Source organism: Molossus molossus, unplaced genomic scaffold (assembly GCF_014108415.1).
Source record: "Molossus molossus isolate mMolMol1 unplaced genomic scaffold, mMolMol1.p scaffold_m16_p_33, whole genome shotgun sequence".
NCBI classification, from domain to species: domain Eukaryota; kingdom Metazoa; phylum Chordata; class Mammalia; order Chiroptera; family Molossidae; genus Molossus; species Molossus molossus.
This window is the reverse complement of record NW_023425370.1, coordinates 20,803-81,750: the sequence shown is the minus strand read 5'-3', so window position 1 is coordinate 81,750 and position 60,948 is coordinate 20,803. Positions and strand designations below refer to the sequence as shown.

Sequence of the window (60,948 nt, the reverse complement as noted above, 5' to 3'; positions counted from 1 at the left end):
GTCCCCAATATATAATGTCACCTGTATTGCCTTTCAGGACACACAGTTGAGTAGGCACAGTCTTGTCTCCACACAGCCTCCCTGCACTGGACACTGTAATTGTGACCTCACTCTGTGGCAGGTATTGAATTGGACTGATTACTCAGGAAATCTTCATTTTTTCATGTTGGTTTTGGTGGGAATCATACCCGACACTGCTTTTGGCCCAACTGCTCTTCCATTAGGTTGTTAAGAACCCCTGTTCTGTGCCCTTAATCCCATCAGCTTGGATGTCCCCTGGTGCCACAGTGGCAACCAAGTGCTTATGGCGTCTCAAAGGGAGTGCCAAAGCACTGGGTGGGAGGGCTGGAGAGGCGGGTAGGGATGGTGGGGCAGCACAGTCTGAAGAAGTATATTTAATGGTATAGTGTACCTGGAAGAGGAAAATGCTGGTGGTTTTCCTTGTGTTAAACTAAACATGGTTTGACAAGATTTCTGAGTTGCTTGTTTTTGGCTCAAGAGGACTTATAACATGAGTTGGTGACACTTTCACAAAGGCCAAGAGCAACCCCATCTAGGGAGGTGGGCAGCATGGACAAAGGGCCTTATGGGTTCTAGATGTTTCAGCTGGGCCATCTCAAGCATCTGGTGGGCTGATTCCTCGCAGTTGTGCTGTTGTCTCCCAGTTCACAAGAGGGCCTTCCGGAATGATGTCGTCTCACACCATGGCTGCCTATTTGATAACTGTGGATAGCTCTGAGCAGCTGGCAGTGCTGGGTCTGAGGGTCAGACAACTGAAGCCCTTGGCCCATCTCAAGTCAGCATCACCAGGTGAGAGGTGATGGCACCCATCTTGATGGGCTTGGTGAGGCCAGTTGGAGTCATGCTCACAGTGGCATATTTGGTGCCAGGAGCTGGATATGGGCCCTCCCACCCATCTTGGGGCTGGGCCAGTCTGAATGTGCCTAGGCTCTTCCTGAGTCCCCCTAGGAAGTGGGTGTGTAGCTTCTGTGCCCCACACTAGCCTGTCCCAGTTTCCTTCATGCTTCCTGTAGCTGAGGACAGAGCCTCTCCGAGATCTGTTGGGGTTGTGGGATATTTGGACACCCCCCCTCATAGGGGCGAGCAGCTCCCTGGTGACTGTGTCCATGCAGTCCTGTGAGCTCAAACCACAGTCACACAGAAACCGAGTCCTGTACTGGTCTTCCTGCTGTGATGTTATTTCATTTTGAAGTGATCCTATGACATGAATAAGAACCTGAGTCTCAGGAAAGGAAGTGACTGGACTGAGATCACAGAGCAGTTGTAGGTAGGCCTGGGCTTCAACCTACTCTTTTTTTTTTACGTTTATCTTCAGACAGAGCGGGAGGATGGAGGGAGAGAGAGAGGAGAGGGAGAGGGGGAGAGGGGGAGAAGGGAAGGGGGAGGGGGAGAGGGAGAGGGAGGGGGAGAGGGAGAGAAACATCGATGTGAGAGAGACACATTGACTGGTTGCCATCCACACAACCCCAACTGGGGCCGGGAACGAACCACAACCGAGGTACCTGCCCTTGGCCATAATCAAACCCGGGACTCTGGTCCTCAGGCCGACGCTCCAACTGCTGAGCCAAACCGGCCAGGGCTCAACCCACTCTTAACCCCTGTGCAGAAAGGACTAAACTGACCCCAGGGGACTGGTTTTTGCCTGATGAGAGTGTCTAGGTCCATGGCCTGATAGTCTGCTATCAGTGTGATTTATGGTGTGCTCTCTGGCGGGGCTGGAGTCTGAGGTCAGTCATATAGGCAGTTAGCTATGTTGATGTCACCAAGGCAATAAAACCTCTGGATGCCAAGGATTAGGTGCACTCCCCTGGCTGGCAATACCCTGTGCACATTGTCACACATTGGTGCCAGGAAAGAAGAGCTGACCGTGGCTTCTCAGGGAGAAGACAACAGAACTTTTGCATTTGGTACTTTTCCTAGATTGGGCACCATGCAATCCCTCAGTGGACTGATTTTAGTATCTGTTCCCTGTAAGTACATTGTAATCATGTGTATCAGCTTTCAGGGTGAGTTCTGAGTCAATATAGCAAATTACTGAAGATGGGGGTGATGTTGGTGACCTTTGAACTTGTGATTGGTGTTGGAAGTGAGAGCAAGTCTTGGAGACCCCTGAACTCCACACATCACCTTCATTTCTCAGCTGGTTAACTTTTACACATGAAACCAAGCATTTCCCAAACTCACCCAGGTGGGCTGTAGCAGAGACCCCCCCCGCCCCCGCTCCCAGTGCCACCACTGTGATCTTCCTCTGCCTTGGGCCAAGTCCACGCGTGGGAAAGATCATCCTTGGACTCTGCCACCAGGTCCTCTGAATGCAGTGGCCTTTGGAAGCCTACTCTCCCCAGCCTGTTCTCCAGGAGTGCCCCTGCCTCTCAGGGCCGCCTCAGGCTGCCTGGCACCTGCCCAGCTGAGTGCTGGTGCAGTCATCTTCCTACAAAGATGGGTGGTGTTCCCACACCCAGTTAAGTCGGATTGTATTAGCAAGAGCAGCAGCCAGCACCAAAGCAACCCATCCCCATGCCTTCACAGCTGTGTGTGTTGAACACCCGTTCTCCATTGGTGTTTGGAATTGGCACATGAGCCTCTTTCAGGCTTTCCTGGTTGTCATCTCCCTTATTTGTAGGAGCTCCTTATGCCAAAGTTATTGCTTTTCCTTCACCCACAAATGTTAAACTCATTGCTTTTTATTGGCAGGTATGTCAAGTTATACAGTTACACAGAAACAAATTTCAGGTAAATTAAAATGTCCCCCCAATAATAGAAAATTTGAAAAGAACTGTCAAATTCTTGCTAGCTGTAATAAGAAATACCAAAAAGATTTAAATACATAAAATGGGAAGACTCAGAAATAAAGTGTTAAGTGTTGAATGCTGTTATCAGGGTGAGGGGAACCCAAAAGTCATTTTTCTGTCTGATGCCACAACTGCCATATGGTCCAGTAGGTGGTGTGCTACCTCCTGCTCCTGGATCAGAAATGCACAGCCTGGGAGCCTCTGCAAGGAGAGGGCTCTGTGCTCACCTCCCAGCTCCATGGATAGGGAGCCTGATGCTCACCAAGGGGTCCATGGTAGCTGATGCAAGGAAAGGCAGAATGGTATTCTGTACACCGAACAGCACAATTTAATTGAACTTATTCTCGTCCTGCTGGGAACATGTCTAGTTCTTACTCTAACTCTCCTACAGGATTAGGACTTGTGCCCTGAATAGCAGGGGACTGTGGGCAGCAACCACCGAATTAGAGGTTGGCTGTGGCAACATGAACGAGGGATGGAGTTGCCCTTTGTAAGACTGATGGTAACTCCTCTGAGTAGCTCCTCAGCAGGGCTCTGCACAGGGTGAACAAGCTTTTACCTACATCAGCATATTGCTGTGGACCTAAGGAACAACATCCTAGTGCTTAGCATTTTTCCTGAGAAATGGATAACATTTTAGAGAAAAAACTGTAAACCAGATTCATTACAGTAAATGACAATAGACCCTGGGAATTTAAAAAAATGGAACTAAACAAAATCCCTTAAAGTTAGGAATAAAAATAGTCTAGCTGGTGTTTCTCAGTGGTTGAGTGTCGACTCATGCACCAAGAAGTCGCCAGTTCGATTCCCAGTCAGGACACATGCCCCAGTTGTGGGCCTGATCCCCAGTGGGGGTCATGCAGGAGGTGGCCAATGTTCTCTCTCATCTGTGTTTCTCTCTCTCCCTCAAATCAATAAAAAAAAAAAAAAAAGTTTGCTAAGGAAAAGAGCTATTTGAATTTGAGAATTTTGTTTTAAAAATAGGTACCAAGTCCTGGCCAGTTTCGCTCAGTGGCTAGAGCGTTGGCCCAGGTTCGGTTCCCACTAAGGGCACATACCTCGGTTGCAGTTTGTCCCCACTCGGGTTGGGATCGTGTGGGTGGCAACCACTCCATGGTCTCTCTCACATCAAGATGTTTCTCTCTCTCTCCCTTTCACCCTTTCCCTATCCCGCTCTATCTGAAGATAAGCGCAAAAATGTCCTCAGGTGAGTATTAAAAAAAAAAAAAAGTACCAAATGCCCTGGTTGTTTTGGCTCAGCAGTTAGAATGACAGTGCACGCACTGAAGGGTCGCAGGTTCAATTTTTGGTCAAGGGCATATACTTGGGTTGCAGGTTCAATCCCTGGCCCTGGTCAGGGTCCTGTGGGAGGCAACCAATCAATATGTCTCTTTCACATCAATATCCCTCCCTTCCAATCTATCAAAAAAAAAAGGCACCAAAGAAGTCTTTCTAGTAACATATTTTGGAAACAACAGTGTGTGGCACCTTTCACCCGGTGTAGCACCTATGTTGGGCCTGAGCGGAGTTCCCCATTTCCTCTCAAATGGGGCCCAGATACCCAAGACATCCCAGTATTTCTGGACACAGGTCAGAAGGGTGTGTTTTGAGATACAGATCCACTTTTGAGATGAAATTTTTACTAAAAAGTTAGGATATCCCTTCTGATCTTGAATAAAGTTAAAGCCCCACTTAAAAGGGTTTTCTAAATTTATATAATTTCTCACTAATTCCCCCCCCATACAAAAAAGGAGGTTCCACGCTCTTATGATTTCCATGATACTACTTGGTGACACTTTTTAATTTCATGTCATTCACATAGCACTTTAGTGGTTTAATAGGATACTGAAAATAGTAAAACATTCTAAGTGCAACAATTAATCATTGAATTCAGGAGAGGCATGAAATGTCCTAAGAAGAAACCTTTATTTGAAATGTAAGAACTTTTTACTGTGACAGTAATCTTTATGCTTTAATTTCCATTAGTTTCTCTTTTTAAACAAACTGTCTAATGTTAAAGAATTATGACTGTCCTCACCAAAATTCACTACAATTGTGATTACTCTCCAATATGAGCTCAAGATATTGAAAAAAATATAACAGGCATCCTTTGAAGCCTTTGCCCAGGAGTAACAAGCTCAGTGCTTCTCCCTGGAGGTACTTTGTGACCCTCAACTACAAAGGGCTGCCCGTGGAGCTGACGCAAGTTTCTCTGAGCCGGAGGCTTCCTGAGTCTGTGCCCAAGTGTGAGCGACTCTCATAGCCACAGAGGTCACAGCTTCCGGTGCACCTTCTGGTGCTGGATCAGGTGCCCGTGCTGGTTGAAGGCCCGGCCACACTCACCACACTCGTAGGGCCGCTCGCCCGTGTGGATCCTCTGGTGCTGGATGAGCACGGAGTACTGGCTGAAGGCCTTTCCACAGCGGCTGCACTCATAGGGTCTCTCGCCCGTGTGTGTCCTCAGGTGCACGATCAACGTGGCTTTCAGGCTGAAGGCCTTGTCACACTGCGTGCAGCGGAAGGGCCGCTCGCCCGTGTGTATCCTCTCGTGCTGGACCAGAGACCTGCGGGCACTGAAGGCATGCCCGCACTCGCTGCACACGTAGGGCTTCTCCCCAGTGTGCACCCGCTGGTGCTGGATCAGGTGGGAGTGCTGCACGAAGGCCTTGCCACAGGCATAGCAGCCGTAGGGTTTCTCCTCGGTGTGGATCCGCTCGTGGTTCATCAGAGTGGAGCGGTGGCTGAAGGCCTTGCCACATTCCCCGCACTCGTAGGGTTTCTCCCCGGTGTGCACGTTGTGGTGCTGGATGAGGACTGAGCGGTCACTGAAGGCACGCCCACACTCGCTGCAGGAGTAGGGCTTCTCCCCAGTGTGCACCCGCTGGTGCTGCAGCAGCGTCCTCTTCACGCTGAAGGCCCGGCCACACTCTGCACACTCGTGGGGCTTCTCCCCCGTGTGCACCCTCTGGTGGCTGCGCAGCACAGTGCTGTGGTTGAAGGCCTTCCCACACAGAGGGCACACATAGGGCCGTTCCCCTGTGTGGATCCGCTGGTGCTGAATGAGGTGCGAGAGCTGAGTGAAGGCCTTGCGGCACTCGAGACACTCGTGGGGCTTCTCTCCTGTGTGGATCTTGTGATGCTGAGCAAGGTCTGAGCTCACGCGGAACGCCTTTCCACACTCATTACACTCGTAGGGCTTCTCGCCCGTGTGGATTCTCCTGTGTTTGCTGAGGACCGAGCTCTGGCTGAAGGCCTTACCACACACCCCACACACGTAGGGCTTCTCTCCAGTGTGGGTCCTCTGATGCTGGAGGAGGTGAGAGCTCCGGCCGAAGCATTTCCCACACTCGATGCACTTGTAGGGCCTCTCCCCACCAGTAGTGGCTGGCTGCCGAGCGAGCGGCTCACTTGGGCTGGAGACCTGAACTTCAGGGGGGCTCACTGGGCTTGGACTCAGACAGAAGCTCTGCTCAGATTTGTAACTTCCTTGATCAATCCACCTGGGGGGTGTTTTCCCAAGAATCATGGATATTTCCTCTGAAATGAACGGCTTTAGGCTATTTTGGTTTTCTCCCTTCTTCTCACATTCTGAAAGGACACATCCAAAGGAAAAAAGTTAACTCAAATGTTCACCCACTCAAACCACAGCTCAAGTGTACCCCTGAAGGTGGCTTTGCTGCTGAGGGATGGCCAAAGAGATGCTGTGCACTCGGCTGTGTGAGCTGAGAGAATGGACAGCAAGAGACATGGTGTCAAACAAGAGACATGTCCAGGCTGAAAGGTGCATGAGGTCAGTCCTGTGTGAAGGGCACACATGGCCATGGCAGCAGGTGACAGCCTAGCAAGGCCTGAGCCCTACACTCCCAGGAGTCCTCTGTGCACTGGGCTCCCAGAGGATGTTAGGAGCAGAGATAAATGCAGGAATGCCAACTGCAGGGAGCCCTGCCAGGCAGATGGCAACACACACACGGCACAGCCTAATCCCAGACACAGGACCGCAGACTTGTGTGTGGGGGCTGTGAGCTCTTCCTTGTGTAGAGTGTGCTGGGAGGCGAGACAGCAGAGACAAGTCTAGGCCAGAAATGGCCTATAAGGCAGCCACGAGGATGGCAGACAAGTTTTTTTTTTTTTTTAATGTTTTTAGCCCTGGCTGGTCTTGCTCAGTGGTTAGAGCCTCAGCCCGCAGACCAAGAGTCCTGGGTTTGGTTCCCACTAAGGGCACATACCTCGGCTGCAGTTTGTCCCTGGCCCTGGTTGGAGTTGTGTGGGAGGCAACCACTCAATGTGTCTCCCTCACATCGATGTCTCCCTCTCTCTTCCCCCTTCTCCTCCTCCTGCTCTAGCTGAAGAAAATTGCAAAAATGTCCTTGGGTGAGGTCTAGAAAATTTTTTTATTTAAAAAAATTTTCCCCCTTTAATGATTTCAGAGAGAGAGGAAGAGGAGAGAGAGACAGAAACATCGATGAGAGAGAACATTGACTGGCTGCTTCCTGCATGCCCCCCACAGGGGATTGGGCCCACAACCTAGACATGTGTCCCAACCAGGAATCAAATCAGCGACCTATTGGTGCATAGGTCGACGCTCAACCATTGAGCCACATCGGTCTGATGTTTTTATTTCTTTTTTAGAGAGAGAGGAAGGGAGAGAGAGAAAAATATTGACGTGAGAGAGAAACATCAATCAGCTGCCTCTTACACACCTCCTACTGGGGATCAAGCCTGCAACCCGAACATGTGCCCTGACCGGAAGGGACCTCAGTCGATGGGACGGCACTCAATCCACTGAGCAACACTGGCTGAGCAGACAGACAAGTTTTATCTCAATAAAACTGGGAAAAATATCACACCTTCGTAGCTGATGAAGAGAAGTAAATTTGCATTTGTCTCCAGCCACATGGATAAACTCTCTTGTGAATTCTAATTAATCTTTTTCCAAGTAAATAATCGTATTAGCTGCAAACAACACTTTTCCTCTTTTTCCCAATTCTTTTACTTTCAATTTTGTTTTTTAGTGTGTGTATCATGCCTTACGTAGTGTGTGGGATCCCCAGACGTTACACACACGTGGGGATGGGAGGCTCCCTTGTTCATCGTCTCAAACAGTGTGCTTTAGCTCCACCCCAGGGTCAGGTTAACCTCCCTTCCACACTAGAGTGCTTCACTCTTTTCTAAATGAACCGGGTAACCTTCACACTATACACATCCCATAAGGACAGGGACGTGGCAGGGCAGAGTCACAAGTGTGGACTCACCTCCATGCGGCCTCTCCTGGCTCAGCCCTACCCGCTCACAGGTTCCTTTGCTGAGAGGCCCCAGGTGGAAGCCACTCAGCCCACAGTGCAGGAAGGCCAGCTCCTCTCACTCACCTGAACTGCCGCCACCCAGGCCACTGCTCTCCTTGGCCCCATTCTCGTCCAGGACCCAGGGCTCTTCTCCTCGTTCGAGCTGAGAGATCACATTGGGCTTGGTTCCTGGAAGGCCTGCTCATGGGAAGGGAAGGTCTTTTGTCTAGGGTGTCCCCACCCAACCTGAGCAGCTTAGGGGTGTGAAACAGATAGGACCGACCTCCCTCTGGAGCTGAGCACTGTGAAGAGACGCCAAGGACCCCACTGTATGCCCCACCTCTGGGAAGCCCACAGACAGACTCGCCTGCTAAGGGGCCTTACCCAATGAAACCACGTTTCCGTAGGTCTCCATCATCACATGTCGGTAGAGGCCCCTCTGAGCAGGGCCTAGCTGGTCCCACTCCTCCTGGGAGAGGAACACGGCTACATCCTCGAAGGTCACCTTAACCTGGAATGACAGGAGCTGCTGTAGGTCAGGCTAAGTCTCCACGTCTGAGACAGAGTGGGTACAAGCCACATAGGTTGAGGTATATCCCCAAATGAAGGAAAGCCCTATAATGCATGGGGACACCCTGGGAGCTGATGGGGTGACAGGAAGGGGCCATGGACTCCAGGGGATGTGCTGACACTCAGGCTGCCCCTGGGAGCCCTGGGCATGGGAGAAATGCAGCTACACAGGCCTCAAGGGCAGCTTACCTGGGGCCCTGCTGATGCTGTCAGGAGACTGGTGGATGTCATCGTCGGTCCCCTGGAGTCTCTGAGGAAGATGGAACTTAGAGAAGCCTGTGTGGTGGAGGAAGGGGAGGGAGCACATGAAAAGCCCAGGCTTGCCGCAGGACCCTGGCTTCTGGGGGAGCCCTGCCCTCTGTGTGCTCCAACTCTACCATTCAGGAGCCACAGAAACATGCCATTCCTGGGCATGGACCCAGGAAGGTCAAGACCCTGGGATGCCTGAGGATGCTTGAGCACCTGAGAGCTCTGGGCCATCTGTCCAACTCACTTGGCCTGGCCCATGGTCTGCCCACAGGGGCCTGTGCAAGAGCATTTACACAGGTGCTAAGTCATCACCTGGTCTGGTGCGGGTACCAGGCTAGGCTACCCCCAGAGACAACCCCCTGGAGAGGAGAGGCTAGGAAGGAAGGGATGGCTCTGCTCAAGGCCCACACTCCTGTGGGGATCCCACCCCATGCCCTACACGCTTGGCTTGACCATGACCTTCCATGGCTACAGTGACACTTCAGCTACGCCTGGTTGTGTCCAGCTGCCCTGGTGTCCCGCAGCAGGGTTCAGTTCTGTTAGAGCAAGTCTGGAGTGACCCAGGGGTAGGCGAGTTCTGGACAAGTTAAGGTGAGGTGCCTGTCATACCAAACTGCTGGAAAAAAGGGGGGACCAGGAGCTGTTCTGATAGGGGAGCGGGGTTCCCATCTTCTGGAGTGTAGAGGGGGATCTGCACCCATGCACAGTAGCCCAGCAGGCAGATCACTCCAGGAAAAAACAGTGAAGAACACAGTCACCCTTCTGGAGAACACACTGTGGGCCACCTGGAAGGAGCACCCCAACCCTGCTTTCTCTTTAAACATCAGGTGTGTGTGCATGTCTGTCCATATACCTTTCTAGGAGATACACACTGAACTCACTGCAGCTGCGCCTGTTCATCCAAAACGCTAATTTCCCCCAAATTTGGGTAAGGGCAATGTAACTCTAGTTAGAATTCCAATGTGAGTCTTTTCAAGGATAAATAAAAACATGGACAGGATCTAAAAAAGGGACTGCAGAGTGCCCAGCTAGCTCAATCGGTAGAGCATGAGACTCTTAAAAGAGGGACTGCAGAAAGGCAAAGAGCTTAGAATTCAACTTTTATTATTTATTATTATTTTTTAAGAGTTTAAGCAAAAGTGAGTTTGTTAGTGAAGCACCGAGACTGAGTAGGCTACTCCACAGGCAGAGCAGCCATTTCTGATGGTCTTGATACAAGCATGCCTGTCCTTCCAAAGATACCACTCACAGCGACAAGCTGTGACAGACACCCTCGGAATCCCTGGTCTGGGCTGGTGGCTCGCAGATCTCCTCCCTCTACCTGCACCCCTTCACCCCCTGGTTTCCCTGCTGGAATGCCCTGCCCCCTCATGTCCACCAAGACTGCCGTCCAGAGTGTAAGCATCTTGAGAAGAGGCAGCTCTGAGCCAGGTGTGAGCACCAAGTACAACCCATGACCTTCTGGAGCAAATGACCACAAAAATGCATCCAAACTGCTAGTGTCCTTACCCAGCAGCCCCGAACCAGAAAACATGGGGAAAAGATTCTAGTCAGAAATGGCAAAGAAACATGTTTAGCATAAACTTAGAAATATGATGTCCATCCTGCCCACTGTATCCACAAAGCCCAGGCCGGACCAGAGGGGCCTGGATGAGAAGGGGCTCAGAACAGCAGGGGAGCACAGGGTCTGTGATTCAAATCCCTGTGGGGAAGATGACTCACTAAATGGTACCAGGACAGAGTTCAGTGCTTTGGGAAAAATAAAACTACTTTCACATAAGGCTCAACAAATCTCTCAGAAAGTAGAGCCAAGGCAAAGAAACAAAAAAAATTAGATAATCTCATAACATACATGAAAAGTCTAACAAATCCATTATGCTAATTAATGAATAGGAGTTTAAAAAACTTTTTTTTTTGGTTGTTTGTTAACCCTCACCAGAGTATATTCTTTCATTGATTTTTCAATAGAGTGGAAGGGAGGGAGAGAAAAAGAGGAAGAGAAACATTAATGTAAGGGTGAGACACTGATTGGATGCCTCTTGCATGACCTGACCAGACTGGGCAGCGCTGGGATGGAATCTGCAACGGAGGTTCGTGCACTTGACCGGAAATCGAACCCAGGACCCCTCAGTCCACAGGCAGATACTCTAACCGCTGAGCCAAAGTAGCCGAACCTAAAATTTTATTGTTATTAATTAAAATTTTTTTGACCAATATAAAAGCTTATTTAACAAAAGTTCAACGTGAAAATGGTCACTACTTGACTTCTATATTGTGGTAAAACAGGTGCTGTGGAGTGGACATGTGGAAGCAGCTGATTTCTCTGGCAAACACAGACATTCTTTATCCTCATTCCAAGGTTTCTAACATGACGATGCTGTTTCCTCGTATTCCAGTATTGTGTATTGTTCTGTTGCCCATTAGCTGCCATCTCTACAATCATCTGTCACAAGATTCATAAAGGGATCAAATCCCAGCAATATTCCTTGGACATGTCCGCCACCATTTAATTTCAACAATAAGTTCTTGTCCATAAATTTTTTTAAATCGGGAGGGTGAGCTTTGCTCATGGTGTCTAAGCGAGCTCAAAGATAGCTGGGATTTGTGGCCTCTCTAATGCTCCTGCCGTAGACCCTGAGTTTTGCATCTAGGGCTAAAATTTTTAATTACATCCTAAAATAAGTTGAATAGAAAAGCAGGTAAACTTTCATTAATTTCAGTAGGAAGGGCCTTTCTAAGCAAAATAACCAAAGCAGAAAGCCTGGGGGGCAAACCTGCTGCATGAAATAAAAATTTTATGCACACCAATGCCCCCACAAAATCTAGAAATGGGCCCAAAGACATGTTAAGAACTTAATACACAACAGCGGTGGTTTTCCAAATTAAAGAAAAGATGTATTATTCAATAAGGAGACTTAGAAATAGCATGACTGGGGGGGAGGGATGAAGCTAGATTACCAGGTCATTCCACATTAAGACAAAATCTGGATCCAACATTTTACAAGTATCAGAGAAAAACAAGGGTTTGCTTTAAAAATAATTTTGGAGTAGGTAAAGCCCTTAAAACAACACAAAGCCGAAAAGCCTTAAAGGTAAATATTTGACCATTAAAAACTAAAAGTTTTTCATCTTTAAAAAACCGAAACCAGAACAAAACGACCTTTTATGAATGTTTTCCATGTAAATGGAAAATATGAACTGGCAAATCATAAAGGAAATATAGAGGCTAAAACACACGAAAAGTGTCGACCTCATCGATCATCGGAACGGAAATTAAAACACTGGTCTGGCGAGAACGCGGGACATCGGGGATGAGGCCCCAGCCTCGACCTTGTCCACCTCTGAGTCGCCCTACAGTGGACCGGGTGCCACGGCCGATCGAACGCGCGGCCGAGAAGATAGTTTGCAGCAGAGAAAACCCAACAAACACCGCGCGCCCCAAACCTCATTTCAGGTTAAAAACAAAAAAGCGCACGCAGATCCGGAAAGGACACAAAGCAAACCAGCCAGGGCCTCACCGCGCGCACGGCAGCCTGTCGCGGAGGGCCTTCCACTTTATTTTTCTGAAATGCATGTATTTCTAGAAAATTATTGCACATTGTTGTCTACTACTATATTAAAAAGCAGGGGATAAACAAGGAAAATACTTGCAAACTGTGTTACAAGGGTCGTCTCATTCATTGGAAAAGCTTACGAAGTAACAGGGAAAAGAGCGCCGGTAGAAAAACGTAGGAAGGTGTGAGGTCCGACGAGAAACTGCCGCCAACCGAGCCCCGAGGCGGTTTCCGGCGAACCAGGCGCCCTCGAGGCGGACCACCCTCGTCGGGCATCCGCGCCCACCCTCCCCGCGCAGACCCCGCCGCGGCCCTCCTACCCCACCAGGGCTCGCCGTCCGCGGGGGAGGGGGCCGCGAAGGGGCTCAGGAGCACCGGAGAGGGAGAGTGGGGGGCGGGGCAAAGGTTGAGGGTGGGGCTCGGTGCGGTCTGGGAAAGGGAAGGGGGCTACTGCGCGCCCTGCGGGAGGAAACCGGTGAGAAGGGTGGGGGCAGTGCGTGCTCGCGGGGAAGCACTGGATCCTGGCGGAGGATGCATCGGCTCCCGCGTCCATGAGGAGTGAGCGCCCCGACCCGCCGGCGCCAACCCGCCCACACTCACCGTCCACACCACAGCTTCACAGTGGAAGGGGCGGACGTCCGTAGCGCACTCGGACAAAGAGGACGCCCCGCCTGGTCTGTGCATCCACCAATCTCTGGGGGCCCCGCCTCCTCAGTCCCCGCCCACTCACCTGGACCTCCAGTCCTAGAGCGCGACATCTCCCCCCCGCCGGCCGTCGGCCCCGCCCCCCCCCCCCCCCCCCCCGCCGGCGCCTTCATAACTGACGGCCGGGGCGCGCGCTCTGGAGCCACTGAGAGCCGAGGCCTCCGCGCCGCCTAGAGAGGCCACCTCGCGCCCCGGCCTCGAACTGTGCGCACTGCCGGCGGCCTCATAGGAGATTCCGGTGCCCCACCCACCCTGCACAGCACCATCCCTGGGGGCTGTGACTCCTCCCCCGTCGCGCCGCGCTGTTGGCCTCTGCGCCGGAGGGTCCCTACTCAGTGCAGGCTGCCACTGCCTCCGTGGCGTAGCTTCTGCCTGTTGCCCCGGCTCCCGGTGAGGGCCTGATGGTGGTCATCATGGGTGACAGCGACCGCCTCCTGGCCATTCTCATTGGTGTTTATCGATTTGGGGGGGCAGACGCGCCCTCCCAGGAGGTGGCCCGAGGGGGGCGGTCCGGACTCCCTGGGAAGAGCCGTGGGCCTGTGACGCTCCATCTGGCAGGTGTGGCGTGCGGCTCAGAGGTCTCAGCAAGACAAGTCATTGCTGGAGGGTTCGGTCTGTCCCGCCCAGGCAGGTCGGAGGCCAGTGGGAGGACCTGCGGGATTTTGTAGTTAGGCAGCTGGGAATCCCGAGCCAGTCCTGCACCAGTGTTCTCTTAACAGCTGGGAGTGGCAGCTTTCTCCAGGGAACACCGTTTATCACCCCCCTGCCCCCCAGTGGAGCAGGGTCACGGCGACCAAGGACTGTGAAGCTTGGGGTCAAGGTCTTGGAGTGTTTTGCCAGTTGACAGTATTAAATAAAGAGGCCAGCAGTCTGAGTGGCTCTCCTGCTTTGGCACCTACTTAACCAAACTCCAACTGGGCTTCCCCGGGCTTCCCTAGTAAGGCCACTGCTAAGTTGTAGCCAACTAATTTCCGTGCTTTGCTTCTGCATCTTCTCTATGAAAACCTTTCTGGCTCTCCTCCGCAGGGCGCTGGGTTTGGCGCTGTCTGATTCCAATTCATGTTTGTTCAAGTAAACCCTTCGAAATTTTAATATGGCTGTTTATCTTTAACAAGGGGGAGTGAGCTCTGTACCAGCAACCTTGGTCCCAATAGAGAGCTGATTCTTCTAAGACCCAGCACACCCTTTCTTTGTCTCCACCAATTTTTATTTTGCAAATGTTAGTATATTCATAAAGGTTGAAAGAAAAATACTATGAACACCCTTGGACACCTCCCTTAGATTAAACAGCTATTTCACTAGTTTTTCTGGCAACTCAACAACTAGCATTTCGCCAGCACATCTTTTTGTGCCCAGCTCTGTCACCTTGTCTCTGTCCTTGTTTCAACAGCACAGTGTTTACTGAGTGCCTGTTGTGTGCTAGGTTGTTCTCAGTGCAGGGCTACATCAGGGAACAAGACAGGCAACATCCCCAATAAATCCCTCTGCTTCTGGACCTCACAGTTGAATGGGAAAGCAGGCAGCCCACAGGATATGTGAATCACAGTGTGTGTCCAGAGGGGCTGAGTGGCTCACACATGTCCCTTGGCTCAGTGGGTGGCATGAAACAGCAACAGACCACACCTTCTTCTGGATCAGTTAGTTTCACTGTTTCCTGTGTTTAGCTCAATGATAGAAGGCTCCCACTTCTGGAGGACACCCACATCAAGGAAAACGGTTTTTAGTACATTTCCGACCTCAGTTCATGACCACAGGCTCCAGCTTGTCCCCTCCCTATTTTCCATCCATCTTCCCTTCCCAACTTCCTGTCCTGCCTGCTATCAGGAACTGCTAAACTCTGTCCCATGATTCTGTGAGATGTAATCCCTATAACATTACATATGTTACGTATATAATTTCTGTCTCCTACTGATTCTGCTTCTCAACCCTAAAACAGTTTAGTTACAACACAAACATATGTGTATACAAATGAAATAAACAGTCCCCCTTTCTATTACAACTACTTTTTTGTTTCCATATTTTTAACTCTTTTGAGTGCATAATGACTTCAAGGCCTTTCACCAACTCTACTTGATCCAATTAACTATCATTATGATTATTAGTTACTTTAAAAATGCCCAAATTGTCCCAGCCAGTCAGAGGGAGTCCCTGAGCTTGGCTGACATTCTTGACCCTACCATCGTTTTTTACCACAGGATCCCTGACTGTGCTCAGTGGAAAAGAACCAAGCCAGACCTGGCCAGTTTTCTCAATGGTTAGAGCATTGGCCCTCAGACTGAAGGGTGGAGGATCCAATTCCCAGTCAAGGGCACATATGTGGGTTGCAGGTTTGATCCCAGCTCTGGTTAGGGTCGTGCGAGAGGCAGCCAATTGATGTGTATCTCTCATGACACATCGTTCTCTCTCCCTCCCTCCTTTCCACTCTATCTAAAAATCAATGGAAAAATATCCTGTTGAGGAATAACAACCATCACAAAAAAAAACCAGGCCAAAGTTTGGGCTTCTAGGGGTGCACTTGAAATTTTTGGTCCTTTGCATATTGTTAAGAGTGCCAGGCTGGATAAGGAGAAATGTGAAGCCAAGGAGGGAAGATGTGGATCAGCAGATTGGAGGTCTCCAGGAGGCAGAAAGACCAAGTAAATTAGAGGGTAACAGGCAGATTGTCATGAAAACTGCTGGTGCAACATTCTTTTCTAGAGTGCTACCTCAGGAACACTGGGGGGCCGGTGGGGTGAAGAAACCTGACTATACCTCTGTGGGTGAGCAGTGATGGGTTACTTTAAAAAAAAAAAAAAGTTTTTATTGCTATTTTAGAGAGAAAGGGAGAGAAAGAAATATTGTGATCATTAAAATGTCCATACTACCCAAAGCAATCTAGAGATTCAATGCAATCCCCATCAAAATACCAACAACATATTTCACAAAATTTGAACAAATACTTCAAAAGTTCATATGGAACCAAAAGATACCCCGAATAGCCACAGCAATCTTGAAAAAGAAAAACAAAGTAGGAGGAATACCGGATATCAGGTTATACTACAAAGCCACAGTAATCAGAACAGCCTGGTACTGGCACAAGAATAGGCATATAGATCAATGGAACAGAACAGAGAACCCAGAAATTGACCCAAGACATTATACTCAATTAATTTTTTTTTTTTTATCCTCACCCGAAGACATTTTTCCATTTTTTGTTCAGGTAGAGTGGGAGGGAGAGAGAGGAACAGAGAGAGAGAGAGAAACATCGACGTGAAAGGAACACATCGAGTGGCTGCCACCCACACAACCGACCAGGGCCGGGGACAAACTGCAACCGAGGTACGCGCCCTTAGCGGGAACCGAACCCCGGTCTCTCAGGACCACAGGCCGATGCTCTAACCGCTGAGCCAAACCGGCCAGGGCTGCTCAATTAATTTTTGATAAAGGTGGCAAGGGCATACAGTGGAGTCAAGACAGCCTCTTCAATAAATGGTGTTGGGAAAATTGGAGAGCTACTTGCAAAATAATCAAGCTAGACCACCAACTTACACCATACACAAGAATAAACTCAAAATGGATAAAAGACTTAAATGTGACTTGTGAACCCATAAAAATCCTAGCAGAGAAGGTAGGCAACAAAATTTCTGACATCACATACAACAGAATTTTCACTGATACAATGCCTAAGGCAAGAGAAACAAAGGAAAAAATGAACACATGGGACTATATCAAACTAAAAAGCTTCTGCACAGCAAAAGAAACCACCATCAAAATGGAAAGGAAACCCACTATATGGGAGACCATAATTGCCAACAATACATCAGATAAGGGGTTAATTTCTAAAATATATAGAATACACATACAACTCAACAAAGGGAAGATAAAGAACCCAATTAAAAAACAGGCAGAAGACCTAAAGAGAGACCTCTCGAAACAGGACATACAAATGGCGAAGAGACATATGAAAAAATGCTCAACGTCACTAATCATCAGAGAGATGCAAATTGAAACAACGATGAGGTTTCACCTCACACCTATCAGATTGGTTCCATCAACAAATCATCAAACAAGTGCTGGCGAGGGTGTGGAGAAAAGGAGACTCTAGTGCACTGCTGGTGGGAATGCAGACTAGTGCAGCCACTATGGAAAACAATATGGTGTTACCTCAAAAAATAAAAAATTGATCTGCCATTTGACCCAGTGATCCCACTTCTAGGAATATATCCTAAGGAGCCTGTAACTCCAATCAGAAAGAGTGTATGTACCCCTATGTTCATAGCAGCACTATTTACCATCGCTAAGATCTGGAAACAGCCCAGGTGTCCATCAATAGATGAGTGGATAAAGAAGCTGTGATACATATACACAATAGAATACTATGCAGCTATAAGAAAGATCTCTTATCTATTTATTTATTTATTTATTTATTTAATTTGTTTTTGTTACAGATGTTTCTCATTTTTCCCCAGATCTCTTATCCTTTGAGATGACATGGAGGTACCTGGAGAGTATTATCCTAAGTGAAACAAGCCAATCAGAGAAAGATAAATATCACATGATCTCACTTATTTGTGGAATATAATGAACAAAACAACTTGATGAACAAAATACACCCAGAGACATAGAAGTAGGGTACAGACTGACAAACCTCAGAAGAGGAGGTCAGGGGGTGGGGGGCAAGGGAGGGAAGAGATAAACTGCAGAACTTATATGCATGTATACATAACCATGGACATAGACGACAATGCTGGAGATGGGGCAGGGATTGGGAGGTGGGTGTCAATGGGGGGAAAAGGAGAAACATGTGTAACAAAAATAAATTAAAAAAAATATTGATGTGTGATAGGGACATCAACTGGCTGCCTCCTGCATGCCCCCCCACTAGGGATCAAGCCCACAACCTGGAAATGTGACCTGACTGGGAATTGAATTGAGAACTCCCAGTTCATGGGACAACGCTCAATCCACTGAGCCACACCGGCTGGGCAAGTGATAGGCTACTTTTGATGGTCTCTGAAATGAGGGCAGGTAGTCCATTCTGCTCCAAGCCCATGGGACTGACCTTTGCAAGCCAACTCTCCCACACTTTATTCTCTTCAGACCTACAACCTTTCTCCTCACTGGAAACACAGAAGCCAAACCCTTACCTTCCCACCGTATTTACAAATCTGACCACACCTGTCCATTTCCTCCTGGAACAGTGCAGGAGGGGCCTATCCACCCATCCACCCTACCACACCCACAGGTTGAGACCTGCTGGTTGGTGATCAGGGACCTCCCGTTGGCAAATGTGTTGCTTCTGGGCCAAGATCCCCCTGCTCAGGGAATGTGGGCAAAGCTCTGGGAAACTGAAGAGGGTCAGTCCTCCCCTTCCAGAAACACTTAACATGTACCTCACAAATATCTGGTGATGAATGGACCTGGGAATAAAACCTAAGGCTGGGAGATCGTAGAGAGAACAGGAGGGACAAGAAGAGAGTTGTCTGTGGGCCAACAACTAAGACTATAAGGCACAGAACTGGAAGCTGGGAAACAGCCACATGTGTCATTGTGCAGCAGCCTTAAGCAGGGACCTGAATCATAGTGGAGCTGTGAGGAGAAAGCACCGTGGCCGACGACAGATTGGTGTAAAGGATAGGGAGCAGCATGTGAGTCTTGTGTCTAGATATGGAATGGACAAGTAATGAGTACACACCACCCTGTAGAAGGGTGACAGCAATCAGACCTGAAAAACTCTTGACCTTATTTTATGTAAACAGAATATGGATTACAGCCACTAACAAAGTACTCCTTTCTAGTGACTAGCCCCCACCCCCGCCAAAATAATAATTACTGTGGTTACTTTGAAGCAAATGTCATTTACTTTTTTGGTTATGTTTGATTATAGTAATAAACTTCATAAATATGCAGCCTCTATCATTTTTTCCCTCCGAACAAACATGGCAGTCTCATAACAAAATGTAAAAAAAACCAGTAAGATTATGTGAGCTGGGTGCAGTGGCAAGAGAGAGCCTTCGAAAAATGCCCCAAAGGAGGGTCCCAGGCTTTGTGAACAGAAGTTGCAGGTGGAGGGCAGGGAGTAGGCCCGGCTGAGTCGGGGGTTGGCTTCACTCCCTGGTGTGGGTCAGCTGGTGCTTGAGCAGCTTTGAGCGCTGGCTGAAGGCCTTCCCACATGCAGTGCAGTCGTAGGGCTTCACGCCAGTGTGGATCCTCTGGTGCTGGATAAGGACCGAGCGCTGACTGAAGGACTTCCCACACTCAGTACACTTATAGGGCCTCTCGCCTGTGTGGATGATCTGATGTTGAATGAGGTGTGAGCTCTGGCTGAAGCCCTTACCACATTCAATGCACGTGTATGGCTTCTCTCCAGTGTGAACTTTCTGGTGGTGGATGAGGTTTGAGCTTCGGTTGAAGGCTTTACCACACTGGTTACATTCATGGGGTTTCAATCCATTATGGATTCTCTGATGCTGAATGAGAGTTGAGCTCTGGCTGAAGGTTTTTCCACATTCTGTACATTCATAGGGCTTCTCTCCAGTGTGAACTCGCTGGTGAAGGATGAGGTTGGAGCTGCGGCCAAACGTCTTCCCACATTCCCGACACTCGTAGGGCTTGTCGCCTGTGTGTACACCTTGGTGCTGAATGAGTGCTGAGCTGTGACTGAAGGCCTTCCCGCAGATGCCACACTCATAGGGCTTCTCTCCAGTGTGGATTATCTGGTGCTTTCTGAGTACTGAGCTGTAACTAAAGGCTTTTCCACACACATTACACACATGTGGCTTCTCTCCAGTGTGGATCCTCCGATGTTGAATGAGACTTGAACTCTGACTGAAGGCCTTCCCACAGTCACTGCATTTATAGGGCTTCTCTCCTGTGTGAACCCGGTGATGCTTAATGAGGTTGGAGACCCGGCTGAATGGTTTGCCACACTCATTACACTCATAAGGTCTCTCCCCAGTGTGAACTCTCTGGTGCTTTCTCAGGTGTGAACTCTGGCTGAACGCTTTCCCACACTCATTACATTCGAAAGGCTTCTCGCCTGTATGAATCCTGTGGTGTTTGATGAGGTTGGAACTTCGCCTAAAGGCCTTCCCACAATTGCTGCACACATACGGCCTCTCCCCAGAATGAATTCTCTGATGTTGGATAAGGTTTGAGCTCCGCCTAAAAGCCTTCCCACAGTCACTACATTCATAGGGCTTCTCACTCATGTGAGACTTCTGGTGCTTCTTAAGGCTGGAATTCTGGCTGAAGGCTTTCCCACAGTCATTGCAAACATAAGGCTTTTCTCCACCATGGGTGACCTGATGCCTAATGAGGTTTGAGTGCACACGGAACGCTTTCCCACATTCGCTACATTGGTAGGACTCACTCACATGAGATCTCCGATGGTTTTTAAGAACTGAATTCTGGCTGAATGCTTTTCCATATTCATTACCTATGAAGGACTTCTGACCAGTGTGGATGATCTGATGCTGAATAAGATCAGGGTTTCCTCTGAAGGTTTTTCCACACTCATTACATATGAGAGTGCTTTCAGCTGTGTGGAGCCCCTCATGGCTAGTTAGGTCCACACTGTGTTGGAAGCTTTGGCCACACATGTACGGATGTGGCATCTCTTCCACAGAAATTCCTTGATATGCCCCTGGGTTTGGGCTCAGACTAAAGCTTCTCTCAAAATCATCACAGTCTGTCTCTCTCTCCACTAAGGGGCTGTTAAGGAGCACTGCAACTTGTGTGAAATCCTCGTCTTGACAGAGAGATGGCACCTGTCTCATGTTGTTAGGGACTCCCCAGTCTCTTTCTAATACATCCTCACAGAGTTCTCCAAACTCAGGTGCCAAGGATATGTCACTGGTACAGTTTTCTGATATTTTTGCCTGTGATTCTAAATCCTCAGAAATGTCTTCCTTCTGAAGAAACTCCTTGCTCTCAATCCCGGTGTCCCAATCTGAAATGACAATGTCACGTGGAAGGAAACAGGAAAATACACAGATGACGAGTCTGAGAGTGTGGAATCCACTGGGGGTGGTAGTCCCAGATTTCTCCAGGGGATCAGGGAAGGGCAGGGAAGCTCTGGAAAGGCAGCATGGCAACTGAAGACCAACCCTCAGCCCGCTGCCCCAGCACCCACATCTCAGGAAATCACCTGCAGTCTACCTACTGGTTCAGGCCAAAGTCCCAGGCGCCCCTCTTCTCACCCACAGCAGGTCATCAGCAAGTCTTGTTGACTGTATCTTGGCGTGTGTCCCACACCCAGGCACTGACCCCTCCCACCTGTACAAGGAAAACATTACATGCCCTGCATGACACTGGTAAACATTCTACCCATTTCCCTTTTTCATGATGCATGTTGTCAGCTTCCTGGGCCCATCTGCTGTTTGTTCAGTGCTAACTAGTGAATTTCGGGCTTTGCTGTGACAATTGCTATGGGGGAAGGTGGGCCCAGAGAAGTTAAGCTGATTCTGACTGGTGGGGACTCTGGTGCAATGTCAGATTCTGTTCTGTTCAATACAGAAGCCTTCAAAGGCCATGCCCTATCCTCCCAAAGACACTTTTACCTTCTAGAATCTGCAAATCTGACTGGTGTCAGTTGAACAATTTCTTGCCCTGGCACAACATTTAAGCAACTGCATCCATCTTTCTGAAGGTTCCATGTCACACCTGAAGGAACAAGGAAACCCTCGTTCCCCTGAATCTTTCACTTTAATGACTATCTTGAGTCTCTGTCTCATTCAAATTGTGACACCCAGGCCATACTGGTGCCATCTTCTCCTGCCTGGACATTGAATCATGTCCCTGGCCTCCCACCTTCCCTCTCCTGCCCACAGGCAGCCTGGTAACATCAAAGTACTTCATCCTCCCAGAGCTCACCCCCAACTCTGCTCTTGATGTTTACTGAGCAGGGTAGATACACCCCCGTTAGGGTCTGCCTTTTATGGAACACACTCCCCAGATGGTTCTCACACACCTTACTGGAAAGGCCTTCTCTGATCACCTTTCCTCCTTGCTGTCTCCTACACTGCCCAGACCATGCTGCAACAGGGCTCATATCCTAGGACTGGGGCAACCCCTTGTCTTGGCTAGTCATGGTGCTGAGTGGATAGGTAAAGGACACCCCTCTTCTACTTCCCAGCCTCCTTGGGCCCATCACCCTCCAACCTGCCCTTCAGCCCAGATCAATACCCCTGGAACTACAAGAATTTGCCACCACAATAGCACTGTCTCCCTGCCTCATCTGGATGCTTCTGTTCTCCTCAGTGTAGACCTGGCATGGTCACGTGCTCGGTTTGTCTGCCCACCACACCCACGTGTCACCCAACCTGTGGTCCAGACACACTGTGCTCTGGCACCCCCAGGGTGTCTAGGGAATATCCACATGCTGCTGGGTTCTCAGGATTAATGGAGGAAGGCAGCAAGGACTGCAGGGACAGGCTACCATATGAAACAATGGCCTGCAAGGGATGGCCCAGGGCTCATGGTGGCCCCACTGCTCCCAGTAATTGACCCAGGGAAGACCCCTCCCTCTTCTGGCTACACCTGGGGAAGGGACTGGAAGGGACTGACACAAGAGTAGGCAGAGCTTTCCCGTAAAGGATCAGAGAGGATGGACCCACTTTAGGCTTCATGGCTGTGTGGTCTGCTTTGTTACAACTGTTAAAAACCTCGAAACTGTTCCTTGCTCACGGGCCATAAGAAACAACTTGACACTCTGCCTTTGCTTCCTGCTTTCACTGAGCTTAGATATCTGCCAGGGAGTCGAAGCTATGACATTCATAGGTCTTTTCTGAGCATAGATTCTGTCCTCTCAAGATCCGATATACAAGGGTGGTTCTGAATACCCTAATTTTCCCGACTTTTCCTCCTGGGTGGTTGACTGTACTGTTAACTGCTGTCCCAGATGGCCGTGGGGTGTCAGTTCACTTTATAATGTTTTTTCCCTCACCATTTTTCTGCCCCGAGTAACTTCTCAGTTAGGCAAAACAGTTGAGAACTCTGCATAAACCCTTTATCCAATCCCACACAGGTTAGAACAAATAATTTCTGAGTAAGTTCTACTCCACTCCCTCTGCAACCAGGGACTAGGGTCTCACACTGGGAACATAGGCAGCTCTCTTGTTGATATTTACTGAACCATGGAGTGTTTTGGGCACAAGCAAGTAGATCACATGGCTTTCCTACCATTTTACAGTTGCCTTTTCCTTGATTCAGCATTGGCTTGGTTGCTGTAAATATACTGTCTAGATTTCTGACAAAAGTTGGTCCAGGAAGTTTCTGCTTGGTTTTAAAAAATATTTATGTGGAAAAACAGGTGTTTGGAGCTACCTACTCCACTGCTTTGCTCCACATGGCTTTGTAAACAAGCCACTTGTTTGTTTTCTGGAGTAAGCGTCCTAGCTTCCCTCACCATTCTCTACCTAGCACACCTCTGGCCACCTGGTTAAGATTTTGCCTCTGCCTGGGGCAATAAGCAGGCCTATATTTCAGGGCTACCTGATGTCTCTCTTCTACATCTACCTTTCCCCTCTGACACACATATTACGGCCCTACACCACCTCTGTCCCTAGCCCAGCCTTCCCTGGCCACACAGGTTCTAATAAGGTACTCTGACCAGATGTCCCGAGTACAATAATAGGTCTTATGTAGGAGACAAGAGTGTCCCCTTGTACAACACACCTCATCAGATCCCAGTAAAGAAAGCTAACAATAAGTAACCATCCTGATCACTGTTGAGAGGTCCACAGAAGAGCCAAACTAGTGAGGGGTTAGTGGTAGGGTTCTAAAGGGGATGGAAGCAGCTGGGCAGCGTGAAGGAAGGCAGAAGGGGCAGGGCCAATGCCTGGAATAGGGCAGAGCTCTGAGGGAAGCAGACTACCACCACCTGGTGGTTGGGCCGGGCAGAGCTCAGCTGGCAACCATCACACTGCACCCCTCTGTCAGGCAAGGAAACCAAAGTGTCACACTCAGGGAAATAGGGCAGCTAGGGGCCTGGTCAACTTCCTCTCTGACCTTCAGCTTTGGGCCCTAAAGTCCATGAGGCACCCTATCCCTAATGATAACACGCACAACTAATGGGGATTGCAGGGTGACACAGACAAAGTCCCCCAGAATGAGAGCACCAGTGGGGAACTCGGTCCCAGTACCTGGCCGCCGATGGTAAGAGGGGATGGTTCCCAGCTCAGTGTCATTGCAGCAGAGTGGACCACGAACTGCAGATGCAGGGTGGGTCATGGTGGGAGCATCGCTCACATAGGTCTGGACTGAAGGGGTCCAAGGGGACGGTCCAGGAACTAAGGGCTCCATTTCTTCCTCTTCGGGGCGAGCTCTGAGGCTGGGCATGACTGGGGCCTGGAGACCAGAAATGACACTGGTGAGTGTACAGAAAGGCTAGCCCCAGGGACCCATCCTCCACCCCTGCAGCCCCATGACCCAAGGAGAACCTGGTGCTGAGTCTCAGGGACCACCACCACATTCCCTGATCCTGGACCCAAGGAGGGGGGCAGCCAGCCACAGGACACAAACTCATGAGCCAGAGCCACAGCTATGAAGGAGTGAGATGCTGACCCTAGGGCAAGATGAGTAGACGGTGCCCTGTGGGCACACCACAGAAGAGCCCAGGCCTGCCATGACAGGAAGACAGCAACCCTCAAAGAGCCTCCACCCACTGTGGACCCACTCCTCAGTCCTGACAATCTCTGAAGGTAGACCACCTGACCCACTTACAGGGGGGACCAGCAACCCCAGAGTTTGGGTAGGCAGGGGCAGCCTGTGCTGCAGACAGGTACAGGGTCACCACAGTGGCATCCTAGTTGTTAGTTCTGAGCTGCACCCTCCTGGCAGCATCCACAGTAGATATCCTCATCTCCACCCTCCTGGGCTACCCTACCACTGCACCAGCAGCTCCCTCCAAGGTTCATCTCCCTCTTCATGCAGGTGCTTCAGGGTTCACCTCTGTAGCCATACCAACTTCCTCAGTTAATCTGTCCAGTCCTGAGGCATCAACAACCCATTTATCCAGTGAAGACTCCCAAACTGGGTTCATCTCCAGCCCCAACTGCTCTCTCTTAGCAGGAAGATAAAACACTCCCACCTGGTCACATGATGGGTCCCCGACATCACGAAGTTACTGATTCCCCCACCCCTTGTACTGCCTCATCCTTGTGCAAATCCAGTATGCCCAGTGGCCCACCCAGGAGTAGGGTGACACTCCTTAGCCCCCTTTTCACACTGCACCATTGACAGATACAGTGACCCCCTCTGCTTTTCAGGGGTGAAGAAGACAAGGTAGGAAACATTGGCAGAAGCCCATTTTGGACATTGCCTGCCAACCTATAATCCTTTTTGTTGTTGTTGTTGATATTTAGAGAGAGAGAGAGAGAGAGAGATCGGTTTATTGTTCCACTTATTTATATATTCATTGGTTGATTCTTGCATGTGCCCTGACTGGGGATTGAACCTGCAACCTTGGCTTATAGGGATGATGCTCAGCTACCCAGCCAGGGCCTGGACTGGATTTAATAAAATTTTAGCCCTGGCTGGTTTGGCTCAGCAGTTAGAGCATTGGCCTGAGGAACCAAGGGTTTGGGGTCCAATTTCCTGTCAAAGGCACATACCTGGGTTGTAAGTTTGATCCTAGGCCCGGATTGGGGTTCTGCAGGAAGCAATTAATCAATGTGTCTCTTTCATATTGATGTTTCTCTCTCTCTCACCCCCTCCCTCCCTCCCTTTCATTTTCTCTAAAAAAAATCAATAAAGGATTAATCAGTTAATCAGTGAGGATTAACAACAACATTTTATAGACTGATTTTAGAGGGAGAGGAGGAGAGGGAGGAGGGAGAGAGCGAGCGAGTGAGGGCAAGCAACAGTGATTTGTTGTTCCACTTACTTATGCATTCATTGATAGATTCCTTTTTTTTTTTTTAATCCTCTCCTGAGGACATTTTTCCATTTTTTGTTCAGATAGAGTGGAAGGGAGAGAGAGGAAGAGAGAGAGAGAGAAACATCGATGTGAAAGGGACACATCGAGTGGCTGCCACCCGCACGACCAACCAGGGCCGGGGACAAACTGCAACCGAGGTACGTGCCCTTAGCGGGAATCAAACCCGGGTCTCTCGGGACCGCAGGCCGACACTCTAACCGCTGAGCCAAACCGGCCAGGGCGATTGATAGATTCTTGTATGTTCCTTGACTGAAGATTGAACCTGCAACCTTGGCTTATAGGGATGATGCTCTAATCAAATGAGCTACCTGGCCAGGGTAGATTTTTCCTCTTGGACACAGGTTTTCAGTGTTTCCCAAACATCCACCATATGTCAGGATGTGTTCTGGGGATGCTGTGGTCCACAGCAATGACCATGACACTCATGGACTCCATGGGGAGGACAGATTGTAGCAAATGCACCAGTAAGATGGGCAAGTACTCTGTGCAGAGACAGCAAGGAAGGAATGGAGTCTTGGGGCTGAGGGTCATTTAAACCAGGCTCAGACAGGGGTTTTAGGCCACACCTGGCTATAAAGGTGGAAGAAGGCAGGGGTGAGATGGGGGCAGAGGTGTGGACAGAGCTCAGAGGCATGGTCACAGGCAGATACACTACAGGAAGTCTTGGTTGTCTGATGAAGGTGAGACACCAGCCACATTTCTATGTGACGAAAGAAACACAACTAAAGAACCTTGTCAGAAAGATCAGCCTGGCACGGGTGGTAAGCAGGTTGGCATAGATAAAACTGAAAGCAGGGAGAGCACTGACTTAAGGCACCTATCATGTGACTACAGAACAGAGCAGATGCTGCTTCTAAGGGGGACTGGCTCATACTCCCTCTCCCAAAGGGAGACTCAGTCATTTGCAATATTTAGTCAGTTCATTTCATTTTAAAATTCTCAAAATCATTATCACTGTCACCAAACAGGGCACAGTCATATGACTCAAAATTCAAAACGTAAAAAACGACTATGGTGAAGTACCTCCCAGCCAGCCACTCTGTTCCCCTTCACAGTTTCTAATGTATCCTTCCAGATAAATCTAAGCTACACAAGCAAATATATGTATTTTTCCTTTGCCTTTTCATTATAAAGTGCAACAAATTATGGTCGTTTTAGATCTTGTTTTAGTCATCCCAGTACACGTGGGATCTTGTCCAGGAGGTCATAGACCCAGTTGGTGGTAGACAAAATGCCCCTCTCCACCCACATCCACACTCGAATGCCTGGAATCTGTGGATATGCTGCATTACACAATAAAACAGACTTTGCAGAGGGAATTAAGGGTATAGGCCTGGTTTATCCTAGTAGACTGCAAGTAATTACATGCGTTGTTGCTGACTCTGAGACCCATGTGCATGAGTCATGTGCAAGTATTGGAGCCTCCAGAAGATAAGGGCAGTCAGCAAGAAAACATGCACTTCAGTGCAACAATCTCAAGAAATAGGGTTCTACCAATGAACGTGGAAGCAAATTCTCATGGTTCAGGGCTCAACCTGGTGCTGAGCAGACAAGTGGAAGGACAAGTAGTCACGAGTCCAGCGCAGGCATCCACAGGATGGGCACGACCCACCCCTCAGCCCAACTCCCACGGGAGAGCAAACTCTTCCCCTCCCCAGAGCCCCTACTCCACCGGCAGAGCGAACCCACCGCTGACGGGGCCTCCAGGCAGCACAGCTGGGCTGCGCGACGGCCTCACTTCTCACCCAGCCCGACGTTCCCAGCGAATTCCCGAGGCGCTTCCTCCGCGCCAACCCCACCTCCAGGACAGCACTCACCGCACACGGCCCCGCCGCCCTGCGGCAGCTGCGCCAGGCGGCCCGCGGCCAGGCTCCGGGGCAGGGGCAGGACAGCCACCGCGCCGGCCCCGAAGGCTCGGCTCGCCCAGGCCGCGCAGCCCCTGCCCCTCCGCCCGCGTTCCCACGCCCCCGCCCGTCTGCGCTAGACAGCCCGGGGCGGTACCCACCGCGGGGCCATGGGCACCACGCGGGAGCACAGCCGGCGAGCAGAGGCTTCACCCTCGCGAACGCCCCTGCCCCGGGGGTCTCTCCGGAAAAGTGCGACGCCGCGCACCGAAGCGGTTCGGCCCGAGGCCGACTCCGGAAGTCTCCTCCCAACTTCCCGTCCCAGGGCCCGCCCGCCCGGCCCGCGTAGGCGCTCTAGGTGGTTGGAGGCCGCAGCAACTCGGTGGTCCGCCCCCGACCTCAGCCCGAACCGAGCTCCCAGCCGCATCGCCCTGTCACCTGTCAGAGCAGGTGGGTGCAGCTAAGGAGGTGTCCACTAAACAGAAAAAAGACAGCTGAGCCCTGGCTGAGTTGTTCAGTGGTTAGAGCGTCACTCTCCCACCGAAGCGTCGGCCCCGGGGTGGGACATGCTGGAGGCAGCCAATGGAAGTTTCTCTCACATCACTGTTTCTCTCCCTCTCCCTCCCTGCCTCCCTCCTTCCCTTCCACTCTGTAAATATCAATAGAAAAAAAATCTGCGGGCGAAGATCAACAAACAAACCAAAGAAAGACAACCAATTACAAATGCATGTAGTGGCCCAGCAGGTGTGGCTCAGTGGTGAGTGTCTACCCTGCACCAAGAGGTCCCCGGTTGGATTCCCCGTCAGGGCACATGCCCAGGTTGTAAACCCGATCCCCAGTAGGGAGCGTGCAGGAGGTGGCCCATCATGTTCTCTCTCATCTTTTTATATTGATGTTTCCGTCTCTCCCTCTCCCTTCCCCTGTCTCTAAAAATTAGTAAAGAAAAAACATATAAAAAGAAAAAAAGAAAAAGAAATGCATGTAGTGGGATTTGATACACAGCTTCCAGAATAGGAACTGATTCTAGACAAAAACAAAAACAAAAAGCAACTAGACTGCAGTGGAAGAACTGAACCCCTCAGTCAAAGGAGTCGAAGGATAGACGGAAAAACTCGGATTCCTTGGATATGCATTTCGTGGGACTCTTCATGGAACATTTACAAAAATTGATGATACGCTTAGACATAAAGAATACAAATAACAGCCCTGGCCGGTTTGGCTCAGCGGTTGGAACGTTCACGCGGACCACAGAGTCCTGGGTTCGGTTCCCACTAAGGGCATGTACCTCGGTTGCGGTTGTCCCGCCCTGGTTGGGGTTGTGTGGGTGGCAGCCAGTTGATGTGTCTCTCTCACATCAATGTTTCTCTCTCTCTCTATTCCTCCCTCTCCCTCCCACTCCATCTGAAGACAACTGCAAAAATGTCCTTGGGTGAGGATAAAAAAAAAAAAGGAATACACAAAAAGTTGATCAAAAACCTTAAGCACTGTAATTTATGAAACAGTATCTACATAACCTTTGAATCAAAAACTGATACTAGCTGGAAAATTACAGACTATAAAGCAATGAAAAGCAAAACAGTTCATGTCACGCCTATGGAACCCGGTGTAAAGTGTAAAATATAGTCTCAGTGTGACTTGGCCCTGAACTGAAACTTCTCTGGGCACTGGACTCCATGAGCTCCTACTCTAACTGGTGAGCAGCAGCATTTTGAGTTAACAGCAATTCAGAGCCAGATCAACCTAACCCTGCCCTGTCACCAGGAACAAGCCTGTACTCCAAAAGTCAGGGGTATGAACCCATTGTCACCAGGGTGACAACATGAGAGCTGGAGGTATCTCATCGAACAAAGGAAGCAGAGTTGTTGTAGGACCGGGGACAGGAAAGGATCAGTCAGGTGAGACCTACACAAAGCCAGGGGTCTACAGGTCTTCACTGTGAAGTAGGCCCAGGCTCACTTCCTCAGATGTGGAATGTGTTGCCCAGAACTCCTTATCTGACTCCATTTTTTTCCTTTATTGATTTTAGAGAGAGAGGAAGTGAGAGGGAGAGAGAGATAGAAATATTGATGAGAGAGAAAATCGATTGGTTGCCCCTTGCATGCCCCCCACCAGGGATCAGGCCTACAACCTGGGCATGTGTCCTGACGGGAAATCAAACCGGTGACCTCTTGATGCATGGGTCGACGCTCAACCACTGAGCCACACTGGCCTTACTGATTCCAGTTTTAATCAAGGTTGCTTCTGTGTCAAAGTGACTTAGACCTGCCACTAAAAAGTGGGGTGTTTCGCCCTGGCCGGTTTGGCTTAGCGGTTAGAGCGTCGCCTGCGGTCCTGAGAGACCCGGGTTCGGTTCCCGCTAAGGGCACGTACCTCGGTTGCAGTTTGTCCCCGGCCCTGGTCGGTTGTGCGGGTGGCAGCCACTTGATGTGTCCCTTTCACATCGATGTTTCTCTCTCTCTCTCTGTTCCTCTCTCTCCCTCCCACTCTACCTGAACAAAAAATGGAAAAATGTCCTCCAGTGAGGATAAAAAAGTGGGGTGTTTCTGTTCCGCTGGTGTGGCTCAGTGGTTGAGCATCAATCCATGCACCAAGAAGTCGCGGGTTCGATTCCTGATCAGGACATATGCCCAGGTTGTGGGCCCGATCCCCGGTGGGGGGCATGCAGGAGGCAGCTAATCGATGTTCTATCATCATTGATGTTTCTATCTCTCTCTCCCTCTCACTTTCTCTCTCTCTAAAATAAATAAAAGTGGGGTGTTTCATTCATGATGAAATGTCTAACACTTTTGTTGGTGACAGTGATTTTCAAACAGCGTGCCACAAGAACTGTAAAAGCATGCAATACCTATTTTTTAAATGTATTATTATTATGTTTTAATCCTCACCTGAGGATTTTTTAAATTGTTTTTTAAATAGAGTAGGAGGGAAGGAGGGAGAGAGAGAGAGAGAAACATTGATGTGAGAGAAACATGTCAATTGGGTGACTCTTGCATGACCCTGACCAGGGTTGGGGATTGAACCTGCAACTGAGGTACATGCCCTAGACCAGGAATTGAACCCACGACTCTTCAGTACTCAGGTTGACACTCCAACCACTAAGCCAAACCAGCCGGGGCTAAAATGTATTTTTAATCCTTATCCAAGGATATGTATTTTATTTACTTTAGAGAGAGGAAAGGAAAGGGAGAGGAAGAGAGAAACATGAATGTGAGAAAAATATCAGTCAGTTGCCTCCTGTACAGACCCTGACCGGGGATTGAAGCCACAACCTAGGTATGTGCCCTGACTGGGAATTGAACCCACAAACTTTTAGTGTTTGGGATGATGCTCCAACTGAGCTACCCCACCAGGGTGCTGCCATAGTCTTTCACAGACATTGGTACCTCCTCATCAGTGCATTTCTCAAAGCCTGGATGAAAGGAGTGTCTGTAGACCCACTTGGGGGACATAGGTGGGGGTGGGTGAGCAGGTCCCCACAGCCACTCCAGCATTCCCATCTCCCCAAGCCTCTAGCCTCCTCTGTAAACTCATGTACTTCTGGCATGCCTTGGAAGGAGTTACTAGAAGGCTATGTTGTCTATAGAGCAGAGCTCAAATTCCTGGATTTGAAACTGTCCTGGCCAATGTCAGTCTCCCTGTTCCTGGGACGTTTCAGGTCATGAAGGCCTGTGCCACCAGTGTGGGCCATGGTGGGGTCCTTGGGATGTGGCGCATCTGCTGGTGCTGGCATACCACTCCTCCAGAAAGTTACTTTACATCCACTGGGGAAACTGTAATGCCATCTGTTGTCAACTGTAACTGATGTACTCAGTTTGGAAACCAGGAGGCACTAGGTAGGTGCCTTCTCTGTGCTAATTACCACCTAATTATCACATGTAGTACAGACAGGCTGGACAGGCGAGGACAGCCTGACTCCCAACCTATATTAAAGCACCTTTAAAACACGCAGACAAGAGTTCATAGTGTGACAAACAACTTGCATGGTTATCTACCTACTAAAATATGCTTAATGCCACGACTCTGCCTCACCTGGAGTCCTATCCTCTGGCAGCAGAAGGCTCTGCCAGTCTCACTAGTCCTCTTGGTGCTGGAGGCCTCATAGATAGAACCTGCTGCTGCTGCTCACCTTCTCTTCCTAAGAAACTGACATGGAAAATAACCACTTTTGTTTTTAAAACAGAGCCTGTAAGTTGTGTCCTATGTCCCCATGTGTCTACTTTATGCCCATTTTTCTCCCAATTCACAGGTTGTTTTATTTCCAAATGACAGAATAACCCATTTTACATGTATCATTTGACTTATTGGTAGGATTTCAACATTTTGATTCTACTTATAAGCCTCAACTCATTCCTTAAAAAAACTCTGCATACACTCATGAAGTTTCTCTCCTGTGTGGGATATCTGATGCTGAAAAGGGATAACGCTTTTGGAGTTAAAGGCGCTATACCCCTTTTTGCTCAACAGAACAAAAACATTTTGAAGATGTTCAAATAAGCAACACAAACAAACAAAGAAACAAGAACCAACCTGGTTCCCTCACACTTGAAGCTGGAAGGGTCCCAGTTAGTTTCCTTGATGATGAAATAGATGAAGGTAAAGAAAGCAAGTGACCAAATGAAGAAACTGACTGGGCCATGGGACTAGGGCTATGAAAACACCACCTAAAAAGAATGTGTAGATTGTGTCTGGCCAGTGTGGCTCAGTGGTTGAGTGTCGACCCATGCAACAAGAGGTTGCCAGTTTGATTCCCAGTCTGGGCACATGCCCAGGTTGTGGGCCCGATCCCCAGTGTGTGTGTGGGGCATGCAGGAGGCTGCCAGTCGATGTTCTCTCTCATCTTTGTTTCCACATTCCTCTCCCTCTCACTTCCTCTCTCTCTAAAATCAATTTAAAAAATAAAAAAAAGAATATGTAAATTGCTCATGTATAATATACTCAAGCAGAGGGCCAGCCTCTGAGTCTGAGGGAAGGTTGGTACCTTGAAATTTTTACCACATACTGGGCACCCTGTCTTTAGTTAGCAGCTCAGTGGGAAACACTTAAATCTCTTAAGAGGTGATTCTCCAAAAGCAAAGTAATGAAATGATGGCTTCCTAACCAGTAACACTCTCCTGATGTGAAACACTGAATTTGTCGCATGCATTAGGCATGCTGCACTGTGAACCCCCAGTGCTGAGTGCCCCACTGTGAACCCCCAGTACTGAGTGCCGCCTGTGAATCCCTGTGAACCCCTGGCGCTGAGTGCCAGGGTTGCTTGCCAGTGTTTTATTAATTTTCTCATGACTAGTGAGAGTTGCTCTCTGACTGAAAGTTTTCCCACATTCAATACATGTCTAAGGCTCTTCTACACTGTGACCTCTCTGATGTCGAGTAAGGTGAGAGCTTTGTGGGAAAGCTCTCCCACACACTGCAGTGGTGTGGCTTCTCTCCAGTGTGAACCCTCCAGTGCAGGATAAGGGACAAGCGAGCGGTGAAGGCCTTGCCACACTCACTGCATTCGTAAGGCTTCTGGCTGGTGTGAATTCTGTGATGTTGAACAAGAGAGGAGCAAATGTGCAAGGCCTCCTCACTGTCACTGTAGTCATAAAGGTTCTCGCCAGTGTGAATTCTCTACTGGCGGGTGAGGTGTGCACTCTGGCCTAAGTCTTTCCCACAGTTGCCACATTCATGATGTGTCCTCTCATGCTTAATCAGGTAGGAGATCTGTCCGAAGGCTTTCCCGCACTCATTCCATGCATAAGGGTTTTCTCCAGTTTGGAGTCTCTGATGCTGAACAAGGGACTGGTGAGCACTGAGTGATCTTCCACGCTCACTGCAGACATAAGGTTTCCTTCCAGCGTGAATCTTCGTGCTGAATGAGTTGCAAGCACTGACAGAAGAAGGATTTCCCATGTTCGTTACATCAATACGGTTTCTCTCCACGGTGAATTCTCTGATGGATGGTAAAGGGTGCAGTTCAGGCTAAAGGATTTTCCACACTCATGTCCATAGGGCTCTTCTCCTGTACGAATTCTTAGATGTTGAACGAGGGAGGAATCACACACCAAGGGCTTTGCGCACTCAGCACAGTCGGAAGGCTTCTCTCCAGAACGAGCTCTCTGTTGCTGGATGAGGTGTGACCGACAACTGAAGACTTTCCCACACTCCTCACACCCGTGAGGTTTCTTTCTGCTGTGAATTCTCTGATGATGAATCGGGTCAGAGCCATGACGAAAGGCTTTCCCACACCAATAACACTCATGAGGTTTGTCCCCAGTGTGAACAGCGTTCCCCTCTCCAGTGTGAGTGTGACGTGCAGGGGGCTTTCCCACACTCACCACTCAGAGCTCCTGTCCTGGGTGAGCCCTACTGCTGAGTGTGAGCTCTGCTCTGACTGAAAGTGTGTCCACACTCACGATGCTCAGGAGGCTTTTCCGGATTGTTAGCCCTCTGACACGAAGAACTGAACTCCGACTGGGCATTTTCATAAACTCATCTGACGGCTTCCTCCTAGACAAAACCCCTGGAGGTTAACAAGGACCCTACTCTGTTGAGTGTTTTCTGCACATGATACACTGGTGTGGGGACTGTCCACTGCAGACACTTGTCCGGCCATTAGGCTGTGATGCTGTTCACTGCAACAGCCCAGAAATTCTTGCCATTCTCCTCAGCAGGGGTTTTCTGTGGTGTCTGTCACTGGCCTGAAACTGCTTTTTGGGGAGGATTTCTGAGGTCCTTCTATTGCATATTTTCTATAGCAATTCTTTAATTTTCCCTACGCTTTACTCATCTCTTCAAAATCAGTTTTCTTGGAAATATCCCTCCCATGTTCAGATTTTCCTCTCTGGCATTCAACGTCCTTGGAAATTTCCTGCCTTGGCCACAGAGCTGTGTCTCCATGAGGACACTCACCTGGGGCTCACCAGGAAGAAGCTGCTGGGCAGCCATCACTGGGTCTCTGCAGTGGTCCTGAGGAGGCAAGCAGAGCTGCAGGGAGAGGGAAGAGTGTCATGGTGCTCACAAGCCTTCCGTTCCCCACAGCACCTGTAAGACCTCCAAGGCATGGAAGTCAGCAGGTCTGTGGCAGCAGAAGCTGTTTCTGTTTGCCTGAAAATCCTGGGAAAGGCAGCTGGACTATGTATCCAGTGACCTCTGAAACGAAATCTCTTGGCCCCACGTGAGTCCTCCCCAGCAACCCCAGTGTATGACAGTGCCCCAAGGACACTACGTGGAAGCCCGGTTTCCAGCAGTGCACCTGGCAAAGTGAGACGATGACTGCACCTCAGGCCCACTGAGGACCCCAGGGCAGTGGGAAAAGCTGAGGATAAGCAGATCAGGCTCCCACTCTAAGGCAGTGGGTAAACAAGTAGGGAGTTTGACAGATGTGGGGCTTGTGTCAGGTGATAAGGAAAATAAGTAGCATGAGGGCAGCAGTTGCTGGTCAGCTGGGAAGGTACCTCTGATGGAGTAACATCAGAGCAGAATCTGTGTGGGGTGAGAGCCAGCACTATGTGGTTATCAGGAAGGAGGCCCGGGTGGAAAGCTCTTGAGGGGCAAGACCACTTGATGGGTTGACAGGAGGGTGAGGAGGTCAGAGGGGCTGAAACAGAGCATGAGGGGCAAGAAAGAGGAAGGTTAGGAATTAGGCTCTTACTCTTGAGATGGGAAGTGTCTGAAAGGTCTGGGCTCAGTGATAGGACCTGACATACGGCCTCTCCACTTGCTGCTCTGGGTGGGAACAGGAAAACCAGTGGGAAGGCTCAAGAAATAATACAGCTGGACCAGGGTGGTGGTATCAGGTGCTAAGTGGTAAGATTCTAGATACGTTTCAAAGGATTTGCTGAATTAGATGTGCGACGAGACACCAAGACTTTTGAGACACAGAGCAATTGAGATGATGAAATTTGCATTTACTCAGAAAGATTCTAGGAGTATATCTGAAGGGTAAACATTTACACTTGTTTTGTATGAGTTATGTTTAAGATGCCTATTAGATATTAGACTACTAAGTGGAGAATTAGGCATTTGAACATACAGTCGGCCCTTGAAAACCCAGGTTTAAACTGTGCAGTTCCACTTACATGTGGACTATTTTCTTTCTTTCTTTTTTTTGTTCAGGTAGAGTGGGAGGGAGAGAGAGGAAGAGAGAGAGAGAGAGAGAAACATCAACGTGAAAGGGACACATCAAGTGGCTGCCACCCGCACGACCAACCAGGGCCGGGGACAAACTGCAACCGAGGTACATGCCCTTAGCGGGAACCGAACCCGGGTCTCTTGGGACCGCAGGCCGATGCTCTAACCACTGAGCCAAACTGGCCAGGGCACATGTGGACTATTTTCAATAAGTACCAGTACTATTCTGATCTGTGGTTGGGAGTCTGTGGATGCATTGATCTACACCAATTTATATAGGAAACCTGAGCATTGATGATTTTGGTATCTGTTGGGTGGGGAGGGGTATCTGAAACCAATCCCCGGTGGATACTGAGGTACAAGTTAATTCGTGGGGAGTCAGAGTGATATGCAGATTTCCAACTGAGCAGGGAGGGTGTGTGTGTGTCAGCACCCGTAACCCATGTGTTGTTCAAGGATCAACTGTAAAGCCCCAAACTTCAGGAGACAAGTGAAGCTGGCTGGTTATACACTGGGAACTGTCCATGTACATATGACGTTTATTATTATTTATTTATTTTTAATCCTCACCCGAGGACACTTTTGCATTTATCTTCAGATAGAGTGGGAGGGAGAGAGGAAGAGAGAGAAACATCGATGTGAGAGAGACACATCGAGTGGTTGCCACCCACACGACCCCAACCAGGGCTGGAGACAAACTGCAACCAAAGTACATGCCCTTGGCGGGAACTGAACCCGGGTCTTCCTGGACTGCAGGCTGATGCTCTAACCACTGAGAAAACTGGCCAGGGCTTTATTATTTACTTAAAAAAATTTTTTCTTTATCGATTTTAGAGAGAGAGGAATGGACAGGGAGAGAGAGATAGAAACATCGATGAGAGAGAACATCGATTGGCCGCCTCATGTGCCCTGACCCGGAATTGAACTGGTGACTCTTGGTGCATGGGTTGACTCTCAACCACTGAGCCACACTGGCCAGGCAACATATGACCTTGAGAATCACAGACCTGGTTTTATTTTAGGCTGAAAAGTGATTTGAGGTGTCACTCTCAGGAAAACCTTCTCAACCATCCTGATACACAGCCAGCCACCACCCCCATAACCCCCTCCATGCAGGTTAGATCCATGGTCCCCATCACCGGGCAGGCAACCAGTTGATGTTTCTCTCTCTCTCCCTTCCTCCCACTCTCTCTAAGAATCAATGGAGAAATATCAGTGGGTGAGGATGAAATAAAAAAACAAACAAAAAAGAGTGACCCTGAGGGAAAACCAGGAGACCCTCAAAGACACATCCCGGGACAAACCATCTTCATCACTTAAGCCTGTGTTGGAAAGGCTCTCTGAATGGCAGCTGACTCCAGGACCCAGGCTTATGGATGCCTGATTCATTCTTCCTGGGACTTTCCTGAGACTCCACCAGAGCCCGGCTGGCCTTTGACCACCCGCCTGGTGCTCAAGCCCTCTGCGTGTCACACGTGGTCCTCCTCATGCGGTCGCCTTCATTTCCAGACTCATCCCAGGACGCAGGGGCTCCGGACTCCAACAGGACTAAGTTCCCATCTTGGACACACCACCTAGTAACGCAAGGGTCTCAGCTAAGTGCTTTTAGTTCATCCACTCACTTCCCTGAAGTGACTATTTTTGAGAGTTCAAAAACGAAGTATAGTGCTTCGTACATTGTCTCCCAAGCGGAAACAATGAAATACTAACGACACCTAATTACATTGTCAGGCGGTGTCACTGCGGGCGCACCGGGGGAATTTTTGGTACCGGTGTTTCTGAAAAGCGCGACCTTTAAAGACAGCTGAGTAAGGCTGCCCGTGGGGGTCCTGCCCCCCACTTCCAGCCGCGGGCCAGTGCTGCCCCTGGATGGTTTTTATTGTGAATTAGTTAAGTTTATACGTTTAGCTGGAAAAAAATTAATACCCGTACAAGAGCAAATTTTCCAATACAGTAATACAGAGTATCTCTCCCTTTACTCGAATCGCCTTTTCCACTCCCTGTCGTTTGTCATTGAGTTTATCACCAGGCGCCCGCCCCGGACATCGTTGCTGACTCGCGGCCGCTATTCACAGCGCTTCCCTGGGACGGCTCTCCACGTTTGTCCACCTGCTGTCCTCGCTGCAGTGGGAGCCGGGTCCCTCGTCTTGGGCCGTCCTTTCATCCAGGGTGGTGTCTGCAACGAGGTAGGTGCGCGTGCTCCAGAGGGCGTCCTCCCCGCCGCCGCCGGCCCGGCCCACTGCGGGTGCCGCCCACTCACTGCGGATCTCGCCCACTCACTGCTGGTCCCGGCCCACTGCGGTCCGGCCCCAGTGCGGTCCGGCCCACTGTGGGTGCCGCCCACTCACTGCGGGTCCCGGCCCACTGCGGTCCGGCCCACTGCGGGTGCCGCCCACTCACTGCGGGTCCCGGCCCACTGCGGTCCGGCCCACTGCGGGTGCCGCCCACTCACTGCGGGTCCCGGCCCACTGCGGTCCGGCCCACTGCGGGTGCCGCCCACTCACTGCGGGTCCCGGCCCACTGCGGTCCGGCCCACTGTGGGTGCCGCCCACTCACTGCGGGTCCCGGCCCACTGCGGGTGCCGCCCACTCACTGCGGGTCCCGGCCCACTGCGGTCCGGCCCACTGTGGGTGCCGCCCACTCACTGCGGGTCCCGGCCCACTGCGGGTGCCGCCCACTCACTGCGGGTCCAGGCCCACTGCGGTCCGGCCCACTGCGGGTGCCGCCCACTCACTGCGGGTCCCGGCGCACTGCGGGTCCCGGCGCACTGCGGGTCCCGGCGCACTGCGGGTCCCCGCGCACTGCGGGTCCCCGCGCACTGCGGCCCGCGCACTGCGGGTCCCCGCGCACTGCGGGTCCCGCCCACCTTGCCGGATGCGCCGAAGACGCGTTTCCGGAGAAGCGAACTACGCCACACTCTCCACACTCTACGTAGTTCCGGCTGCTACTGCGGCGCATGGCGGTGAGCAGTACCTAGAGGGTGCACGGGAGGCGGGTGGCGGGAGGCGGGTGGCGGGAGGCGGGTGGCGGGGCCTCGGCCGTCGGCTCTCCCCCGTGACCCTCTTGCTGCCCCGCTTTCTCCAGGCCCTAGGACATCCCGCTCGGGAGACTCCGGCGGCCCCAGGCCCAGGTCCCGCCCGCGCGCCAAGCAGCCCCTGGCTCCCTGGACCGCCTCCCGGCGCCCCGAGCCCTTCCACTGTCCCGTCTCATCCCGTCAGTCCCCGTTCAGAGCACCCCACGCGCGGTGACGCCGCTTGCAGGGCGTGTCCCGGAGGCGGTGCAGCCTCTAGGAAGCAAAAGAAGAAGAAAAGCCGTAACGGGGCCTCTGTGTCTACTGGAGGCGGGAAGGCCTCCGAAAAGCCGGCCCCAGAGGAAGCCCCTCTAAGTGCGGAGGCCCAGGCAAGGACCGTCCTCAGTGGGGACGGGGAAGTCCGCTAGCGTCTGTGGTCTCGGATTTGCGGAGTTAGGGCAGGGAGGGGGTGGAGGCCGCAGGGCCCTCGTAGTCTCTCTCACAGCCACTGTCTCCCATCTATCTCAGGCGGAGCAGCTGGCTCGGGAACTGGCCTGGTGCGTGGAGCAGCTGGAACTGGGCCTCAGGATGCAGAGACCCAGTCCAAAACAGAGTGAGAGATCTCTCTGTAGAGTTGGGTGGAGGTGAACCTTGACAGTCCTGCCAAGGGATGGGCTTGCTTTTGTGCAGGAGGTAAGAACAGAGGAGGTCTTTAGCACTTAATTTTTATCTGCAGAAGAGCAGGCTATTGGGGCAATCCGAGCCCTGCGCAACCAAAGAACCCCTCTGCCCCGGAAGAGGCAGCTGATGCGCTCATTGTTTGGGGATTACAGGGCTCAGATGGAAGCCGAGTGGCGAGAAGTCCTGCGGGCTCTCAAGACTGGTGAGGAGCTGGGAACTGGTTGATTCAGGACTAAAAGCCTAGGGAGGAAAAGGAAGAACCCCAGAGCAGCAGAGCCGGCGAGGGAAAGCAGAAGGGAATGGGGATAGAGAAAGCCTGGGCCTCCAGAGCACAGAACTCAGGCCTGTGAGGGGGAGAAAAGAATGGGAGAATCAGTGAATTTCTCTGTGATTCTAAAATGGGGTGGTGATAATACTTTCCTTATCATTTTGAGAAGTATATCCCTTAATTTATGTAACGTAGGTAGGGTTGTATGGGCACAGTTAAGGGTAGCTATTATTACTCAGTTCTGACACTCTCTCTCCTCCCCCACAGCAGCCCACTCTGCCCAGGTGCAGCCTGTAGGTGAGGCCATCAGAAAGAAGAGCGGAAGGGTCTGCAGGCCCCGCCTGGCAAGGGGAACCAAGGCAACTCTGGACGCTACTGATGAAGAGTTTAGGTTCAATTTCTTTTAGCCTGTCCCCTCATCCCGCAATTCTCCCCCTTCCCAGGGTGTGTGGGGTTTGTCTTGAGTGCAGAGCCTCTCCAGGAATGCTCTGTTGGATGGATGTGGGGTTGGTCTGTCCCTGGCTGGTCAGTTAACCTGCTGCAGTGGCTCTTGGGCAGATGTGAGACTAGCATATTGAGTACTGTCCCAACATTGGTAGGTTTTCAGATGAATGGTTCCTGTTGCTAGAAGAGGGAGGTCTGTTTAGAAAGGTTTCTGCAGTAATCTGAAGTGATAGCATGTGTCAGGGACAGCATCTTGCTCAGTTTTCAGGGTTACCACAAGTGCCTGAGAATGAGTGGGGAAGCTGCTTAGTCTCATATTGGTGCTCATTTATGGAAGGGCACAGGACGGGGCTTTCTGTCGTTCTGTCACATTGCCCTACTGAAACTCTTATACAAATGGATGAGTAAAAACAAACATAATAATAAAAAACAACAAAAAGGAAACTAATAATAAAATAAAAATGGATGAGTGAGCCCTGGCTAGTTTGGCTCAGTGATTATAGTGCTGGCTCTTGGACTGAAGGGTTGCAGGTTTGATTCCCAGTCATGTACTTGGGTTGCAGGTCCAATCCCTCACCCTGACTGGGGCCTTGCGGGAGGCAGCCAATCAATGTGTCTCTCTTACATTGATGTCTCTCTCTTCCTCGCTCCCTCCCTCCCTTCCTTCTACTCTATCTAAAAATCAATGGAAAAATATCCTTGGGTAAGGATTAACAACAACAAAAAAGGGATGAGTGAGAATGTCTGTCAATTGCCTGTGTTTGACGAAGTACAGATGAGCAGACGCCTGGCACTGTGGAGTCCAGGCCTTCATCCCAGTGTTCAGTCCTTTGTGTTGCCTTCATTCTGAGCATCCTCAGGGACCAGCCTGGCCCTCAGCAGGCCAGCCTTTGTTCTTAGATGACCTCTCTAAATGTTGACTACTGCAGGCAGTCCCAGGGCTTGTGCTGTGCGGAATTGGGTTTTGCAGGTATCTCAGTCTTCAGTGAGTTTGATTCTGTCTTTGCTGTCATCTCCCAAACTTGCATTCCAGACTAGATAGGTATCTGGAGCCCACCTGCCTACTCAACATCTCTGCTTTGATGTTTCATAGGCATTTCAAACTTGTCCAAAATATTCAGTTAGCCCCATAGTGTCCGTTTGTTTTCTGCTTTTCAGTGAACGGCACTACTGCCCACCCGGTCGATGAGGTCAGAACCTGGGTCATCCTTGACTGCTCTTTCTCTAACACATGTTCAGTACTTCACTGGCATGTGAGCTCCGTCTGCAGAATAAATCTCTGGTATCCTATGCTTTGTCTTACTTCACTGCTTGACCCTCTGATCCTGGCCCTACCTCTCTTTGTTTACTAAAAATTTTATTGAGTTTATATGGGAGACACTGGTTAGCATAGCGATGCATACAGACTTTAGATGCACAATTCTACAACACATCTGTACACTGTATTGTGTGTTCACCACCCAAAGTAAAGTCTCCGTTCATCACCATTTATCCCCGCATCCTATCCACATCCCTCCCTCCCCACTCCCCCCTCCCCCTGGCAGTCACCACACTAGTCTGTGTGCAAGACTATTTTCTCTTTTGTGCTCAATTCCTCCACCCACCCCCCAGTCCCTACCCCTCAACTCTTACCCCGACTGGTGTTTGAGCCTCCAGGGTTAGTGCCCTGACACTCCTGTCTACAGCCAGAGTAATGCACATTGGGTACTATCTCTCTCACCAGTCACTTTATTGTGCCCAGGATACGATGTGAAGCTGGGGGATGAGGCCCCCACATTTTTAGGTTCCTGACTGCCTCTCTGATGGGGTCCACTCCCCTGTTCCCATCTTGCTTGTTCTTGCTGCTCCTGAAGTAACCAACTTAATCCTGCTTCAAGGTCTAGGCATCTGGGAGAATAAACAGCTTTAAGAAAGTAACTGCCCTGTCTGGGGGAGAGACACACAAAGGTGAGTGCTGTGTAGTGCTGCTGAGTGAGCTTCCCAGAAAGGCCCTGTGGCGGGTCGGACTTTGGGAAGCACAACACGTGGGGAAAGCACTTTAAGACCAGAGATGAGATTGTCCTGCCTGCCCTCTTGGCTACCATTTTGCTGCCCTGTCCATTATATGGTTTTTCTAATGAGGACACAGTGGTTTTGTGGTTTCCTCCGGGGCTTCTGTGTTGGGTCACCGCAGCCTGGTCACACCTCCTTCCCCGGCCTCAGTTCACCCATCTGTAAATGGGGTGGGTGGAGGTGGGTGGAGGGCGGCTGAGCCAAGGTCTCTTATTCCTGTGGTGTTTGCACAGCTCACCCAGGAGCTTTTGGTCCCTGGCATTCTGTTGACCCTGCATGCTGGAAAGGCTCACACAGAAGCATCCTGCCCAAGGGTTCTCGTAAGTCCGTGTGCTGGCAAAGCCACGCAGGAGCCTAATGAGCCAGGCAAGAATGTGTCAACAGTTCTCACCTGACTTCAGAGGCCAATGAGAAACATCTTGGGTTTGAAGACAAAACTTTTAGCACCCCTCCCCCCCAATTGGCTATATAATAAACTTGCTGAGCTAGCTGGGGTCACTGTTTCTCTATCAGGGCGCAGTGTCCCACCTGGCCCCAGCTTTTCTCTCTATGATGTCTGTCTTTTTTAGTCTTCTGGCGCCCCTCCTCAGGTCTGGCTCGACTAGCCGCGCAGCTCGTGATACTTGGACCAGAAGTGGTGCACCCCTAAATGTGTTATCCAGTCTTGAGGATGTGCTGAGGAAAGGTGGTCTAGAGTAATTGCTCAGTTAAACAGGCACTTGAGACTTGTACCCCACACACAGTCTGGAAGCCCTCTTCTGGTCCTCACATCACAGACTGGCTGTACCTGCTCCTCAGACTCGCTCACCTCAAGGACACCTGCTCATCTGATGTGCTCTGGGCCCCATCTCTTACCTGACTATGCAAACATAAACCTTTCTTATGCAAACATAAACCTAATTAAAATTATAGAATAACATGCAATAGACTTGAAAACAAAAAGCAGTATTAGTAATGAATACATCCTATGTATAATTTTACTGTACTGGGAAGCTCCAAATGTCTATGCATTTTGTAACAGCAACTGAAATATACAACAGCTGCAAGAAGAATAAATTGATCATATTGACACACCTCATTCAGGGACAGATCGCATCTCTTGTATACAATAGACTAAAAAAAATTAGTAATGGTATAAAAACTGAACATGAGCAGCGGATTGCAGTCAGTGTTCCTAAATACGGCATCCCTGTGCACTAAGGCACACACTGAGTTGTCATTCCCAGGATGCACACAAGGTAATGGCAGAGCACACACTTGGGACACTCTTGAGTGACCACGTTGTATTCAAAAGCAAGTTTCAACAAAATACAAAGGCTTGAAATTATATCAAGTATGTTTCTTGTCATTGCAGTTAGCCTGAAAACCATGAATGAAAGGTAACTAGAAACGTCTTATATTTAAAAGTTATGAAATACACTTCTAAATAACAAAAACAAACCTCCATTGGAGCTAGAAAACAATTCCAACTTGATGGTAATGAAAAGTACTACCTACCACCCAGCTGTGGGGCTCAGTGGGTGAGCACTCCCCTGTGCACCACGAGATCAACAGTCAGTGCACATGCCCAGATTTCAGGATCGATCCTCTATGGGGGTGTGTAGGAGGCAGCCCGTGGATGTTTCTGTTTCTCCTCCCTTCTCTCACTAAAAATCAATATAAATTATATTACATTCCAAAACTTATGAAAACATGTACACCCTTAAATGCACATATTAGAAAAGGAAAATCCAAAGGTTTTGCATCAGTATTAAGAACCTAAAATAGTACATGGTATCTAATAAGTAGAACAGAAATGTGCATGTAGAGATGCAAAGCTTTGTTCTTTAAATTGTGGTAGTCCCCACCCCCACCCCCACCCCCGTGGGATAGAATTTTGAATAAATTTATCTGTATTAAATAAGCTGCATAAAACAAGGCCATTTTCATTTTAGGGCAAAAGTACTAGAGAAAAAACATGACATAATTTAAAAATAAGCTCCACTGTGGTGACAGCACCAGAAGCTTCTCTTTCCTCTCCCAGCCTGGTCTCCTGTCAGTCTGAAGAGAATAAAAACTCCTCTAATTGTTTACCTCAAAGTGGCTGCTTTTCTACTTTGCACCTTTTTTGTAATGTTTTTATTGACTTCAAAGAGAGAAAGGGACGGGGGGGGGGGGGGGGGAGAGACACACAGGCCTCACTGCAGGCATCTGAATATGATTCCTTTTCATGGATCATAAATCACTCTTTTAAAACTGTTCTATAATGAAACTAAGAATCATCTTGGTCTTTCAGTTGCCAGAATTCATCCTCTAAAATGTCCCTCTTTGAAATTGTAACATTTGCCATATTGTGAGTTTCTATAGGAGACACAGTTTCATTGACATAACACTTCTGATTCCTAGAACACCAATCCTCCAGACCCTGAACTCATTTTAAATACTACGAATGCTGTTACTGCCCCACTGGGGTGGCTCACTGGATTGGGCATTGTCCCAACTGAGAGGTCCTGGTTCGATTCCCGGTCAGAGCACAAGCCCAGGTGGCAGGCTCGGTTCCTGGTGGTGGTGGTGGTGGGGGGGGGCGCGTGTGGGAGACAGACGATCAGTGTTTCTCTCTCTCTACCTTCCTCTCCAGAAAATCAATAAAGACCTTTTTTTTTTTTTTTTAAAGAATGTTGTTACTATTTCATCTAATCATTAATGTAATTAAAACTAAGGAAAATAATTTTTCTAGCAGCTCACATTACATTTCTTCATGCTCTTTCCCAGCTTTGCCTATCTATATGTTTTTCTGCTTTAATCTTCAACAATTTCAGAGACACAGAAGGGGCATGACAGAAACATCTGTATGACCAGGAAACGCCCATTGGTTGTCTCCCCAAAAGCGCCTGACCTGGGATCAAAGTCACACCCTTCCTGTGTACCAGTCAATGCTCCAACCAACCAAGCCACGTGGCCAAGCTTTTTACTTTTTTTTTTTTTTTATCCTCACCCGAGGATATTTTTCCATTTTTTGTACAGATGGAGTTGGAGGGAGAGAGAGGAAGGGAGAGAGAGAGAGAAACATCGATGTGAAGGGACACATCGAGTGGCTGCCACCCGCACGACCAACCAGGGCCGGGAACAAACTGCAACCGAAGTACGTGCCCTTAGCGGGAACCGAACCCGGGTCTCTCCGGACCGCAGGCCGACGCTCTAACCGCTGAGCCAAACTGGCCAGGGCTTTACTTGTTTTTACAGAGTTCAAACAAATGTTCTTATTTTGACAGTACATTCATTAACGCTGTGGCCGGATGCTACTTCACCCCTACATGCGCCTCCCTACTGAGCCGCCCACCGCTGACCTTCCCTCCCCACACATCCCTACCCAGCAGGAAGTAGCCAGACAGAAATGGTGCCCACACCTAACACAAAAGGTCGGAATGTGAAGTCGGTGGGCTCGGAGGAATCACCTGACTTTGGGGAAAGAGACTGCGGGAGGAATTGGAACCACCAATCAAATACCTCCTCTCTTTGTTGTGCAGACTCACCCCTTACCCCTCGACCAATCAAGTCCCTCCTCTCTTTGTTCTTCAACCTCCCCTATAAAACTTTCCTGGGTGGACAGAACAGTGCGACTTCCCTGACCCGAAACCCGGACCAGCGAACCTTGCCTGGACTGCTCCAATAAAACTTTCTTGCCCACTTTTGTGGTTCTGTTTCTCTTTCTTACTCGGTGAGAAATCTTACAGTAAGACCTTGTGAATAGGTTGTTGGGTTCAAGTCCCTCTGCTGTCTGCTGGCTCCCAGTGCCCCCGCCAGAGCTGATGCCACCCTCCAGTCCTCCACCTCACCCCACGGAGCCTTATGGAGACAAGCTTCTTAGTAGAGTCATTCTATACCTTTATCGTGGGGAAAAGAAGTTTGCAAGTCCCTCAGGGGCTAATTCTTGGCCAAGTAAGACCAAGTGGGTATATACATTAGGATTATGTATTGTTATGCCAGGTGCTGAGGTCTCAGAAGACCTCTGTGCACTGTTTTGGATTATGAAGAAATAACTGGGAGAACTGCTGTGAAGGACAGGGGTTTATTAGTCTCCGTGAGCCAGGTGGATCGCCCTTTCCTGCTGCGCCCACGGGCTGCCTCCGGTGAAGCTGAACTGCTGAATCCCTCTCACTGGGGGTGGCCGGCTTTCCCAGCACAAGCTTTTACAGAGTACAGGCAACAGAGAAAAACATAGCATGAAGGGAGTGCTGTAACCCAGGAGATCGACCAAACTCAGACGCCGAAATGGGGTTTAACAAAAGGAGTTTATTGAGCTAAGTTCGCAGGCACCTGCAGTATGTCCCACACAGGAGTAACTGCGGCGGCGGAGAGCTAAAATGGCTCCTTTTTATAGGATTTTGTAAGGGGGGTTGCTACGTGTAAGCAAGCATGTTACAGAAGCGGAATTTAGCAGTTAGTTAATTACCTGTTGCTCAGTTTCCCAGACATCTCAAAGGTCAAGATGTTTTCAATAGATTATCCCTGGCGCCGACCCCAGGATTACTCAAGGGTTAGTTATTACCCCAGGGTTAGCGATTACTTAGGGATTAGTTAGTGAAGAATGTTCTTCAGTAAATGAGTAAACTGACAACCCCTTTGGTTGTCGTGAAGGCCTCTGGGAGTTTGGGTCAATGGCACTGAGTTTTAACAGGAGGGGGAGGTGTTTCCCTGAAAGCTGTGTGCAATGCAAACTGCTGTTTTCATCACTGAGGAGCCAGCTAGCTCCCAAGGTCTCACAGTCCACTTGTTGATGGCCTTCACTGTCTTTCCATGTTGTGGCAGAAATTTGACGGCACACACTTGGAGGATTAGAAAAGGACTGTGTAATGCACACTGGTGCTGTCTCAGCGGAGTCACCTCCAAAGGCTGAGCCCCAAGCCCAGGTTCCAGCTGCCTTTTATACATGATAAGCCTCCTGGTATTTGGGGGCTTTCTAGTTCCTCCATAGTTTAGGTGGTTGGTGGATGTAAGGGAATTATAAAAGCCACGGGCGGGGTCTTTGTACTGCCTAAGGGTCTGCACCTGGCTTGCCTTCTCATTCCACCCCCCCACCCCCTTGATTCTCAACCTGCTTGATTCTCAGCAGACAGAGAATATCTTGGACAGGGAGTTCCCTTAGTGCCATGTGAGGAAGAGGGGCGACAATCTCTCTGACTGCTCCCTGCTGAAATAAGGACGTTTTAGGGGAGGGATGCAGCAACTAGAGTTATTCACCGTTCAGAGGTGAATAGGTGGGGGTCCTTATTTGAAGCCTCATTTGGAGCTTTATTGTTTCTAAGTGAGAGGAAATGAAACAGGTTAATATGTTGAGACTACAAGGGCCAAATAGGAGTGCTACAAAAAGCATTCAGAGAGGACCAGCTAATGGGGGTGCCCAAGATGCCCAATACAGTGATACCTCGGTTCTCGAACGCCTTGGTTTTCGACCAAATCAGGATTCGAGAAACTTTTGTCTCGGAATCCGAACAAATATTTGGAACTCGAACTTCCGAGTTGAGCCGAATGGCGTTCATTCGGCCCAGCGCGCCTTGCTTGCGTCATCAGTGTGAGTGCAGAGAGAGAGTCACGCTTTGTGGAGTCCGCTTTCCTATTGGGTTTCATTGCTTCGGTTCTCGAACAATTCGGTTCTCGACCGTCCTCCTGGAACGAATTATGTTCGAGAACCGAGGTATCACTGTATTTGTTCTTTTAACTGCTGGGCCATATCTCTAACTATTTCTGACTGATTAACATAAAAGCAACATTTCTCATTTAAGAAGAGGCATAATTCTCCCTTTTCAGCAATCAGTAGGTCTAATCCCTTCTATTTTGTAACACTACTGCTGCCAAGGAGTCTACTTGATCCTGTAAGGCTATGGATACAGAGTCCAGTGCTAGGATCAGTCCAGCAGGTGATGACCATCAAGTCTACTGGCGGAGTCCTCAGGTTCTTGCCATAGACCAATCAGCATGTTTTGCTGTCCTCTTAAGGGAGACCTGCAGAGGATTGTTCTGGCTGGTGGTCACTCTCCAGGCAGGTTGATTTTCGTGTGGCAGGTGAGCTGCCTTCACCCCTGAGTGGTGGATCCAGGTGTCAGACCTGCAACCTTGAGAGCTGTGGGAGTGGTTAGTACAACTAAATAGGACCTTTTCCAGTCTTTTATCCAGATTTGGTCCCCTGGTCTGTGGGGTTGTACAGTTATTTCCAGGGAAATGGGTATTCTATAGGTTGCCCACTTATGTACCTCAAGAATGGTTTTCTCTAGCCCTGGCTGGTTTGGCTCAGCGGTTAGAGCATTGGCCTGTGAACCGGAGAGTCCCGGGTTCAGTTTCCGCTAAGGGCATGTAGCTCGGTTGCAGTTTGTCCAGAGCCCCAGCTGGGGATGTGTGGGTAGTGACCACTTGATTTGTCTCTCTCACATCGATGCTTCTCTCTCTCTCTTCCTCCCTCTCTTCCTCCCACTCTATCTGAAGATGAATGCAAAAATGTCCTCGGGAGGGGATAAGAAAAAAAAAAAGAATAGTTTTTCCTGGTCCTTGTAGTTGTTATTTCCAAATTTCCCAGTTGTTTTCTATCCCCTTTGAATTTGATCAGTGGGGAAGGTCTCCCATACAAGATTTCAAAAGGGGAGAACCCTATCTTTGCCCCAGGGGTACAACGTACTTGCAGGAGAGCTAAGGGCAGTATATCAGTCCAGGGCAGGTTGGTTTCTTGACATAGTTTTACCATGGTCTGCTTAAGGGTCTGATTGATGTGTTCTACTTTCCCTGAGCTCTGGGGCTGGTAGGCTGTGTGCAAATTCCACTGGATGCTTAGAGTTTTAGATACCTGCCGTACTATTTCTGCTACGAAGGCTGGGTAATTGTCTGATCCTATAGTCAATGGCATTCCATATCTCGAGATGATGTCTGTAAATAGAGCTTTGGTTACTTCTCTTGCATTTTCAGTATGTGTGGAGTAAGGTTCAAGCCAGCCCGAGAAAGTACAGATGGAAACCAGGCAATATTTATTTCCTCTACTGGGTCCTATTTCCGAGAAGTCTACCTTTAGATCTTCAAAGGGTGCTTGGCTGCAGCGCTGGATCCCAGTGGGCCCAGTGGAGCCTTTTCTGGCTTTGTTTTGAGCACAGAGGAGAAGCCTTGGGAGACCAAGGCACAGAGGGATGGAAGTCGAACAATTAGATAGTACCAGCTTCATAAGGCTTCTAGGGCAGTTTTTCCCATTTTTGAATTCTCTTTAATCTCTCCTGATTCTCTTCACTCTCTCCTGATTCTCTTTGTTTTATTTTTGTTACAGATGTTTCTCCTTTTCCCCCCATTGGCACCTTCCTACCCATCTCCACCTGCCCCATCCCCAGCTTTGTTGTCTATGTTTGTTAGTTATGCATACATGCATATAAGTTCTGTGGTTTATCTCTTCCTTCCCCCCAATCCCCTCTTCTGAGGTTTGTCGGTCTGTACCTTATTTCTGTCTCTGGGTCTATTTTGTTCATCCATTTGTTTTGTTCATTATATTTTATAAATAAGTGACATCATGTGATATTTGTTTTTCTCTGCTTGGCTTGTTTCACTTAGGATAATATTTTCCAGGTCCCTCCATGTCGTCTCAAATGATAAGAGGTCTTTCTTACAGCTGCATAGTATTTCTTTGTGTCTATGTACCACAGCTTTTTTAGCCACTCATCTACTGATGGACACTTGGGCTGTTTCATGATCTTAGCTATTGTAAATAGTGCTGCTATGAACATGGGGGTACATATATTCTTTCTTTTCTTTTAAAGATTTTGCTGTTTCTTGCTCAGGTTTTATTTTATTTAATTATTATTATTTTTTTATCCTCACCCGAGGACATTTTTTCATTTTTTGTTCAGATAGAGTGGGAGGGAGAGAGAGGAAGAGAGAGACTCTAACCGCAGGCTGAGACTCTAACTGCTGAGCCAAACCGGCCAGGGCCATATATTCTTTCTGATTGGTGTTTCAGGCTTCTTAGGGTATATTCCTAGAAGTGGGATTACTGGGTCAAATGGCTATTCAATTTTTAATTTTTTGAGGTAACACCATATTGTTTTCCACAGTGGCTACACCAGTCTGCATTCCCACCAGCAGTGTACTAGAGTCTCCTTTTCTCCATACCCTTGCCAACACTTGTTTGATGATTTGTTGATGGCAGCCATTCTGACAGGTGTGAGGTGATATGTCATTGCTGTTTTAATCTGCATCTCTCTGATGATTAGTGATGTTGAGCATTTCTTTTATTTTGTTGTTGTTTTGTTTTGTTTGTTTGTTTTATCCTCACCGGGGACAGACTGCAACGGAGGTACATGCCCTTAGTAGGAACCGAACCTGGGTCTCTGGACCGCAGGCTGATGCTCCAACCACCTTGCCAAACTGGCCAGGGCGAGCATTTCTTCATATGTCTCTTGGCCATTTGTATGTCCTATTTGGAGTGGTGTTTATTTAGATCCTCTGCCCATTTTTTAATTGGGTTCTTTGTCTTCCTTTCATTGAATTGTATGAGTACTCTATATATTTTGAAAATTAACCCCTTATCTGATGTATCATTGGCAATGATGCTGTTTCATACAGTGGGTTGCCTTTCCATTTTGATGGTTGTTACTTTTGCTGTGCAGAAGCTTTTAAGTTTGATGTAGTCCCATGTGTTCATTTTCTCCTTTGTTTCTGTTGCCTTAGGCATTGTATCATTGAAAATTCTGCTGCGTATGATGTCCGAAATTTTGTTGCCTACATTTTTTTCTAGGATTTTTATGGATTCACGTGTCACATTTAAGTCTTTTATACATTTTGAGTTTATTCTTGCGTATTGTGTAAGTTGATGGTCTAGTTTCATTTTTTGGCATGTAGCTGTCCAGTTTTCCCAACACCATTTATTTATTTATTTTTTATTTATTTTTTATCCTCACCCGAGGACATTTTTACATTTTTTGCACAGATAGAGTGGGAGGGAGAGATAGGAAGAGAGAGAGAGAGAGAAACATCGATGTGAAAGGGACACATCGAGTGGCTGCCACCCGCACGACCAACCAGGGCCGGGGAAAAACTGCAACTGAGGTACATGCCCTTAGCGGGAACCGAACCCCGATCTCTCTGAACCGCAGGCCGACGCTCTAACCGCTAGGTCAAACTGGCCAGGGCCCAACACCATTTATTAAAGAGACTGTCTTTACTCCATTGTACGCTCTTGCCTCCTTAGTCAAATATTAACTGAGCATAATGTCTTGGGTTCATTTCTGGGCTCTCTGTTCTGTTCCACTGGTCTATATGACTGTTCTTGTGCCAGTACCAGGATGTTTTGATTACAGTAGTTTTGTAGTATTTGGTATTGTGATCCCATCTACTTCGTCCTTTTTCAAGATTACTGTGGCTATTCAGGGTCTTTTTTGGTTCCATATGAATTTTTGAAGTATTTGTTTTAGTTCTGTGAAATATGTCGTTGGTATTTTGATGGGGATTACATTGAATCTCTAGATTGCTTTGGGTAGTATGAACATTTTAATGATGTTAATTCTTCCAATCCATGAACAAGATATGTGCTTCCACTTTTTTGTATCTTTCTGTATTTCTTTTTTTCAATTTCCTGTAGTTTTCTGCAAATAGGTCCTTTACTTCTTTGGTTAAGTTTACTCCTAGGTATCTTAATTGTTTTGCTGCAATGGTAAATGGAATTGTTTTTTTAGTTTCTCTTTCTGTGAGTTCATCATTGGTGTATAAGAATGCCGTCGATTTCTTGACGTTAATTTTGTATCCTGCTACTTTGCCAAATTCATTTATTAAGTCTAGTAGATTTTTGATGGAGTCTTTAGGGTTTTCTATGTATAATATCATGTCATCTGCGAATAATGACAATTTCACTTCCTCCTTTCCAATTTGGGTCCCTTTTATTATTTCTTCCTGTCTGATTGCTGTGGATAAGACTTCTAGTACTATGTTAAATAAGAGTGGCGACAGTGGGCATCCCTGTCTTGTTCCTGTTCTTAAGGGAAATGCTTTTAATTTTTGCCCATTGAGTATGATGTTGGTTGTAGGTCTTTCATATATGGCCTTTATTATGTCGAGATATGATCTCTCTATTCCTACATTGCTGAGTGTTTTTATCAGAAATGGGTGCTGGATTTTGTCGAATGCTTTTTCAGCATCTATTGATATGATCATGTGATTTTTATTCTTCATTTTGTTTATGTGGTGTATCACATTTATTGATTTGCGAGTATTGTACCAGCCTTGCATCCCTGGGATGAATACCACTTGGTCATGGTGAATAATTTTTTTGATGTATTGCTGGATCCTATTTGCTATTATTTTGTTCAGGATTTTGGCATCTATGTTCATCAAGGATATTGGCCTGTAGTTTTCTTTCTTTTAGTGTCTTTTGCTGGTTTTGGAATTAGAATAATGCTGGCCCCATAAAACGAGTTTGGAAGTCTCCCTTCTTCTTGAATTTTTTGAAATAGTTTGAGGAGAATGGGTGTTAGTTCTTCTTTCAATGTTCAGTAAAACTCCCCCATGAAGCCATCTGGGCCTGGGCTTTTGTTTGCTGGGAGAGTCTTGATTACCTCATCAATTTCCTTAGTTGTTGTTGGTCTGTTCAAGTTTTCCATCTCTTCCTGGTCCAGTTTTGGGAGACTATGTGTTTCTAGAAATTTGTCCATTTTGCTTAGATTGTTGAATTTGTTGCCATATAATTGTTCATAGTATTTGTTAATGATCTTTTGTATTTCTTTGGTGCCAGTTGTAACTTCTCCTCTTTCATTTCTGATTTTGTGTATTTGAGTTCTCTCTCTTTGTTTCTTGGTGAGTCTAGCTAAGGGTCCATCAATCTTGTTTATCTTTTCGAAAAGACCAGCTATTTGTTTCATTGATCCTTTGAATTGTATTTTTGGTCTCTATGTCATTTATTTCTGCTCTGATATTTACTATTTCCTTCCTTCTACTTCTCTAGGGTTTTCTTTTTTGTTTGCTTTCTAGTTTTTTTTTTTTATCCTCACCCGAGGACATTTTTTGATATTTTGTTCAGATAGAGTGGGAGGGAGGGAGGGAGAGAGAGAGAGAGAGAGAGAGAGAGAGAGAAACATCGACATGAAAGGGACACATCGAATAGTTGCCACCCGCACAACCCAACCAACCAGGGCCGGGGACAAACTGTAACTGAGGTACATGCCCTTAGTGGGAACCGAACCCGGGTCTCTGGGGACCGCAGGCCGATGCTCTAACCGCTGAGCCAAACTGGCCAGGGCTGCTTTCTAGTTTTGTTTTTTTTATCCTCACCCGAGGACATTTTTCCATTTTTTGTACAGATAGAGTGGGAGGGAGAGAGAGGAAGAGAGAGAGAGGGAAACATGGATGTTAAAGGGACACATCGAGTGGCTGCCACTCGCACGACCAACCAGGGCCGGGACAAACTGCAACCAAGGTACATGCCCTTAGCGGGAACCAAACCCAGGTCTCTCCGGACCACAGGCGGACACTCCAACCGCTGAGCCAAACCGGCCAGGGCTGCTTTCTAGTTTTTTAAGTTGTGAGGTTAGATAATCTATTAGAAAATTTTCTTGTTTCTTGAGGTGGGCCTGTAATGCTATGAGCTTCCCCCTCAGGACTGCTTTCACTGCATCCCATAAATTTTGTGTTGTGTGTTCATTTTCGTTGGTTTCCAGGAAGTTTTTAATTTCTATCTTGATCTCCTTCCTTGAACCCATTCATTGCTTAATAACATGCTATTTAGCCTCCATGTGTTCAAATGCTTTGCATGCTTTTGTTGGAATTGATTTCTAGTTTCATGCCATTGTGATCTGAGAAGATGCTTGATATGATTTCAATCTTCTTGAACTTGTAGAGACTTAGTTTTTGTCCTAACATGTGGTCCATCTTTGAGAATGTCCTATTTGCACTTGAGAGGAATGTGAATGCTGTAGTTTTGGTGTGTAATTCTCTGTAGATATCTATTAAATCTATTTGGTCTAGTGCTTCATTTAGAGTCTCTGTTTCCTTGCTAATTTTTTGTGTAGAGGGTCTATCCAGTAATGTCAGCGGGGTGTTGAAGTCTCCTGCTATGATTGTATTGCTGTCAACTTCTCCTTTGAAGTCCTCCAGAAGATTTTTAATGTATTTTGGTGTTCTTATATTGGGTGCATATATTTTTACCAAGGTTACATCTTCCTGTTGGAATGATCCTTTCAATATTATGTAGTGGCCTTGTTTGTCTCTATTTATGGCTTTCATTTTCAAGTCCATTTGATCAGATATGAGTATTGCTATCCCAGGTTTTTTTCCCTTTCTGTTTGCTTGGAAGATTTTTTTCCATCCCTTCACTTTCAACCTATGTGAGTCTTTTGTTATGAGGTGGGCGTCTTGTGGCCAACATATATATGAGTCATGCTTTCTTATCCAATCAGCTACTCTGTGTCTTTTTATCAAAGCATTCAATCCATTTACATTTAAGGTGATTATTATTATTTTTAAAAAATCTTTATTGTTGAATGTAGAATGTATTACAGATATTCCATATTTTCCCCCCATTGACCTGCTCCTCCCCACTCCCACCCCCTCCCGCCTTTTCCCACACTATTGTCTGTGTCCATTGGTTATGCATATAAGTTCTTTGGTTTTATTTCTTCCCACCCCCCCCAACCCCTTTCCCTTTAAGGTTTGTCAGTCTAGCAATGAATTTGTACTTCTTAATTCCTTCACCTTTTTCACCCATTCCCCCAACCCCCCCTCCCATCTGGCATCCAACAAAATGTTCTCTGTACCTATGAGAATGTTTCTGTTCTACCTGTTCATTTTGTTTGTAGATTCCATTGTTGATAGATATGTATTCATTGCCATTTTGTTTGTTCATATATTTTGTCTTTTTCTTCAAAAAAGCTCTTCATCATTTCATATAATAACGGTTTGGTGGTGATGAACTCCTTTAACTTTTTCTTGTCTAGGAAACTCTTTATATGGCCATCGATTCTAAATGACAGCTTTGCAGGATAGAGTAATCTTGGTTGTAGGTTCTTGATTTTCATCACTCTGAATATTTCTTGCCACTCCCTTCTGGCCTGCAAAGTTTCTTTTGAGAAATCAGCTGACAGCCTTATGGGAACTCCCTTGTAGGTAACTAGCTGCCTTTCTCTTGCTGCTTTTAAGATTCTCTCTTTGTCTTGAACCTTTTGCATTTTGATGATGATGTGTCTTGGTGTGGGCCTCTTGGGGTTCATCTTGTTTGGGACTCTCTGTGCTTCCTGGACTTGTATGTCTGTTTCCTTCACCAAGTTAGGAAAGTTTTCTGCCATTATTGTTTCAAACAGGTTTTCGATTTCTTGTTCTCACTCTTCTCCTTCTGCCACCCCCGAGATGTGAATGTTGGCACGCTTGAAGTTGCCCCAGAGGCTCCTTACACTATCCTCATTTTTTTGGATTCTTTTTTCTTTTTGCTGTTCTGATTGGGTGTTTTTTGCTTCCTTATATTCCAAATTCCAAATCGATGGTTTGCTTCTTGGATTTACGTACTCTACTATTGAATCTGTGTAAATCATTCTTTATTTCAGTTAATGCCTCCTTCAATTCTGACTGTGCATCCATCATTTCTGACTGATCTTTTTTGATGCTCTTGAGGCCCTCACTAAGTTCACTGAGGTTCTCACTGAGTTCATTGAGTATCCTTATAAGCAGTATTTTGAACTCAGCATCTGTTAGGTTGCTTATTTCCATTTTGCTTAGTTCTTTTCTTGGGGTTTTGTTCTGTTCTTTCATTTGGGACCTGTTTCTTTGTCTCCTCATTTTGGCTGCCTCCCTGTGTTTGTTTCTGTGTATTACTTAACGAGCGGTATGGGGCTAGCTGAGACCAGATGCTGCTCGTTTGAAAGAATTTAGGAAAAACCTGAAGCAGGATTCAAGACAGGCCAATCCTACAGTTAAGCAAGTGGCAACAGCTTGGGTGGGCCTGAAAGTTGGGCGGGGTGGGGCAGGGCCTCAGGGAGTCAGCAGGGCGGGGCTACCAGTGTGAGCCAGGTTGCTGGAGTCCCAGATTTGGTGGATGTCTGCTGCCCCAGGGAAGGGCTCACCAAAGGAACAAAGGCCTCTGACAGCACGTTTGTCCCAGAGAAAGCCCCCTCTCCAGCCCTCGCTCCTGTGCCAAACAGCTCAGTTCTTCCCTGTGTGTCTCTGGCGCCCCTCGAGCTGCCTCCCCTCCAAGCTTAGAGGGAGTCCGAAAGTTCGTGCGTGGGTCCTTTAAGGAGCTGCCTGGGGCTCCAGCTGGGTCAGCTTCCCTGAGCCTCAGTTCCCGCTGGTTTTTCCAGCCAGAAGTTATGGGGATTCTTTTCCTGGCACTGGAACCCCGAGTGGGGCACCTGGTGTGGGATGAGTACCCCTCAGTCCTCAGGAAGGACCTTCTCAGCCGAGGTATCCTCCTGACTTTTATCTGCCACATGTGGGTGTGGGACCAGCCCTGGCGCCTTGGCCCCTCTGCCCCTCCTACCAGTCTCGATGTGGTGGCTTCTTTAATTCCATAGTTGTAGGACTTCCATTCAGCTTGATTTCAGGCGGTTTTGAATGATGGTTGTTCTGTAGTTTAGTTGTAACTTTGATGTGGTTGTGGGAGGACGCGATACTGTGTTTACCTACACCGCCATCTTGACCGGAAGTCTAAGGTGATTATTAATATGTACTTATATATTGCCATTTTTGTTTAGTGTGGTTCTATTTTTCTTCCTATTTCTTCTACTAATTACAGCAGTCCTTTTAACATTTCTTGGAGTGCTGGTTTGGTGCTAATGTATTCCCTTAGTTTTTTTTGTGTGTGTGTCTGGGAAGCTCTTTATTTGACCTTCTATTTTGAATGATAGCCTTGCTGGGTAGAGTAGTCTTGGATTCAGATCCTTGTTTTTCATGACCTTGATTATTTTGTGCCATTCCCTTCTGGCCTGTAGTGTTTCTGTTGAGAAGTCAGCTGAGAGCCTTATGGGGGTTCCTTTGTAGGTAACCTATTGCTTATGTTACCTACAAATCTTGCTGCCTTTAGGATTCTCTCTCTGTCTTTTATTTTTGGCATTTTAATCACTATATGTCTTGGTGTGGGCCTGTTTTGGTTCTTCTTAGTTGGGGCTAGACCTTCCAATGTTTTTTTATTTCTGATATGTCATTCTTAATTTCTTCTTGGTGGTTTTTAATTTCCAACTGGTTGATTTTCAATTTTTTTATGTCGTTACTCATGGTGTTGATGTCCTTACTCATGCTGTTGAGCTTCCTCAAGATCATGGGTCTGAATTCTAACTCTGTTAACTTGCTTAACTGCATTTCATTTATCTCATCTTTGGTAGAGGTCTCTTGTTCTTTCATTTGGGATTTGTTTCTTTGTTTCACCATTTTAGCAATCTCAGTGGGCTTTGGAGCCTGCTAAATTTTCCCTGTGGGTGTTGGTGTTCTGCTGTTTGTGGGTCCCTCTACTGGGTTTGGATGAGCATGGGAAGACCCATGTTAAACACCACTGTCAAGTCTTACTTTCCTGGGTAGAGTTGCAAGCCCAGGAATGGTTCAGTTATGCTCTAGCTTTTTGCCTGGAGGCTATTAGTCGAGGTTACTTGAAGAGCCTTGGATTCTCAGTTGAAAAAATCTCTGGTGTTCAGTGTAAGGGGCTTTCCTGAGGGTGGGGCAGATGCTGGTTGTTAATGAGCCTCAATTTGAATTTCAGTGGCCCACCGGGTGGGTTGAATCGAGTACGATGGCCACTGTCCTGCGTGGCTGCAACTCAGCAAAAGCTCTGAGCACCCTCCAAATCCCGAGTGTGCCCACACAGTTCCAGTTCAGTCCACCCTCCCTCTGCTGGAGCCCAAGATAAGTGGCTGTGGCTATTTTAGTGCTTTGTCCTGGCTCTGCACTGTGGAGTGGGCTTGGGAGTTTAACCCCGAGGGCGCTGCTCACAGCTAAGACTGCTGCTGTCTATGGGCTCTCAGCCCCTCTCTTGCACCTTCGCAATCCTGCCAGGATCAGTTCAGTGTCCCTGGTTATATGGTCCTTGCAAGCTGCTTTTCTGTTGCTTTTTCCTGGCAATTTGTCTTTATTTTAGTTGTAATTCCAGTTTGGTCCTGGGAGATGGTCTGTGTAGCTTCCATTCACTCCACGCCATTTTTAAATGTTAATTTTTTCCCCCTAATCTGTGAAGCTCTTTATTTCTTCTTCAATTTTATTTATTTATTTATTTAAATTTTTAATTTTTAAATTAATTTATTCCATGTCCTACTTTAGGAAGATTTGTATTAGAAAGACAGGTGCATTATCAGACTCTAACCCACATCATTACCAGGAAATAGCTGTTTGCAGAATGCTGTAACATAAGACCAGGAGCTCCCTGCACTGGCTTTCCTCCAGCCCTGCCTGCCCGCCTGAGTCTGTCCAGAGTGGGACTCCGGTAGACTCCACTCTGCGCTCTTCCAACCAGTGAGTGAATGAAGCACTGAGCTGAGACTTGCAAATGCCTGTCTGGCATTAAGGACCTTGTCTGTTTTGGAGAAATGTAACCATGCTGTGTGCCCACTGGAGGGAAGAGATCTTCAACTGACCTCCAAGAAAGCAGCCAGCTTGACTCAAGATGTCAGTCCTTTGTCCCTCCCAGCCACCCGGGCCTGTCCCCAGAGGGGTGCCTGGGGCTCAGTATTGGGAACACGAGACATGTACACCATACGTGTAGGTTATACAACAAAATTGAAACCGGCACCCTGAATTCTCTATTTGTTCAGCAACAGTGGCCCTGTAACCATGCTGTGTGCCCACTGGAGGGAAGAGATCTTCAACTGACCTCCAAGAAAGCAGCCAGCTTGACTCAAGATGTCAGTCCTTTGTCCCTCCCAGCCACCCGGGCCTGTCCCCAGAGGGGTGCCTGGGGCTCAGTATTGGGAACACGAGACATGTACACCATACGTGTAGGTTATACAACAAAATTGAAACCGGCACCCTGAATTCTCTATTTGTTCAGCAACAGTGGCCCTGTTATCACATTTCCATCAGATCTCAGGCTCGCCAACCAGTCAGCATGAAGCCCAGACACTACACTGTGGAAGGGCTCTGCCCACGTGACCAAACCAAATGTCTCACCTTCCCACTTTGGCAAGTACAGAGTCAATAAAGCAAAAACAACCAAAGAAAAAAGAATCAGTCACTATACTCAGCAACACCAGGTGCAAGACAGAAGTAGTTGTGGCACTACTTTCAAGAGGAAATAAAAATAGTTTAAATATTCTCATTTCAAATGCTGTTCTCCTTTCCTAAGGCACTGTCACAGGCCCCACAGAGCAGCTGGTAACACTGGGGAATGTGCCTCGGCAATGGCGCATTCCACGCGGGGACCAGGGAGTGTCATGGGAGGCGTCAACTCCATGGCTACCAGCTGCTCAATGGCATAGCGGACTTTACCATTGTTGGCTTCCTTTGCAGTTTTGTTCTTGGTTCTTTGTCCAGTTTCAAAAATTCACCGAGGGTTAATTCTTCAAATTGCTTCTTGAGAGAAAGAAAAGCACAACCAGATAAATGCTTTTTATGTTCTTCTATGGGGTCGTCATCTGGCTCCCAGCCTTCCAGCTCCTTGAAGAAACACTGGGACAAGTCGAGCTCATTCTCAGTGGGGCAGTGGATGAAGCTGGCTTGGGCTAGGGCACCACTCCTGATCAGCCCCTGCTGATGCAGCTGAGGATGGGTCTCTGCTGTCTATCTGAGCTCCTACTGCATGTTGGTGGTGGGGCTCTAGTCCCGCCCAGTCACTGTTGCTATGGGGGTAGGTGCCGGGCTTCCAAGCTGGCACTGGTGCTCCTGGGGGTGTGTTGTACTTCCCGAGATTCTCTGAGTCTCCACTGCTGTTGGGGATGAGGCTTCATTTCCACCCAGTCACTGCTCCGGTAGGGGAAGGTTCTGGGCTCCATTCAGGCTTCTGCTCTAGGGGTGGTGCTTGGCTCCTCTTTGGTTTTGGCTACTGCAGCAGGCACCTCCATGGCACAGCTACTGTGTGTTGGTCCACTGGACAGATAGTGTATGGTACTCTGGTAGACTGAGGTCGCTTGGTCCTAGCCACTCACGGTTTTCTACTCATAGAAAAGACCAGGGATCTTCCAAAATGGTGGAGCCACATGATTGTACAAGGAGAAGCTCGCTGACGTGCTGCTTACCACAGTAGCTGGCTGCTCCCCGTCAACAACACGAGAGCCTTCTGCCCTGAGTTCCTGATGCTCAAGGTTGGTCGTGCACACTCACATTCAATGACACTCACTATCACACTCCTTCACACACACACACACACACACACACACTCACCCTTGCTCCTGTCCTACACGCCGCCATCTTCTTGATTCTCTCCATTTCTGGCGTTCTCTCCTCTCTCTTTGTTTTCTTCGTTCTCTCCTCACTGTACTGAATCTCTCCATTTTCTGCATTCTCTCCCCTATCTCCAGGTTCTCTCTGTTTTCTGCTTTCTCTC

General features: G+C 48.5%; 3 protein-coding genes and 2 pseudogenes across 8 annotated transcripts; 2 read left to right on the top strand and 3 right to left on the bottom strand.

The window, feature by feature from the left end:
• Positions 1-4,435: 4,435 nt before the first annotated feature.
• On the bottom strand, positions 4,436-13,124 carry ZNF250 (zinc finger protein 250). The gene is made up of 5 exons (XM_036281328.1): positions 13,069-13,124; positions 8,855-8,941; positions 8,480-8,606; positions 8,180-8,293; positions 4,436-6,401 (listed from the first exon to the last, which is right to left on the bottom strand). The coding sequence occupies exons 2-5, from the start codon at positions 8,894-8,896 to the stop codon at positions 5,086-5,088; spliced, it is 1,599 nt and encodes a 532-aa protein (XP_036137221.1). The 5' UTR covers positions 8,897-8,941; positions 13,069-13,124; the 3' UTR covers positions 4,436-5,085.
• LOC118643327 lies at positions 11,264-11,602 on the bottom strand (annotated as a pseudogene).
• Positions 13,125-18,116: 4,992 nt separating the features above from the next.
• Positions 18,117-28,203, bottom strand: ZNF16 (zinc finger protein 16). Of its 6 annotated transcripts, none has more exons than XM_036281320.1 (3): positions 28,098-28,203; positions 24,297-24,501; positions 18,117-21,103 (listed from the first exon to the last, which is right to left on the bottom strand). In XM_036281320.1, exons 2-3 carry the CDS (start codon positions 24,490-24,492, stop codon positions 19,260-19,262), a joined length of 2,040 nt encoding a protein of 679 aa, XP_036137213.1. In that variant the 5' UTR covers positions 24,493-24,501; positions 28,098-28,203; the 3' UTR covers positions 18,117-19,259. The 6 variants fall into 6 exon arrangements, with proteins under 6 accessions (XP_036137213.1, XP_036137216.1, XP_036137214.1 ...); XM_036281323.1 differs by lacking the exon at positions 28,098-28,203 and adding an exon at positions 27,910-27,929; XM_036281321.1 differs by lacking the exon at positions 28,098-28,203 and adding an exon at positions 27,782-27,894.
• A 10,746-nt stretch (positions 28,204-38,949) lies between these two features.
• CUNH8orf33 (chromosome unknown C8orf33 homolog) lies at positions 38,950-41,830 on the top strand. The gene is made up of 6 exons (XM_036281288.1): positions 38,950-39,010; positions 39,133-39,447; positions 39,587-39,671; positions 39,795-39,941; positions 40,275-40,398; positions 41,610-41,830. Exons 1-6 carry the CDS (start codon positions 39,005-39,007, stop codon positions 41,638-41,640), a joined length of 708 nt encoding a protein of 235 aa, XP_036137181.1. The 5' UTR covers positions 38,950-39,004; the 3' UTR covers positions 41,641-41,830.
• A 17,684-nt stretch (positions 41,831-59,514) lies between these two features.
• Positions 59,515-60,948, top strand: part of LOC118643247 — a 6,819-nt pseudogene continuing 5,385 nt past the window's right edge.

Bases quoted from the DNA above. Each gene is read 5' to 3' on its own strand.
- ZNF250 (XM_036281328.1), bottom strand. From the start codon at position 8,896: ATGACATCCACCAGTCTCCTGACAGCATCAGCAGGGCCCCAG. The intron at 8,607-8,854 runs GTAAGCTGCCCT...CTGTCATTCCAG, and splicing joins CAGCATCAGCAGGGCCCCAG to GTTAAGGTGACCTTCGAGGA. The intron at 8,294-8,479 runs GTAAGGCCCCTT...TCCCATGAGCAG, and splicing joins CGGAAACGTGGTTTCATTGG to GCCTTCCAGGAACCAAGCCC.
- ZNF16 (XM_036281320.1), bottom strand. From the start codon at position 24,492: ATGCCCAGCCTCAGAGCTCGCCCCGAAGAGGAAGAAATGGAGCCCTTA. The intron at 21,104-24,296 runs GTACTGGGACCG...TTGTCATTTCAG, and splicing joins CTCTTACCATCGGCGGCCAG to ATTGGGACACCGGGATTGAG.
- CUNH8orf33 (XM_036281288.1), top strand. The intron at 39,448-39,586 runs GCAAGGACCGTC...CATCTATCTCAG, and splicing joins CTCTAAGTGCGGAGGCCCAG to GCGGAGCAGCTGGCTCGGGA. The intron at 39,942-40,274 runs GTGAGGAGCTGG...CCTCCCCCACAG, and splicing joins CCTGCGGGCTCTCAAGACTG to CAGCCCACTCTGCCCAGGTG.